General features: G+C 49.1%; 4 protein-coding genes across 5 annotated transcripts; all 4 read left to right on the top strand.

The window, feature by feature from the left end:
* Positions 1 to 20,563: 20,563 nt before the first annotated feature.
* LOC149364115 (uncharacterized) lies at positions 20,564 to 23,227 on the top strand. The gene is made up of 2 exons (XM_089570034.1): positions 20,564 to 21,260; positions 22,721 to 23,227. The coding sequence occupies exons 1-2, from the start codon at positions 21,132 to 21,134 to the stop codon at positions 23,021 to 23,023; spliced, it is 432 nt and encodes a 143-aa protein (XP_089426160.1). The 5' UTR covers positions 20,564 to 21,131; the 3' UTR covers positions 23,024 to 23,227.
* A 1,125-nt stretch (positions 23,228 to 24,352) lies between these two features.
* Positions 24,353 to 26,301, top strand: LOC149364114 (uncharacterized). The gene is made up of 2 exons (XM_089570033.1): positions 24,353 to 24,951; positions 25,846 to 26,301. The coding sequence occupies exons 1-2, from the start codon at positions 24,832 to 24,834 to the stop codon at positions 26,119 to 26,121; spliced, it is 396 nt and encodes a 131-aa protein (XP_089426159.1). The 5' UTR covers positions 24,353 to 24,831; the 3' UTR covers positions 26,122 to 26,301.
* Positions 26,302 to 29,166: 2,865 nt separating this feature from the next.
* On the top strand, positions 29,167 to 37,690 carry LOC149364113 (uncharacterized). Of its 2 annotated transcripts, none has more exons than XM_089570032.1 (2): positions 29,167 to 30,232; positions 31,812 to 32,324. In XM_089570032.1, the coding sequence occupies exons 1-2, from the start codon at positions 30,107 to 30,109 to the stop codon at positions 32,028 to 32,030; spliced, it is 345 nt and encodes a 114-aa protein (XP_089426158.1). In that variant the 5' UTR covers positions 29,167 to 30,106; the 3' UTR covers positions 32,031 to 32,324. The 2 variants fall into 2 exon arrangements, with proteins under 2 accessions (XP_089426158.1, XP_089426157.1); XM_089570031.1 differs by lacking the exon at positions 31,812 to 32,324 and adding an exon at positions 37,194 to 37,690 and having other exon boundaries at positions 29,168 to 30,232.
* An 8,317-nt stretch (positions 37,691 to 46,007) lies between these two features.
* On the top strand, positions 46,008 to 51,890 carry LOC149364112 (uncharacterized). Its single transcript, XM_089570030.1, has 2 exons — positions 46,008 to 46,612; positions 51,443 to 51,890. The coding sequence occupies exons 1-2, from the start codon at positions 46,484 to 46,486 to the stop codon at positions 51,806 to 51,808; spliced, it is 495 nt and encodes a 164-aa protein (XP_089426156.1). The 5' UTR covers positions 46,008 to 46,483; the 3' UTR covers positions 51,809 to 51,890.
* Positions 51,891 to 70,466: the final 18,576 nt, after the last annotated feature.

The following is a 70,466-nucleotide window of genomic DNA, read 5'->3' as shown; positions in this document are numbered from 1 at the left end:
TTTACGCGACGTTTAACGGCAAAATAAAATAAAAATTCCTGCCTAAACCGGGCGCAGACCCCTCGTTATTGATGTTATAGGGTGCCAACTACCAGAATATGCCATTATTTCTACACTCATCTCGGTGAGTAGACTGACCCTTTAAGGAGTTTTAATATGATGAAGCCACGCACCCCCGGGCGTATAGTGTTGTTAATTATTGCTCATTGCGCTCTGTAAGTGTATTTGTGTACTGTGGTTCTTGCCGAAGTCAGGCAATAAATAAAAAAAAAAGTCGCCGTAGCTCAGAGGTAGAGCACCGGACGCGTAATTCGGAGGTCGTGGGTTCGGATCCCACCGGCGGCAGGTGGTTGTTTTTTCTTTTTTTCTTCTGCTTTTCTAATCAGTTATCTTTAAAAAACGATAACATATTCAGTAATATTCTAAATTGATCAACACCACAAAATAAATAAATTAAAAAAAAAATCCCCTGTGCCCCTTGGTTTCTGTGGCTGTTGGCTTCTGTCATATATATATATAAGAGCTTAAATTTTCCGCCATACATCAGGCATACCATTGTATATGCTTCGCTTAAAGGGCTCACATATGTACAAGATTTACGTTTTCACTTCCGCCCACGTTAACTGGCACCACATCCTATTTCAGGCCACTTTTGGGCGTAACTAGAAAATTCGCGGTAGCAAACGGCCGATTGCTCTGACGACGGCGGACAGCTCATCGGGGCCGCATGAAGGAAATCAAGAACGGAGCAGTCGAACGGGCACCGCTAAGTTCAAAAAGAAATCGGAAAATGGGAAAACATTTACAAGGCAGCTTGCTTTCACTAGGGTGAGAAAATGACAGCGACAGTAACGAGCATGAGCTTCTAGGGATATTCTTGACTACTTTTACCGAGAGGAAACTTTCCATACATGAATCACGAATCTACTTCTTACATATGCAATACAAACGCCCACAGAATAAGTGATTATTGTTGCCGAAAAATGCTGTAATCACTCAGCAGCCCACGAATTGGCAAATCGTCAGTTGTAAGCTGTAACGGAGCACATTAACCCCCGCAGCAGTGCCTCAGTCATGGTTCAGATGACAATCAACTCGAGTTCCCGAACAGTAGCCCTATTAACTTACCAGCGCGGTTATACGGCCCATGTCTTTATTCGTTATCCGCACTCCCCGCTAAAATTCTGGGTGCAACTGCGTCGCCGTTTCCGGATGGCAGAACCAGAAAAGACGCAACGCGACCAACCCCAACAAGAAGAGACTTTTTTTAGTGCGAAAGCCCTACTTCATTAGCAAAGCTGAGAAACCCGAGGTATGTGTGAAGCCTCGACCTTTGACCTCTGACGGAGCGTAGCGACGGAGGCCGTGCACAACTGCGCCGTCAACGCGCGGAACCGTATGCGCGTTTGTGTGCGCGTGTGTGCGTGTATGTGTGCGTGCACGTCGTTCAACGCACGCGTCCTCAGCTACGGCAGAGAGTTAACGTCTCTCCCGGAACCGTCTGAAATGCGGGCGCTGTTTTTAGAGAAGCCGCGGCTGCAAACTCGACAGTTCCCCTTTGGAACAGAGCGTGGAAAGTATCCATGAGGTTCTCCTACTGATACTCTACAGGTACTCCTTTGATTGTATTTTGTCCCTAGTCGACCGCCGTCACCGCTTGAAGGGACTCATTTGATTCGCACACTATTCCCAGACTATATCTGTTGTCTTCGATCCTGGCTTTACGCTCTTCTCCTCCAAGCGAAGGAGTTTCTTTATTTACAGTGACGAGAATCAAAGGACAGCTATCAGCTTAAGCCCGAGCGACGCCCACGATGAATTCGCGAGTGCCCTTCGGGTCACGCTTTTGAAAGATCACGCGAAGGTAGCAGCCTGTTTCTGCCACCAGAGAAGAGGAAGTCTTGCTGCTCATCGCCAGCAGCAGCAAGACTGGCTTCGGTCTCGAGCTGACCGCGGACGTTCCGATCTTGCACGGGACTAATCTTCGACCTCCCAGGTCACCAGCGCTACTGCCGCTGTTTCCGGTTCTGTAGTCGCGAGTCCAGCGTACGTCTTTTCAAGCAAAGGCGGGTCATGGGATGAAAGCGACAGAAAGGTTGCAGTCTATTTCCTTCGCCGCGGGCCACTGGCGGTCGTGTCGAATGGGTCTTCGAAACTGTGCTGCTCGTCTATACGTTCGTTCGGCTGCTGTTTTTCTTCTCCAAACATTAATGTTCTTAGAAGTGAGATTGATGGGCTGCTTCATTTCTTGTGGCGGCGTGAGCTTAGCCGACAGGCTATCTTGCAGGTCCACAGGATAAAATAAAATCCTGAATGCCCACAGAGCGTGTTGCTCACTGACAACGACGTGTCTTTCTTGCTTCAGGTAGGGGTCGCTTCTGGTACAGGTAGACGCGAAGCATATCTTCTGCTTCCGGATTTTCGAAAGCACCTTTGCTTCTTTATAAGTGACAACCGTATTTAAAACGCTTAAATCGCTTAAGAAGCACTTGAGTGAACGCGTTATCCACCGGCCTATTAGTTTGTTTTTGTTTTTCCCGCCTCCATTGCGGAACATTTCGCAGTAGCTCTTTATCATGGTCGCGTTGAATGAATCAGAAGAGTTCGGAGCTGTGCATTAGCGTCGCCGATAAACGGGACTGAAATGACGCGCGGTCGAACCGGTGACCCAGGAGTCCCGGGGCCGTTTCCGTATGTCGTAAAGTGAAGTACTCTGGGGCAGTTGATCTGCGTGGCCTTCGCCAATGCTACTGTCGAAATGTCGCTCAGGTAGCAGCCGCCAGTTTTGTGGAACGGGTTCCGCGTGTACATTCGAATACTTTTATTTTTCCATGGCTGACCTAAGAAAAACCGGAACGGTGCCAACCAAAGCACAAATGTAATGACATTCCGGCTCCCATACTGCAGCCCTGTCCACAGTGGAGGCGAAATGAAATGACGTCGCTTAAAGTACGATGCATGACTGAACACAGACGGCTTGCGCGCAGTGTTGGGAGATTTCCATCATTCGTGATGAGCGTGTACGCTGTTGTCTGTCAACGAATCGAGATCAAGCTGGGATGGTTCGTTCCTATCCTTCACAACCACACGCGATTGTGTCCAGCAGATATTGTGGCCTATAGAGCTGGAAAGTTCGCCAAGTGAATTCGAACTCGCACCCGCTTCCCTATGTCGTTCTGGTGCTCGTCCGATCGTCTTTCAAAGTGTCTGGTTTCCCCGATGTACCCATCTGCTCAGTGAGCTCGCGGGAAGTTACTAGACATGCCTGGGAACCTTTCCTTTTGAGCTTGTCGTTCACACATATATTTATTGCACCACTCCAGAGACATGCAGAATGCGCATGGGCCGACCCGTAGGCTTAGTAGATAGTACTTAATGGAAAACTAACAACATTTGCTTGCGAAGGGAAGGAACATAACACCACGGCAGTCTTGAATTATTGATCACTCAGACGACTGCTCACACGGTCAATAGCAGCAATGGAGTCCGCAGGATGTCCAAGTTCCGTCACGCGCCGTAATTTTAGCGACACCATTCTATTTCGCCTTGGCCCTGAACGAAAATTCGGTGTGGAAGCCGAAACGCCGTTGCACTTGTCTTTTTGTCTGCACTGTTTTAGTTCTCCGTCGGATACCGATCTCAACCAGAGGGGCTTCCGTCAAAACTCTTGGTCCCTAACTTATTTAACTGTGCGCCCTTCGGCATACTGCCCCATTCCCTCCTTGGTCAATGCGTTGTGTTTTGTGCGGGTGCATTTCGAGATTGCATCTAAACCTTTCTCACAGATGAGTCTTTCAAGAATGAAATCTGCTATAAACTTCGTATAGCTGTAAAAGAGTTAGCTCTCAGTGCGCGGCAGTGCTTGGCACGTTGGCCCAGCACGCTGAAGTTTCCGAAGGCGCTTTGAACAACTTGTCATTTAAGCGTGACTCTGCCGCACTTGCAGACTCTCGCTTAAAGTGTTGCAGAGAAACGCCTGTAGAACATCGTGAAGCACGTAGTAGGTTGAATGAGCTGAGGTTAGTGCGCATATGTCGCTGTTATTTCTTCGTCAAAGAGGTGGGATAAAGAAAATCTGGCATTTCCGTTCTGTTTTCTTTTTTTTTTTTTTCATAGAGTTTCCACGCTTTAGTCACTGGTGCAGCGGGCGGTTAAATTCTGCGCCCAGATTCGTGGATGGCCGAGGCGCGACGCTGTAAAGGCACATAGGCATCATCAAGGCGAGAGAAACGAATCGCGGATTCGAGACCGTACATACAAAAAAGTTTTCGACAGTTTATAGAGTGTCTATAGAGTTCTGTCTATAAAGATCTATAGACTGTCTATAGACAAATCCTAGAGAACAGTCTATATGCAATAGAAATACCATAGACAGTCTATAGACAATCTATAAATTTATGGCAATACACTTTTAGTAGAATTTTGTCTATGGGCTATGAATAGACAAAAAGCAATATCTATAGGAAGTCAATTGAGTCAATAAGAAGTCTATAGACTGTCTATAGACCATTTTTATTAGGGAAGGTGATAAAACGGAAGCAGGTCAGCCGTAGGTCGGCATCGCTTTGTAGTACGTTATGGAACGCTTGAGCTCTTAAAACATCCAGCGTCACACCTTCCGAATTCGGCTCCTACGTACGCCACGGAATCCCGCTATTTAAATACATGCTCACGAAGCAGACCGCACAACGGGCGGTTGCGCTCCACGTCGGAATGCTATTGCGTTCCACTCACACACAGAAATACAAGCGGATTCCCGCCGCTGCTGTTACGCTGACCTAGTTTCATTCCCCAAATCCACTCACGAAACCGCCTGCACGTAAACAAACATCAACCGTGGCACGCCGCCATCGCCGCAGCTCTTACAGCAAGAAAAGCGAGATTCGTACAGCGTGAGCGTTACACACGAGTTACCGCATATGTTGCGTAACAATAGAAGTATACTCGGCTCTTCAGTTGGTTCGCGAACATTTTTGTCTGCGGTTATGTGCGTTGCGTCCTCATCGCTTCGCTCCAATTTTAGCGCAATTCGTCCGATCGTGCACAAGCGTCTATTTCGCCCTCGATCTGTTCTTTGCTTGGTATAGACGGAAAGAAGAAGGAAAATAGCGGTTGCGAAAGAAAGACCGAGGTGGCAACGAAATATGACTCGGGGGAAACTGGGGTTTCATCATTCTTTGCTCTACCTTTATCGCTTTGCGGCTCGTAGTCTGATTCCTGCAGGATTCTTTGCTGGTGTCGTGCGTTCGTTTTATTCGATCATATTTCTTATCGCTTTACGCGTTCGATGCCTACCGCTAGGTTATTCTCCACTCTCATTCTCTGACAGCCTCCTGGGTTCGGAGTATACGTATACGCGCACGCGAGAGAAGGTCGTAGACGTGTCGGGGAATTCTAGCGCTATCGAGTAAAACAGGGGCTCCATAACTTTGCGCGAAGCATCTGTTGCACAAGCGCAGTAATTACAGTGGGTATCAAGTACAAATGCCCTTAGTTACTAAGGAACGAGCATTCCACACTAACACGCAAGCACGCTCACGCGCGCTTCGTCATATTCGGTGGAGATATATTTCATTCATTTCTGCACCAATGAACACTCTGTGCCTTCGTTTCTCGTCGCTGGTATAGGCAAATGAGCTGCACTGCCATGCTCTCGGTGATTCTATGACTGGGCACATTATGGTGCACATGGTTGTATATATGTGATAGTGCACATGATGATCCACAGGGCTGGAGGGTTGATGCGTAGGTACTATCAGCAAGAAATGAAAAGCGAACAAGACAACTCAGCCTCGAGTAGCAAAATAAGAAGCTCTTAGCCAGGAGAAGCTTATTACTTAGCTCAAGCAATTTCACTTCGAAAGTGCGAGTACGCTTCTTTAGAAGTATTGATCAACATCGCTTCTATCGGCACTCCAGGAGCTAATATGTAAAAGTTTTTGTGTTGACACCTCAGTTTTCTTGTTCGCGTTTCATTCGTTGCTGATAGTACGTACGCGAGAAAAGAGAATATTGATTCCCTAATTTGGTCAGATCGTGATCACCGCTTCGTCGGTCTTCTTCCGCTCATTGCCGCCGACCGCGTGCGGTCTGATCGTAAACCTTATCTCGATGCAGTTTGGGGCTGGATTTGCTTCGGAGGATGAGGTTGCGGCTGCATACACGTCCACTTTAAGTGTTGGGCTAACATCAGAAGGAAATATGCTATCACCAGTATAAGATTACTAGACGAAGACAAGGAACCTCTTCGAGCAATCGCAATAAATATGTTTTTAATAGCCAAATGCGGTCACTCCAGCCAGTTGCTTCCGCAATGGAGTTGTTTGAGGAGATTTTCCCGAACCTGTCAGATGGCTAGTGTCTAGGCGTGCTTTGGGAAGAAATTTATTGCCACCTGCATATTTCGGATGATGCGGGTGATGGGCTATAAGGTTCGACTGCTGAAGACGAGTTCTCGGTTGATCCCGACTGCGGCGGTCTCATTGCGATGCAGGTGCCAAATGCCATGTATTGAAATTCCGCGTACGTTAACAAGAGACACAGGGTGACATTCATCCAGAGCTTTTCACGCCACACAGGGTGCCTTCTGGCCGACAGTGCTGAATTGGGACGCGAAAGCCTTTTAAGCTTCTATTATATGTCAAGAATTGAACTGCATGCTAGCCTATGGTAACACGGCTTTGTCTCAATGTGCGATGCTAGCTCGACGCTTCAACAGGAAGGTCAGAGCCGAGTCAACATGTTAAGTAAGGTAACAGAACCGGTACACTAATGTTATCTGCTGTGCAGCGTTTGTCATACGACTCTGCTTTAATATGTGCAGTGAATGACAGTTGTTCCGATCGTATAGAAATGCTGACGCCGGGAAAATACTAAAATAATTTCCACTCTTCCATTACCTTTATAGAATTGTGGCAGACGTCGCATGTGTAATGAGGTGGCACGATATCATTTTTTTTTTAGAGATGCGTAAAAGGCAGTGCACTTTGACGCATAAATTTTTGAACTCGATTTGAAAGCCCGCTGTAAACCCCGCCCTCCCCGGAAGCCATAGACAAAATCGTTGTTGTTGATCGAAGCTAATCTTCTCTCTCCTTTCTCTTTCGACCGCCGTACTTTGCATACCAAAATATCACCCGTGCATTTTTAAGGGCTTTTCTGAATAACCAATTTGCTTCCTGGATAATAACGAGGACAACTGCATGTGAGATCTCGGAGAACAGAGTCTCGATCCTACCAGGTTAGGCATCTATAGGCTCCAGACGAATGAGACGGAAGACAGCTGGGGAAAGCCCCTTGAACAGAATCCTGCCGCTGCAGCAGACGTCTTTCCGCAAAGAGGTTTAGGAAAATGCGGCCAGAGTACACACGCTTGAGTACCTCGCACTCTGCTGTAGCCTGTCTGCGTATGTCGGTTGACTACGCCTAGGTTCGATTCACCTTAGGCAATTGCCGCGAATGCATAAGAAATCGACACTCGTGACCCTCTTGTGGGGGTTGCTCAATCGCTTTTCCGCCCCACATCGACACCGCTTGGTTTCGGTTTTCTGCCGGTGTTCCGTTTTGGCGTATACGGCATGTTGAGGGACTCAAGGAAAATGTGCCGTCCACACTCCATTAGTACAGCGTAGGTATTATCGCTATATCAAGATCTATAAGCGTCGCGCCATTGCATTTGGCTTCTATTAGCATGGTTTAGAGCGCGTAGGACGTGCTTTTTGTGCGAATGGTTAACGTGATAACAAAAAAAAAAAAAGAACCACAACGAAAACAACCCTTACGAGGAGGATGAAATGTGGGTCTCAGCAATGATGACGGCGGGGATTGTTTCTTTAAGTGATCAGAAATGCATTATATATGGTAGATTAGACTTGATATGTACATGATATAAACCGTGGTTATACATGGTTTATAACAATTTTTATGACTATGGATACAGGGAGCTCCATAAACAATGACTACACAGGGCTAGAAGTGTCGCCTTTCTTCTCACGTTACAGAGGCTTGGTGCAGAGGGTGCAGAGTGCTTGTTTTCCATTCTTAATTGATCCCATCACGTGTGGTCAGAGAAGTAACACGGTTATGATTTGTTGTTCTCTTGTAGGCTCTTCTGACGACAGAATAACTTTCATGCTTTGTTTCCAGTGGCCTGCACTTCGATGTGGACGACAAGACCTTCAAAGCAACGGCTGTTCAACTGTATCAGTGACAGCGCAAGTAACCCGAGAACTTTTGAAATACGGAGTGCAAGTACGAAGTATAACAGGAACAACACATTCCTGCAGAAACAACCTTATACTCGCCTTGCAGGAATGATGATGGTTTTACTTCCTCGATTGAAGAGTCAGTGACTTGTACATTTAGCGACAATCGTGTCGGCTCACTTCTTCATGACACCGATGTCGTCAACACAATAGAGATAGTTCACCGACGTCACAGAGGCCGCCGTTTTGTTCTCTGTGGAGTGCTGCATTGCCTTCTACCCCGGCCTGCAGTACTGAAGCTATGCGTGCGTGACGGAATGTGAATATCACCTGTATAGCTTTAGATAAGAAAGGAACATTTCGGGCAGGATAACTTTCGCGTATCTAGTTCCATGGAATGACCTCTAACCTTTGCAACACATGTTCTTGGCTCTCTTTCTCCCAATGTCTGAAGTTATACAGGGTCTGTTCTGAAAGTAGTAGGACTGTTTTTTTCATGGGCGAACGGGCGGACGAGAGGTGGTCTGCGCGTGCAGGATCGTTGAAGGGGGATATTGGGAATGCTGGGGAAAATCGGCAGTCGGCTCTCGGCCGTTGAAGAGAGGAGGTCGCTTGTACTGTGAACCCTTGTCGAAACGTCTCGTCACGCAGAATCATCGAGCGTTTGCTAGATCAGCGATACGCGATCAAATTTTGAGCAAATCTTGGTAAAACGGGCAAAGAGACTCACAACATGATTAAGGACATGATTAAGGAGGCCTACGGTGAGGCTTACATGGGTAGATCAGGTGTTTTTTGAGTGGCACAAGCTGTTCCTAGAAGGTAAGGAAAGAGTGGAGGAAGACGACCGCTCCGGACGCCCTTCGACCAGCAAGACCAACGAAAATGTGTGGCGAGTGAAACGTTTACTTAACAGTGATTGAGTATCAGAATGATGGCTGATGACTTGAGCATTCCTCAAACCCAAGTTTTTGAGATCGTGACAGAAAACTTATCCATGAAGAAAGCGTGCGCGAAGTTGGTGCCGGGAGTGTTGTCAGAGGAGGAAAAGGACAACCGGTAGGACCTTCTTCATGATGTGAATTAGGACCCCGATTTTTTGCCCAGCACAAGGCGGCAACGCTGCCTCAGCCCCCCTACAGCCTCGATTTAGCCCCGCCAGACTTTTTTTCTATTCCCGAGAGTGGGCCGCCGCGGTGGCTCAGTGGCTATGGTGCTCGGCTGCTGGCCCAAAAGACGCGGGTTCAATCCCGGCCGCGGCGGCTAGAATTTCTTTGGAGGAGAAATTTTAGAGGCCCGTGTGCTGTGCGATGTCAGTGCACGTTAAAGAACCCCAGGTGGTCGAAATTTCCGGAGCCCTCCACTACGGCGTCTCTCATAGCCTTAGTCGCTTTGGGACGTTAAACCCCACAAAAACCAAAAAAAAAAAAAAAACTATTCCCGAGAATAAAATCGACGCTCGAGGGGAAACATCACGGATCGGTACAGGTGGTTCAACAGGCCGTGACGAGGGAGCTAAACAGCATTCCGGTCCAGGCGTTCCTGGAGGCGTAAGAAAACTGTAAAACTCATTGGCAGCAGCGTGTAGGTGCGGAAGGGTGCTACCTCGAAAAATTGTTATCGTTTGTACTATTCTCTTGAATATATTTTGTTTAAAAAAATGAGTCCTACTACTTTCAGAACAGACCATGTACTTCACTCATCATTCGTCCTGTTTTTGTTCTCTTCAGCCGAGGCTGCAAATATAAATATTACGCCTAAAAATCCCGTAATCCCGTGCACTCGCTCATAGGTAACTGACGCTTTGACTGCCGCTGCCAAATGCCCATTATTTTTTGCTTTTTTTTAGTTGCGTATCGATCGCCGCCTGTGTACGCCTTTCCTTAATGAAGTCCATTAAAGTAATGGATATAAAGCAAGAACTTTCTGAAAAGACAAAACACTACGCCGGAAGCCCGGGATTAATTGACGCCGGCTGCATGATAAACAACCAAACAGTTCATATACAAGCCTTTATGCACGCCTCAGGGCACGTAGCCACTGCTCTTGCGCAACTTTGCCTAATGGATCAACAGCGGTTTCCAAGGCGTGGCCTAACATAATAAGACTGCCCTTTGCAGCACTCGCCTACCCGTCGCTGAAAGCAGCAGCTCTTCCCTTCTTATTTTTCACAGCCGCTGGAGTCACGCCGCCGGGATAACTGGAACAGAGAGTGGCGAGCCTCTAATTTCCAAACCACGTGTCAAGGACACTGCAGTCATCCGATCCAGCAAACGTGCTCCCGGGAAAAAGAAAAACAGCCAGTAACGTAACCGAACCACGTACACGCAGATGATAAACGATGGTCGCTTTTTGAACGTCTGGTTGGTTGAAAAACTTCGGCCTTTTAAATAGAAAGCACCCATTAGTTGGAAAGCGTTTTTCTGTTTCTTCATTTGCTATTCATACCTGGAGTCGCTTGAAGGCATATGCTTGATTGCGAATTGGCGGCACGTGCCATTTCCCAAGAGTTCATGCCGCTACTCGCTATTCTAAACGCATTGGTTTCAAGTTTGCTACTGAAAGTATATCTAAGAAAGGGGTTACTGTGATGTTCGGACCGTAGAGTAACGTATACTCCTTAGGCTCTCTTTCCAGCGATGGAGTCTGTGGTGTTCTATGGCGTGCATAGGCCACCAATCACTACGGGTTCGAGCTTGGCGTGTTCCGAAAGCCTCGCCTGCCATCACCACACACACAATGGGGCACCCTCTCTCACCCCCCCCCCCCCCCCTTTCGGCCCCCCACGCACGCACACGGTAGTGCTGTTGTATTCCTTCCCAATAGTATGGTCACATACTTAGACAGGAAGACGAGCTCCAAAAAACTAGGAGGTCATTTTTCACAGCAAAGATAGCCGTCTTCGTATAGTTGTGAATTTTTAATTCGCTAATTGGGTACATTAAATTATTTTGTGAATGCTTTCTGAGACAATTTTGCTAAAAAGTGGTAAATTGGTATTTGAGGAAAGGAAGAGGCGCAGTATCTGTCTCACATATCTCGGTGGACACCTGAACCACGCCGTAAGGGAAGGGAGGTAGGTGGGAGTGAAATAGAGAAAGAGGTGCCGTAGTGGAGGTCTCCGGAATAATTTCGACCACCTGGGGATCTTTTATGTGCTTTGAAATCGCACAGAGAGAGAGAGAAACAACTTTATTGCCATAGATTGGAGGGATTTAGGGCAGGTGGGCTTGGTGTGGCCCCCAGGTGGGGGCGACTTCCTGGGCCCACGAAATGAGTGCCAGTTGGATGCTCTTGTCTGGCCTTTTGAGGAGTTGGTTCCATCCTTCTTCGGAGGGAGCTGGCAGTAAGGTTCGAGGGGGCGGATTTCCCGCGCAACCCCAGAGGATGTGTGCCTGGGTGGCGATTTCTCCCTGGTAACAATTTTGGCAGACGGGGTCATATTCCCCGTCTGTGATGAAAGTCTAGAATGGCTAAGGATGGAGTGCGTCTGCAACCTGCGGAGCAAGCTGGCTTGCGCTCGATTCAAGTCGGGGTGTGGAGGCGGGAACTGGCGTCTCATCTCTCTGTAGAGGTTGGTAATTTCGGCAAAGGTCTGGGGAGCCTCGGCAAGAGCGTCTGGATCCGTGGGGCCGGCCGCCCGGTTGGTTAGTCCTCGGGCTAGTCGGTCGACCCCTTCGTTTCCAGAGTTTCCCGCGTGGGCGGGTACCCAGACCAGGTTGATCTTATGGTCGAGAGTGCAGCCGCGAAGGATGCGTGCAGCGGGGTGGCAGATAAAACCTGCCGAGTAATTTTGTATCGCTCTTTTGGAGTCGCTTAGGACTGTGCGCGTACGTGGGTCAGCGATGGCCAGCGCGATGGCGGTTTCTTCTGCCGCTGTCGGAGAGTGAGCTACTACTGTGGCGGCGGTGACGAGAGTAGATTGTGGCGTGGTTGCACAAGCCACGTATGTGTTTGCACTTTGCCGTGCAGCATCTACGTATATTGCGTGTTCGTCGGCAAGGTATGTGGCATCTAGTGCTTGGGCTTTCAGCTGACGGCGCGTATCATGGCGGCCAGGTAGCATGTTTTTGGGGATTGGTTTTATAACTAGGCGGCTATAGACCCCTATCGGAATGGGCGTCGTGGGGTGGACGTCGCCTATGGGGTTGATGTTGAGACGGTCAAGTATGAGCCGCCCGTGTTTAGTGCGGGAGAGGCGGTGAATTTGGGCGGTCTTGTGTGCCTCTATGAGTTCTGTGAGCGTGTTGTAGATGCCGAGTTGGAGGAGGTGCTGTGTGCTGGCGTACTGAGGTAGCCCCAGTGCCGCTTTGTACGCTGAACGTATAATGCTGTTCACAGCTTCCTCGTCCTTCCGGCGGAGGTGATAGTAGGGGTAGGAGTAGACTATCCTGCTAATGAGGAAAGCTTGCGTGAGCCGACAGAGGTCATCCTCCTTCATACCTCTGCGGCGGGTGCTGATGCGGCGGATAAGGCCATTGATCTGATTGGCTGTGGTGCGGAGGCGCTGAATGGCCTCCGAGTTTTGCGTGTTGTTCTGTATTAACATACCCAGAACGCGGATGGTGCGGACCGGCGGTATGGGATGTGTGTCGACTTCAAGCCCAATAGGTTCTTGCGGGTCGGGGACTGGCAAGCGAACTCGTCTGTCCCTGATGACTAGTAATTCTGACTTCGTGGAGGAGCATGTGAGCCCGTTCGCCTGTACAAAGGAGTGTACTTTATCGATTGCTGTTTGGAGGGAGTTTTGGATTTCCCCGTCAGAGCCAGAGTTGGTCCACAGGGTAATGTCGTCGGCATATATTGAGTGTTTAATGTGAGGTATCTCTTCCAGGAGCGGAGGGAGGCCTCTCATTGTAGTGTTGAAAAGGAACGGAGATAGGACTGCTCCTTGTGGTGTTCCTCGGGTGCCTAGTGTGATCTTCTCGCTGTGGAGGTCTGCATTGTGAAGTTCTGCTGTACGGTTATGAAGAAAGTCGGCGATGTAGTTGTAAGTGCGAGTGCCTACATTCATTTGTGAGAGGTTTGCCAGGATGGAAGCATGTGACACGTTGTCGAAAGCCTTGCTGACATCTAGGCTTAGGATAGTTCGTGTAGCTCGGATGGGTCTCGGATCGAGGATGTCGTGTTGGATTTGCCACATAATGTCTTGAGTGGAGAGGCCGGTCCTGAAGCCGATCATAGTGGGGGGAAAAAGGTCCTCTTGGTCTACGTGAGTGTGTAGTCTATTGAGTATGACGTGTTCCATGACCTTTCCCAGGCAGGACGTGAGCGAGATGGGCCTAAGGTTGCCCAGCTCGAGTCGTTTGCCTGGCTTAGGTATGAAAATCACTTTTGCATGCTTCCAAGTGTCTGGAAGGCGACCCTCATGCCAGTGTTGGTTGAAGAGGTCCGTGAGTGCCTCGACGGACTGATCTTCGAGGTTACGAAGCATCTTGTTGGTTATGTGGTCGTCGCCAGCGGCTGCGGTGGTTTTAATCTGGTTGAGGGCGGCGCGGACTTCTCCTGCCGTGATGTCGGCGTCCATGTTGGTGTTCTGAGCACCCGTGTACCCTGAAGGGATGGGAATTTCAGTGGAAGTATTGATGTATTTGTCTTTCAGGGTAGCGAGGAGTTCCTCATTTGTGCCCTGAAAAGCGTGTATGACACGGGTGAGGTTCTTGTGAGATGTGGATTTGGTGTGAGTTGGGTCCAGTAGATGTCTGAGCAAGAACCACGAGTTTTTGCATCCTAACTGGCCGTTAAGACGGTCGCAGGTTTGATGCCATTGCTCCTGACTCAGTTTGATGGAGTAAGCTTCGATCTCTCGCTCGAGGCGAACGAGACGGAGCTTGAGGGATCGATTGTGTTTTTGGCGCAGCCAGCGAGCGCTAAGACTGCGCTGGGCCTCCCACATGTGTATGAGTTTGGCGTCGGGTGAGGGGCCATCCTCGTCCTGGGTAGTCGTGGAGGTGGCATTGGCGGTGTCTTCGAGCAGCGAGTTTGTCCATGTGTTCAGGTCGTCTATGGGGGCCAAAGTGCGTTTGGCGCGCACGTATCGGAAGGCGTCCCAGTTAGTGTGCCTGATTGTTCGGTTGGGGGCTTTGCTGTGTGTAGCCGTGAAGGTTGTGCTGAGAACATAGTGGTCGCTACCTATGTTCATGCCGAGGTTTTCCCAGCGTGCGTCTGGGATGTTGCGGGCGAAAGTGAGATCGGGGCAGCTGTCCTGTGTGACACTGTTTCCAATGCGAGTAGGCTTGTCGGGGTCTAGGAGTAGTGTCAGGCCCAGTGTTTGGGCTTTCTCCCACACTTTGGCTCCCTTACGACCGCATGCTTTGCGGGGGTAGCCCCACTCGGTATGCGGCGCGTTGAAGTCACCTAAGATGAGTAGCATCCCTGTTTGTGCAGCCGCGCAGGCCTTACGAACGAGGGTTGCCACTCGTGTACTTTTGTCGCTAGGGGGACTGTAGACGTTGAGGATGTGGAGTGGGGCTTGTGAGCGGCTGTTCGGTAGGACCTGTACGAAAGTGTGCGGAACCTCGGGGTAACTAAGGTCTATATGATTAGCTGCTAAATTTCGGTGGACCAGGATGGCGGTGTTAGGCCGTTGGTCTGGTGTTGTTTGTTGGTTATATGCGGCGTAGCTGGTAAGTTTCGTGTCCATGTAGGTTTCCTGAAGTGCGATGATGTAGGGGGTGTGCGGCTGGGCCTGCAGGGTGTGCTCCAAGGCTCGCCGCTTCGCCTTGAAGCCCCTGCAGTTCCATTGCCAAACTGTGAAGGGGGAGCTAGCCATCGCGTTTCCCGTAGGGTTCGGGGCGCTGTGATAGCGCGACGGGTGATTTAAGAATGCCGCCTGCACGTGAGCGCGCGGTTGCACTCTCCGATGTGGCGACAATAATGGGTGCTGGGTAGTTAGGAGGGGTTGTCGTCTTCAAAGGGGTTGCGGATATCTGGGGATTCGTGAGAGTATCGAGCCTGGCATGAAGGGTTTGGATGTTGGCTGCCATTGTGGCGCAGCTTTCTACTAGACGGTCAATGGTGGGGGCTAGTCGAAGGAGGGCGCCCTCGAATTGGGCCATTCGCGTATCAGCAGCCTCGAATTTGGCATCTATGTCTGCTTGTGAGGAGGGGGGAGGTGCTTTGCGCTTGTTGCGTTTAGACTGTTCAGTGTCCATGCGTGGATCACCTACGGGGTCGGATGTGGGAGCGTGAGCCACCTGCTGCGGTTGCAATTTGGGGTTTGCCTGTGCTGATTCTAGGCTAAGAATTCTGGCATTTGCTTTGGCCAATTGTAGCTGTAGTTCCTTGACCATGTCTGCCAGCTCCCTTACCTGTGAATCTGGTGGAGAAGCGGTGACTTGTGCAGGAGTCTTCTATCCAACTTGTTTGACTGCTTTGGTCTCCGGCCGGCCTTGAGAGCTGGCCCGAGAGCTGCGTGAGGCGGATGTGGAACGGCTGCGAGTGCGGCTGGAAGGGCTGTCGCTGCCGAGCGGGGGGAAGGAGTCGTCCCGCAGTAGGTTGTGGTCGCCGCGGTTGCGGTCTCGGGACCGGGACTGGCGTCCGGGGTTTGTCGAGTTGGAGCCGGTATCGGCGTCAGTGACCGATGGGGAAGACTTGGGCCGAGTGGAGGACGTGAACCGGTATTTGCAGCTTCTGCTGCCTGTCGGGTGGCCACCTTTGCAGACGATACATGAGGCTTGGCACGTGGGCGGTTGGCCAGCTGGAGGAGCGTCATGTGCTGTGCCACAGCGTCGGCAGGTTGGTTTTCGTGGGTGGGGGCACACATCCGCCCTGTGCCCTAGCTTCCGGCAGTTGAAGCATGCCTCCGGCCGGCTTTTGTAGGGGAACACCTCAAAAGTGAAGCCGAGATACCTCACGTAGCGGGGTAGCTTGGCATTAGCGATAGTCACCACGAAATGTCGTGTGCGGCCCATGCGGCGTGCAGCGACTATGGGGAGTTCGGGGTTTCGAGCTTGGAGCTCAGCGAGGATCTCAGCGTCGGTCTCGTGACTGTAGGCTCTGTAGATTATTCCTCGCACGGAGTCATCGGGGGCTGGAGCATACGTGGCTACCAGGATGGCGTTGGAGTCAATTGTTAAACTTTGTATTTTAACATACAGGAACGCCCGTTCTTTGTCCGGTGTGCTGATGGTGACAGTGTTGTTTGTAGGATGGACGCGGACTTGGTCGGCGGTTATTGCAAGGCGGCCGTCGATCTTGGCGGCGTTGTAGATGGCCATCGCCAATTTGGCCGGGCCGACTGCGTTGAGGTCGACGGTACCTTGAGGTCGGACTAAACGACGACCACTTCCTCGCCTGCCTTCAGAGGATTATGAAATCGCACAGCACACAGGTGACTTTTGCGTTCCGCCTCCATCGAAACGCGGCCGCCGCGGTCGCGTTCCAACCCGGGTACTCCGGCTCGGTAGACGAGCGCCTTAATTAACCACTGAGCCACCGCGGCGGGCGACAATTTGTTTTTCACATTTTTGTAGCGAGCACTACATTGGCCGTATTCTCGCCGTTTCGCTGTGGCCGGTGGCCACACCGCAAGCTGAGCCGTTGCCTAGCAACCGCCGCAGCTGGCAGCGTCGCTCGCCGCGCCATCTGGCATGACGTCAGAGGAGGAGCCGGTGAAACCACGTTGCAACAACAGAGGAGGAGCAGGCGTTGCATCGTATATATATATACAGAAGGGGCGGCTCGGTGGGATTCGTCGGCAGATATGGAAAGTGAGTCGGAGAGGCTGAAAGAAGCCAGGCTTCGTCGACTGGCCCCCTGGGACAGTGGACACCTCAGTCGCGCTTTAAGCTACGAAAACGATGAAGAGCGGCAGCTTCGCAAGCAAAGGCGCATCGCGGTTTAAGCTACGTGGCGGTAGTGACGGATCTGCGCTGCATGCGTTGGGATTGACACCGCGTGGCAGAAACGCGGCGTTGAAGCCATAGGCCTTCGGCATTCATTGTGTTCATTGGCGTGGGCATTGACAACGTTTTAGGCGCATAACTGCCTCCTTGGGTCAGCGGACGCCGGAATAGCGCTGTGAGATACGTGGGATGGTGAGAGAGAGAGAGATGTGAGCTGCATGCGTTAACGCTGACAACTTTGTGGCAGACACGCGGCACTGCAGCAGTGGGCCACAGACGCGGCAGACCATCCTACTCGGTCTGCTGCAACCGCGGTTGCCACAGATGAGAACATGACTCTTCATGCCTCCTGCTCCGTACGCACTTCACATATCACTACAGCAGAGGAAGTAGGTATTGCTCTCGCGCTCTCCACTTCTAAAGCAAAAGTAGTCATAAGCGACTCACAGCGCGCCATTCTTAATTTTACTCATGACCTTATTTCAGTTGAAGCGCTTCGCGCACTCATATCAAATCCTCCTAAACACCCGACCCTCCTGATATGGGCTCCAGCCCACATGGGTCTGAAGGGTAATGAGGGTGCACATGAGCTAGCTCGGGGCGCTCATTTTCCGAGCAGCTTATCATCCCGTCCCCAACATGCCCGCCTTGGTCAGGAAAGACACCATAATCACTTCACGCGATCTGCTCCAGCACTATCGTCTTTCTCGCCAACTCTATCTAGGTCCGCACCAAGAACTTACAGACAGAGGCCTTCATATGGCGCCAACTCCAGACGGACACTTTCCCCAGTCCCAAAAGATTCCATAATATTTTTACTGAACAGTATATGCCGATGTGTAAACACTGCAATATCCCAGCAGACCTCCTTCATATGGTCTGGACTTGTCCACGACAACACATGCCAACACCCACACAACATACCTGGGAGGCTCGTCTACGCAGCTCTACCCTAGACGACCAACGAGCGCTCATCGGTTTCTAGAGGCTGCCAGAATCCAAGGAGTCTTGGCCGACCCCTAGATCTGGGCCTTCGGCCCCTTGACTGTTTTAATAAATGTTTACCAAATTTGGGTTTGCATCTTGCGATCAACCGTTAACTTCCACCTGCCAGGGTGTGCGCGCTGCCTATCCAGTGTCCGGCACGCACTTAACGTTACAGACGCCAAGCCGCGTATATTTGCCCGATACGCCAAAGCTTTCGCTCTTTAACCAGGTTTAAGAGTAGTTAAACCGTACCTAATTTTTTGTCACTGCTAATTTTAAATTCCTAAGTGTACTTTTCAATGGAACGAAGAAATGCGTTCACTTTATTGTATTCACTAGATGGTGCAAACGCAGCCGGTGGCGATGGGTCGTGTAATAAAAAATCTCTGCCTTTCCCGTAACCGAGAGTAAGCATGAAATGTTTACGGGCATCAGGACGATGCAGAAGCGTACGCGGACACGACGAGACGCAGGCCTGACAAGAATGCATATGCAGCGCGTTCGAAACTGTCTAAAGTGCGTAGAGGCGAAAGCGTTTTCCGTTCCACATTGCCTATGTGACACTGGTGACGTCACCACTGGATTACGCCACACATAATTGATGACGAAGTAATGACAAATTACTAATTAGTGACTAATTACTGGTTACTGACTAAACACTAATTGACTGCTAATTAATGACGCTTAAGCTTCGCCTTTAGGAGTGGAACGCGACAGCGTGTTGTAGCGCTGCCAGACAATCCACGGAACGCCACCACCCGTTCGGCGCGATGCCTTGCCCTTTAAACACGACGCTTTTTGAGGAAAGGAAATGGCGCAGTAATTCTCTGTCATTTTGGTGGACACCCGAACCGCACCGTAAAGGAAGGGAACAACGCCACCACTCGTTCGGCGCTATGAATGGCCCTTTGAACGCAAGGCTCTTTGAGGAAAGGAAATGACGCAGTAATTCTCTCTCATCTCGGTGGACATCCGAACCGCACCGTAGAGGAAGGGAGGAACGCCACCACCCATTCGGCGCGAAGCTACCGGCGCTTGTATGCAGGTCCTGTAGAAGGGCTTAGAGAGTCTCGTTAAATCTCGTACGGTGCCCGGATGCTCTCGTTTCAGTGCCCGGATGTTGGCTCTCGGTCTCGGCGTGACGTCACCACACTGCCGACAACGGGAGCTAAAAACATTTCATGCTTAAAAAAGAACTCGTCGTCTAACCGACAGCATCCTTCCAGAAAGATTTGGTTGGTTGGTTTATGGGGTTTAACGTCCCAAAGCGACTGAGGCTATGAGAGACGCCGTAGTGGAGGGCTCCGGAAATTTCGACCACCTGGGGTTCTTTAACGTGCACTGACATCGCACAGTACACGGGCCTCGAATTTCTCCTCCAAAGAAATTCAACCGCCGCGGCCGGGATCGAACCCGCGTCTTTCGGGCCAGCAGCCGAGCACCATAGCCACTGAGCCATAAGGAAAAACAAGAAATATATTACTTCCTCGACGGATAACACCTGGTCCTCCACTGACCTTATTTCTCTCTAGTCTTTTTTTTTTTTTTACGTCGAAAAGCAGATCCCTTTGATTTCGATCCGTCGTGGTGGCTCAGTGGTCAAGGCGATCATCTACTGACCCGGTTCGAACCCGACCGCGGCGGCGTATATTATGTAGACGTAGCAGGGCCATCGCCCACGGGATTTTACACGGCCGCTATCGTTCACCAGGAAATGCACGTTGATGGACTCTCTTTTCGAGCCCCGAATTCAATGCGAGCCGAGGAAGTAGCGATAGCGCTTGCTGCCGCCCACGCCAATTCGAGAATCATCATTACGGACTCCCGAAAAGCATGTGATCATTACTTGGCAGGGGAGATCTCCCCCTTAGCTGCTTGCATTCTAAGACGGTCTGCCACTGATCCAACACCGAAAAGAATCATTTGGGCTCCTGGCCATCAGGGCTTACGAGGTAATGAGGCCGCTGACGCGGCTGCCCGAGCGCTCATTCACCGGGCTCCTCATCCCAGCTCTTCTGGCTCGGATACTAATCAGCCGCTGCTGCGATTCAGGGAAATAATAACGTATTATAGCGACAACCACCGCCTTTTCCCGGCCACTGCAAAGGGGCTGAGTAAGACGGAGGAGCGAACTTTAAGGCGCCTGCAGACAGGTACTCTACTCTGTCCTGCAATCTTAAAACATTACGATCCTAACACGGATGGGCGATGCCCGCACTGTGGGGAGACCTGTGATATCTTCCACATGGTGTGGGCATGTACACAAAATCCCAACCTCCCCCCTTCCCCTACCCCTTCCAAAGAGGCATGGGAGACTGTCCTCCTCAACTGCTCCTCGCTTGAGTCCCAAAGGGCTCTGGTGAAACGGGCGAGAGACGGGGCATTGTCATGCGATGTGCGGACTAGGGACGCCGACCATGTATCGGGGCCACTCTGGGGCTCCCAAACCCTATTTAAGCAATTAAAAGTTTTCACCACCACCACCGGCGGCCGCGCTTCTATGGAGGCGGAACGCAAAAGGCGCCCGTGCTGCGCGATGTCAGTGCACGTTAAATATCCCCAGGTGGCCGAAATTATTCCGGAGACCTCCAATACGGCACCTCTTTCTCTCTTTCTTCTTTCACTCCCACTTTCCTCCTCTTTCTTACGGCACGGTTCAGGTGTCCACAAAGACATGCGAGACAGATACTGCGCCATTTCCTTTTCTCAAAAACCAATTTACTCATTCATTTCGTTACACTTGGTTTTTTTTTCTGTATCACCGTTTTTTTTTAATCACCGGAAACGTGAAAGGAGACGAAATGAAAACGAAAAGAACACCACTGAGGGAGATGCCCTGTGTCAAATACTCCACTCCTTGTACAAGAGTGCGTTTGTATCCACTACGCACCCTTACCAATCATCCGTCGTGGGTATGTGCCATTCAACCTGAGGAAATCATCATCATTATCCTGTGCCAATACGCCTGAGGACATCATCATCATCGTCATCAAGAAGAAGAAGAAGAAGGCACGAGGCACGCAGAGCGTCTTCCATGTCCCTTCGTCTGTGATCGAAGCTCGCCGCCGCCATCGTTGCAGTCCCGTGCCTCAAGATGTCGTTTGCGAGGCTTCCCTTCAGCCGCACCGAAAGTGAGGTCACTAAAGTCATGGCCATCGAGTCCACCGAAGAGGGTACCGCCGAGAGATGGTTCAGCTCCCGGTTCAAGATGACGGATGCATACGTAAGATTCGAACGCCCATGTACTTGCATCATTTTTGAGCCGCTATGGTAACGTCTAGCAGTGAGCCTGAACCTATCAGGTGTTGCAGCTATAGCGAAGAAGCATAGTCCAGGTGCAGGGTGTATGGGCCACGCAAAGCGCGTGATCGCGGAACACGGGTTGTGTAGTCAGTCGATGCTGTGCCTGACAAAGTGAAAGATTGTAGTCTACACTTAACTGCGTGTTTGATGTAGCGAGCCTTCTAGTCAACTCGCAAAGGCCGGAAGAAACTGGCTTTTATTTTTCCGACTGCCGTCTTTAGTCGACTTCTTAAAACCAACGGCATATGTGCGTCCCCTGAGCTCTAAATGGCATTGTTTTCTGCCTCAGTCCTTCATTCCGAGACAATGTGCCTATACCTGCTAGTGCACAGTAGTGTGTTATTTGGTCCGGCAAGCTCCCTCAAAGCACACCGCCAATTTAGGTGGTCGAAATTTCCGGAGCCCTTCACTACGGCGTCTCTCATAGCCTGAATCGCTTTGGGACGTTAAACCCCATAAAACCGAACCAAACCAAACTAAACCAATTTTTGTGCGTTCAGTGCAAGCAAGAAGCCTCGCTTTGATACGGCCAGAAATCACTATGGAGTTTTGGGACTGCCATACAGCCGTACCGCCGCAACGGTAACGCGCTGCCGTAAGCTCGCAATTCCCGTAGTTACCGTGTTCGCCCTTACGGCGGTGCTGAAACTATTGAGGCTATAGCATAAGAATCCACCGTTTATAAGTATACAGCCAACACCATCGACTGCAGAGAATTTTCTCTCTTAAATATAGGCTAAACCAGCTAGTATCGTTAATTCTGTCTAGGATCCTCACGAGAGCAAAAGCTTGGCTTCCTGAAAAATCGAAAAAAAGGCTACCAAAGCAGATACTGCGTTCTATTCAGAAAAATGAGGCGTGCTTAGCGAAACAATGAAGTGAACTTCACACTTCAAAGCATTTTCTAGACCAAAATGAATGTAGCCACACGAAATTACTATGGTTTGCTCATGCATTTACAAAACTAAAAAAAAAACACACAATTTAGACCACCCAAAATGGCTCTTATGGAATTTCCAGGCGTGGTTATTATTCGGAAAGGAAATCGTTTGCCTAAAATACCTTGCTCATTGGACTCCATTCATTATCATCCTCATTCACCGACTGCTAGCTTCTTAATTATCTACGTCTTTCATTATCTGTTCCCACCCTGTGTTATATATCGTAAACGCCAGGAACCGTATAGGGACCGCAGGAACCACATAAAGAGCTAAGCTTTGCGGTATTCTTCGAACGACAGTTGGGCTGGCTTAAAAATGTTCATTTACAATTAATTTTAATTTTGCTACCCTACCTGTGCGCATTCATGTGGTCGCTGCAGAGGGTAAGCATGGTCATTGCTCGGTGTCGGCCACTGCGATCGAGTGCGCTAATTCGCAGGTCATCTACGTGGTGGCGGCGGCCCTCATCTTGTGGCAGAGCCGTGCCCTGCCTTTCAACGCGCTCTCGAATGGCGGCTACGCGCTGCTCTCCATGCGGTTCTTCGTCGTCCTAACCCTGGTTCTGGCCTGCGTCAACCTGGTCCTCGTCTTCCGTGACTTCCACTCGCAACTCCACAACGAGGAGTACATACCATCAAAAGAACCTGCGAGTGACGCCATGAAGAAAGGCGGAGGCAGAGAGGACGACATGGACAACTTCTACAACTTGTGTCGTTGCCAGGGTTTCCCGCTACCAGGATAGAGTAAGAGCTATCCAGAGTCGGAGGATGAAGAGTCCGGCGGCATGCAAGGCATCGAGCTGCACTTCTAGCCGCTCGCCGCCGATTCCGCGGCGTCCGCCCACGTCGCTGGTGGCAAGTGCCGCTGAGCTTCTCTCGGCGCGCCCATTTGTTTAAAACAAAATGGTACTGCGGAGTAGTTGTAATAAATCTGATTTTGAATTCGATTGATTCACTTCCTCCAGAAATGTCTCTTCTGAAACACTGTCCTGTTCCCTGCTCACTTCAATATATATCGTTTTACACGAGTCATTCTTGTTCTATAATATAGCCCACCGGTCACAAGGGCCGGTTACTTCCTGAAAGATGTGGGCTTACACTAATAAGTACAAAATTCTGCAACAAAAACTCTGACTTGCTGAACGCGGCTCAACTGATCTAAGCATCGGCCTTAAAAGCTTTGTACGTCTCTCCCGATGCAGGCCAGCACAAGGCGGTATCCCGGCTGCCACCCTGGCAGGCGGCAGTAAATGGTTGATCGTGAGAGATCGCTCACCGCTGTCAGCGCTAACGCATAAGCCCACATCTCTCTCTCATCACCACACGCACTACCTATAAGCGCTATTTAAGCGTCCACTGACCCAGGGAGCCAATTATGAGCATTTCCTTTCATTAAAACGATCGGAGTGTAAAACGTCAACGCCAACGCCACTTAACACAAAGAACGCCGACGGCCTATGGCTTCATCGCCGCGTTTCTGGCACAACGTTGTCAATACCTGCAGCCCACATTTCTCAGCACCCCACGCACTTTTTAGCGCGATTCAGGCGTCCACAGACTCAGGGAGCCAGTTATGTGCACTTTCTTTCCTTAAAAAGATCGGAGTGTATAAATATTAACGCCAACGCCAATGAACACAATCAACGCCGACAGCATGTGGCTTCTGCGCCGCTTTTCTAGCACAACGTTGTAAATACCTGCAGCCCATATCTCTTTCTCATCCCCCCACATACTACAAGTGCGGTTTAGGCGTCCACAGACTCATTGAGCCAGTTATGCGCACTATGGTTTTAGCGCCTATGGCTTCAGCGCCGCGTTTCTTGCACAATGTTAATGCCAACGCATGCAGCGCACATCTGTCACTACCGCCAACCGCCGCGGTGGCTCAGTGGTTAAGGCGCTCGTCTACTGATCCGAAGTACCTGGGTTCGAACCCGACCGCGGTGACCGCGTTTCGATGGAGGCGGAACGCAATAGGTGCGCGTGCTCTGCGATGTCAGCGCATGTTAAAGATCCCTTGTGGTCGAAATTTTTCCGGAAACCTCCACTACACCACCTACCACCTTCCTTCCTTCTCTACGGCGCGGTTCAGCTGTCCATCGAGATATGGGAGACAGATACTGCGTCATTTCCTTTCCTCAAAAGCCAATTTACCAGTTTTACCGCCACGTAGCTTAAAGCACGATTGAGGTGTCCACTGTTCCAAGAGGGCAGTTATGCGCCTTCCCTCTGCTTTCCAAGCTCCCGCTCCATTGGCTTCGCAGCTTAAAGCGCGACTAAGGTGTCCACGGACAACGGCGAGAGCAACGGCAACGCCGCGAAACGCAGAAAAGGGCACCAAAGAGCCGCGCTCTAAAAATCGGAGGAAACGACAGCGGAGCCGTAGTGAACAGGAACACCACGAGGCGCGAAACGCGAAGAATGCACCCTGGCCAATCCCCTGCAGTGGGTATGCGCCATTAAGCTCGAGGACAACATCACCATCATCATCTCTTCTCTGTGCCTTCATCTGCGATCGAAGCCCCCCGCCATTGCAGTGCGTGGCCTCGAGATGCCGGGCGCGAGGCTTCTATTCGGGCCCACCGAAAGTGAGGCCGCTGTAGTCAAGGCCATCGAGTCTGGCACCGCCAAGGGATGGTTCAGCTCCCGGTTGAAGAAGATGACTGCATACGTAAGATTCGAATTTTTGTGCGTTCAGTGCAAGCAGGAAGCCTCGCTTTGATACGGCCAGAAATCACTATGGAATTTTGGGACTGCCATACAGCCGTACCGCCACAACGGTATAACGCGCTGCCGTAAGCTCGCAATTCCCGTAGTTACCGTGTTCGCCGTTACGGTGGTGCTGAAACTATTGAGGCTACAGTATAAGAATCCACCGTGTATAAGTATACAACCAACACCATCGGCTCTAGGGAATTTTCTCTCCTAAATATAGGCGAAACCAGCTAGTATCATTGCGTCTAGGAACCTCACGAGACCGAAAGCGCGCCTTCCTGAAAAATCGAACGAAAGGCTACCAAAGCAGATACTGCGTTCTGTACACAAAAATGAGGCGTGCTTAAAGAAACATGGAAGTAAACTTCACACTTCAAAGCATTTTCTAGACCGAAATGAATGTAGCCACACGAAATGACTATCGTTTGCTCATGCATTTACAAAATAAAAAAACAATTTAGATCACCCAAAAGCGCTCTTATGGAATTTCCAGGTGTGGTTATTATTCGAAAAGGAAATCGTTTGCGTAAAATACCTTGCACATTGGACTCCATTTATGATCCTCATTCACCGATTGATCGCTTCTTAATTTTCTGCGTCTTTCATTATCTGTTCCCACGCTGTGTTATATATCGTAAACACCAGCAACCGTATAGGGACCGCGGGAACCACATAAAGAGCTAAGCTTAGCGGTATTCTTCGAACGACAGTTAGGCTGGCTTAAAATGTTCAATTACAATAATTTTAATTTTGCTACCCTACCTATGTGTATTAGTGCGGTGGCTGCAGTGGGTAAGCGTGGTCATTGCTCGGTGTCGGCCACACTACGATCGGGTGCGCTCCTTCGCAGGTCATCTACGTGGTGGCGGCGGCCCTCATCTTGTGGCAGAGCCGTGCTCTGCCTTTCAACGCGCTCTCGAATGGCGGCGGCTACGTCCTGCTGTCCATGCGGTTCTTCGTCGTCCTAGCCCTGGTTCTGGCTTCCGTGACTTCCACTCGCAACTCCACAACGAGGAGTACATACCATCCAAAGAGCCTGCGAGTGGCGCCACGAAGGAGGGAGGCGGAGGAGATGACCTGGATGACTTCGCCAGCTTCTGTCGCTCCCAGGCCTTTCCGCTACTAGGATAGAGCAAGAGCGATCCAGATTCTGATGACGAAGAGTGCGGCTACATGCAAGGCGTCGAGCTGCACTTCTAGCCGCTCGCCGCCGGTTCCGCAGCGTCCGCCGACGCCGCTGTCGGCCAGTGCCGCTTAGTTTTCCTGGCCTCCGAATTTTTGTTTAAATACAAAATAGTACCGCGCGGAAGTTGTGTTGCAATAAATGTGTTTTTGAATTCGATTTGGGTCTTCAAGAAGTGTCTTTTCTGGAACACTGTTTCGTTTCTTATTCACTTCAATATATACCGTTTTGCACGAGTCTGCCTTGTTCTATAATATAGCGCACCGGTCACAAGGGAAGGTTATTTCCTGAAAGCGATGGGCTTACATTAATAAGTACAAAACTGCAATAGAAGCTCTAATGTGACTTCCTGAAAGCGGCTCAACTGATCTAATCCTTGTTCTTGAAAGCTTCGTACGCCTCTCCCGACGCAGGCCTGCACAAGGCGGTATCCCGGCTGCCACCCTGGCAGGTGGCAGTTAATGGCTGATCGTGAGAATTCGCTCACCGCTGTCAGCGCTAACGCATGCAGCCCACATCTCTCTCTCATCACCACACGTACTACCTATAAGCGCGATTTAGGTGCCCACTGACCCAGGGAGCCAATTATGAGCACTTCTTTTCATTAAAATGATCGGAGCGTAAAACGTTAACGCGAACGCCACTTAGTGAACGCCGACGGCCTATGGCTTCAGCGCCGCGTTTCTTGCACGAGGTTGTCAATGCCTTCAGCCCACATTTCTCAGCACCCCACGCACTTTTTAGCGCGATTCAGGCGTTCACAGACCAAGGGAGGCAGTTATGAGCACTTTCTTTCCTTAAAATGATCTGAGTGTAAAACGTTAACGCGAACGCCACTTAGTGAACGCCGACGGCCTATGGCTTCAGCGCCGCGTTTCTTGCACGAGGTTGTCAATGCCTTCAGCCCACATTTCTCAGCACCCCACGCACTTTTTAGCGCGATTCAGGCGTTCACAGACCAAGGGAGGCAGTTATAAGCACTTTCTTTCCTTAAAATGATCGGAGCGTAAAACGTTAACGCGAACGCCACTTAGTGAACGCCGACGGCCTATGGCTTCAGCGCCGCGTTTCTTGCACGAGGTTGTCAATGCCTTCAGCCCACATTTCTCAGCACCCCACGCACTTTTTAGCGCGATTCAGGCGTTCACAGACCAAGGGAGGCAGTTATAAGCACTTTCTTTCCTTAAAATGATCGGAGCGTAAAACGTTAACGCGAACGCCACTTAGTGAACGCCGACGGCCTATGGCTTCAGCGCCGCGTTTCTTGCACGAGGTTGTCAATGCCTTCAGCCCACATTTCTCAGCACCCCACGCACTTTTTAGCGCGATTCAGGCGTTCACAGACCAAGGGAGGCAGTTATAAGCACTTTCTTTCCTTAAAATGATCGGAGCGTAAAACGTTAACGCGAACGCCACTTAGTGAACGCCGACGGCCTATGGCTTCAGCGCCGCGTTTCTTGCACGAGGTTGTCAATGCCTTCAGCCCACATTTCTCAGCACCCCACGCACTTTTTAGCGCGATTCAGGCGTTCACAGACCAAGGGAGGCAGTTATGAGCACTTTCTTTCCTTAAAATGATCTGAGTGTAAAACGTTAACGCGAACGCCACTTAGTGAACGCCGACGGCCTATGGCTTCAGCGCCGCGTTTCTTGCACGAGGTTGTCAATGCCTTCAGCCCACATTTCTCAGCACCCCACGCACTTTTTAGCGCGATTCAGGCGTTCACAGACCAAGGGAGGCAGTTATAAGCACTTTCTTTCCTTAAAATGATCGGAGCGTAAAACGTTAACGCGAACGCCACTTAGTGAACGCCGACGGCCTATGGCTTCAGCGCCGCGTTTCTTGCACGAGGTTGTCAATGCCTTCAGCCCACATTTCTCAGCACCCCACGCACTTTTTAGCGCGATTCAGGCGTTCACAGACCAAGGGAGGCAGTTATAAGCACTTTCTTTCCTTAAAATGATCGGAGCGTAAAACGTTAACGCGAACGCCACTTAGTGAACGCCGACGGCCTATGGCTTCAGCGCCGCGTTTCTTGCACGAGGTTGTCAATGCCTTCAGCCCACATTTCTCAGCACCCCACGCACTTTTTAGCGCGATTCAGGCGTTCACAGACCAAGGGAGGCAGTTATAAGCACTTTCTTTCCTTAAAATGATCGGAGCGTAAAACGTTAACGCGAACGCCACTTAGTGAACGCCGACGGCCTATGGCTTCAGCGCCGCGTTTCTTGCACGAGGTTGTCAATGCCTTCAGCCCACATTTCTCAGCACCCCACGCACTTTTTAGCGCGATTCAGGCGTTCACAGACCAAGGGAGGCAGTTATGAGCACTTTCTTTCCTTAAAATGATCTGAGTGTAAAACGTTAACGCGAACGCCACTTAGTGAACGCCGACGGCCTATGGCTTCAGCGCCGCGTTTCTTGCACGAGGTTGTCAATGCCTTCAGCCCACATTTCTCAGCACCCCACGCACTTTTTAGCGCGATTCAGGCGTTCACAGACCAAGGGAGGCAGTTATAAGCACTTTCTTTCCTTAAAATGATCGGAGCGTAAAACGTTAACGCGAACGCCACTTAGTGAACGCCGACGGCCTATGGCTTCAGCGCCGCGTTTCTTGCACGAGGTTGTCAATGCCTTCAGCCCACATTTCTCAGCACCCCACGCACTTTTTAGCGCGATTCAGGCGTTCACAGACCAAGGGAGGCAGTTATAAGCACTTTCTTTCCTTAAAATGATCTGAGTGTAAAACGTCAACGTCAACGCCAGTGAACACAATGAACGCCGGTGGCCCATGGCTTCAGCGCCGCGTTTCTCGCACAACGTTGTCAATACCTGCAGCCCATATCTGTCTCTCATTACCCTACGTACTATAAGCGCGATTCAGGCGTCCACAGACTCAGGGAGCCAGTTATGCGCACTATGGCTTCAGCCCCTATGGCTTCAGCGCGGCGTTTCTGGCACAATGTTGTCAATGCCAACGCATGCAGCGCACATCTGTCACAGCCGGCACCCGCCGCGGTGGCTTAGTGGTTAAGGCGCTCGTCTACTGAGCCGGAGTACCTGGGTTTGAACCCGACCGCTGCGGCCGTGTTTCGATGGAGGCGGAACGCAAAAGGCGCGCGTGCTGTGCGATGTCAGCGCACGTTAAAGATACCCGGAGGTCGAAATTTTTTCCGGAGACCTCCACTACGGCACCAAGACACACCACCAGCGAAACAAAGCGCAGCCAGGGCTATTGCTTTCGCAACTTACCGGGTTTAACCAAGCTAAGCGTCAACCAATTTTTTAGATCGCAGCTCTTTGGTGCCCGTTTCTGTGTTTCGCAGTGTCGCCGTTGCTGTCGCCATTGTCCGTGGACACATTAGTGGCGCTTTACGCTGCGAAACCAATAGAGCGGGAGCTTGGAAAGCAGAGGGAAGGCGCATAACTGCCCTCTTGGAACAGTGGACACTTCATTCGGGCTTTAAGCTACGTGGCGGTAAAATTGGTAAATTGGCTTTTGAGGAGAGGAAATAGCGCTTTATCTGTCTCACATATCTCGATGGACAGCTGAACCGCGCCGTAGAGAAGAGAGGAAGGTGGAAGTTAAAGATGGTTGGTTTATTGGGGTTTAAAGCCCCTAGGCAACTCAGGCTATGAGGGACGCCGCAGTGAAGGGCTCCGGAAAGGAAGAACCCCAGGTGGTCGAAATTTCCGGAGCTCTTCACTACAGTGTAAAAAACCAACGAAAACGATAGCGGAGCCGAAGTGAAAAGGAAAACACCACGAGGTGCGAGACGCAAAGAATGCACTCCGGCCAATCCCCTGCCGTGGGTATGGGCCACTAAGCCCGAGGACATCATCATCATCATCATCATCATCAACTCTTCCTTGCCCCATCCTCTGCGATCGAAGCCCACCGCCATTGAAGAAGTCCCTGGCCTCGAGATGCGGTTCGCGAGGCTTCCCTTCAGGCGGACCGAAAGTGAGGCCGCTGTAGTCAAGGCCGAGTCCAGTGTGGACGGCACCGCCAAGGGATGGTTCAGCTCCCGGTTCAAGAAGATGACTGCATACGTAAGATTCGAACGCCCACATACCTCGTTTGTGCGCCGCTATGGTAACTTCTATCAGTGATCCTGAACCTATCAGGTATTGCCACTCTAGCGAAGAAGCATAGTTCTGGCCAAAGGAGTATGGGCCACGCATAGCGCGTAGCCTTATAGACAGCGAAGCGCTCTCAACGTCTCTCGTAGTTTGCTCCGCGCTAGTCTACGGTGTCTATCGCTCGTGCAGTCGGCAGCGAAAGATGACGTCAGTCGATGCTGTGCCCTAAAGAGTGAATGAATGTTGTCTATACTTAAGAGCCAGGTTGATGCAGTGAGCCTCCCTGATCGCCTAATCGATAGAGGCCGGAGGAAACTGGCTTAACTTTATTTCTTACCGACTGCCGTGTTTAGTGCACTTAAAAGCGACGGCGCCTGTGCGCCACCTGACCTCTCAATGTCCTTGGGTTTTGCCTCTGTCCCTCATTTCGATACAATGTGCCTATTCCTGCTATACCGCACAGTCGCGTGCTATTTGGTCCGCCAAGCTCATTCAGCGCACACCGGCCATTTTTGTGCGTTCAGTGCATGCAAGAAGCCTCGCTTTTCTACGCTTTCCCTCGATTTTCTAAGTTCATGCTTTTGTACGGCCAGAAATCATTATGAAATTTTGGGACTGCCAGCCAGCCGTACGGCCGTAACGGTAAAGCGCTGCCGTAAGATGGCATTCCCCAGATGGTCGACATTTCCGGAGCCCTTCACTACGGCGTCTCTGATAGCCTGAGTTGCTTTGGGACGTTAAAACCCAATAAACCAAACCAATTCAAGCATTTGCAGTAGTTACTGTGCTTGCCCTTACGGCGGTGCTAAAACTTTTTATTGAGGCTATAGATTAAGAATCCACCGTTTATAAGTATACGGCCAACACCATCGATTTCTGGGAATATTCCTTCTTGAACATCGGCGAAATCAGCTAGAATCGTTTACTGTGTCTAGCATCCTCACGAGACCAAAAGCGTGGCTTCCTGCAGAATCGAACCAAAGGCCACCAAAGCAGATACTGCGTTCTGCTGAGAAGAATGAGGCGTGCTTAAAGAAACGCTGAAATGAACTTCACACTCCAAAGCATTTTCTAGATCGAAATGAATGTAGCCACATGGAATGACTATCGCTTGCTTATGCATTTACAAAACTAAAAAAAAAAGCACAACTCAGACCACCCAAAAGGGCTCTTATGGAATTTCCAGTTGTGGTTATTAATCTAACAGGAAATCGTTTGCTTAAAATACCTTGTTTATTGGACTCCATTCATTATGATCTTCATTCACCGATTGCTCGCTTCTTAATTTTCTAATTCTTTCATTATCTGTTCCCACGCAGCGCTATATATGGTAAACGCCAGGAACCATATAAGAATAACCGCAGGAACCACATAAAGAGCTATAGCTTAGCGCTATTCTCGAACGACAGTTGGGCTGTTTTGAAAATGTTCAATTGCATTTGAATTGAAATTAGCTGCCTTAGCTGTGTGCATTCATGCGGTTGCTGCAGTGGGCAAGCGTGAACATTGCTCGGTGTCGGCCATTGCGATCGAGTGCGGTCCTTCGCAGGTCATCTGCGTGGTGGCGGCAGCCCTCATCTTGTGGCAGAGCCGTGCCCTGCCTTTCGGCGCGCTCTCGAATGGCGGCGGATACGGGCTGCCTTCCATGCGGTTCTTCGTCGTCCTAACCCTGGTTCTGGCCTGCGTCAACCTGGTCCTCGGCTTCCGTGATTTCCACTCGGAGCTCCACAGCGAGTACATACATGCCATCAAAAGAGCCTGTGAGTGACGCCACAAGGGACTGAGGCGGAGGAGACGCCCTGGATGACTTCGCCAACTTGTGTCCCTCCCAGGGTTTTCCACTACCAGGACAGAGTAAGAGCTATCCAGAGTCGGAGGACGAAGAGTGCGGCGACATGCAAGGCATCGAGCTGCACTTCTAGCCGCTCTCCGCCGGATCCCCAGCGGCTGCCGACGCCGCTGTCGGCCTGTGCCGCTTAGTTTTCTCCGCCGCGGCCTTTTGTTTAAAGACAAAAAGGTACCGCACGGAAGTTGCAATAAATGTGTTTTTGAATTCGATTGATATACGTCCTTCAGAAGCGCCTCTTCTTGAACTCTGTTCCGTTCCTTATTCACTTCCATATATCTCGTTTTACACGAGTCATTCTTCTTCTTTGCTATGGCGCACCGGTCACAAGGGCCGGTTATCTCCTGATAGAGGTGGGCTTACGCTAATAAGTACAAAATTCTACAACAGAAACTCTAATGTGGCTTGCTGAACGCGGTACAACTCATGTAATCCTTGGAGTTAAAAAATTCAGGGGGCACTTCGGCTCTAATGTGCTGCAACGCGAAAGCGTTTCGTGGCGCACTGTTTTGTTTTCGTAATGCATTTTTATTTTATTTTTGATTGTTTTTCTTATTTTATTTTTCTCGTTTATTTTATTTATGAAACAAACGCATTCACAAGATGCGCCTTTATTCATGCCCAATCCCTGAGCCTTCCTGGCGGAGTGGTAGCGTCTCCGCCTCAAATGCCAAAGGCCCTGGTTCGATTCCACATTTTTTTTTTTAAAGTAGTGACCCCGAAACGCGGGCACATCTGCCGACACGGCTGCTAACAACAGTATGAGGCATTAAAGGCTTTCGCCTTAAAAACTTCGCATGCCTCTTTGGACGCAGGCCTGCACAAGGCGGTACCCCGGCTGCCACCCTGGCAGGTGGCAGTTAATGGTTGATCGTGAGAGTTCGCCCACTGTTGTCAGCACTAACGCATGCACCTATCTCACTCATCACCTTACGTACCTATAAGCGCGATTCAGGCATCCACTGACCTAGGGAGCCACTTATGCGCACTTGATTTCATTAAACTAATCGCAGTGTGAAACGTCAACGCCAACGCCAGTGGACACAATGAACGCCGACGGCCTATAGCTTCAGCGCCGCGTTTCTAGCACAACGTTGTCAAAAATTCAGGGGGAACTTTGGCTCTCTAAAGTGCTGCAAGGCGAAAGCGTTTCCTGGACACAGTTTTTATTTACTTTTTTATTTTTCAGTTTTTTTATTTTTTTGCACCTTTTCATAATTTTATTGTTTTTATTTTTATTTTCACATCTTAATTTTATTTTTTATTTTTGTTTATTTTTATTTTTATTTTCCTTTACTTGACTTTACCTCTTTTATTTTATTTATGAAGCCCATGCATTCACTATAATAGATGCGCCTTTCTTCATGCTGGAACCTTGAGCCTTTTAAGCAGTGACGCCGAAAGGCGGACGAATATGCCGACGCGTCTGTCAACACGGCTGCCGACGCGTCTGTCGACACTTCTGCCGACGCGTCTGCTAACGACAGTATGAGGCATTAAAGGCTTTCGCCTTAATACCTGGCTCCCACATCTCTCATCAACCCACGTACTATATGCGTGATTCAGGCGTCCAAAGACTCATTGAGCCAGTTATGCGCACTATGGCTTCAGCGCCGCGTTTCTGGCACAATGTTGTCACTGCCAACGCATGCAGCGCACATCTGTCACTACCGCCACCCGCCGCGGTGGCTCAGTGGTTAAGGAGCTCGTCTACTGAGCCGGAGTACCCGGGTTCGAACCCGACCGCGGCAGCCGGGCTTCGGTGGAGGAGTAACGCAAAAGGTGCCCGTGTGCTGTGCGATATCAGCGCACGTTAAAGATCCCCTCTGGTCGAAATTGTTCCGGAGAAGTTCACTACGGCACCCCTTTCTCTCTTTCTTCTTTCACTCCCACATTCCTCCCTTCTCTATGGCGTGGTTCAGCTGTCCATTGAGATATGCGAAACAATTACTGCCATTTCCTTTCCTCAAAAACCAATCTACCAATTTTACCGCCACGTAGTTTAAAGCACGATTGAGGTGTCCACTATTCCAAGAGGGCAGTTATGCGCCTTCCCTCTGCTTTTGGTCTCACAGCTCAAAGCGCGTCTAACTGCCGTTTACAACGCACAACGGCGACGGCGACGCCGCGAAACGCAGAAGCGGGCACCAACGAGCTGCGTTCTGAAAAATCAACGGAAACGACAGCGGAGCCGAAGAGAAAAGGAAGAGAACACCACGAGGCACGAGACACGTAGAATGCACCCTGGCCAATTTTCTGCAGTGGGTACGTGCCATTAAGCTCGAGGACATCATCATCATCATCTCTTCCCCATATATCCATCTGCGAACGAAGCCCCCCGCCATTGCAGTACCTGGCCTCGAGATGCCGTTCGCGAGGCTTCCCTTCAGGCGCACCGCAAATGAGGCCTCCATAGCCAAGGCCATCGAGTCCAGTGTGGACTGCAACGCCAAGGGATTGTTCAGCTCCCGGTTCAAGAAGATGCCTGCATACGTAAGATTCGAACGCTCACGTACTTCCCTCGCTTGTGCGCCGCTATGGTAACGTCTAGCAGTGAGCCTGAACCTATGAGGTGTTGCCGCTCTAACGAAGGAGTATAGTCCCGGTCCAGGGAGTATAGGTCATGCATAAATCGCGGAACACGGATTATGCGTCCAGTCGATGCCGTGCCCGACAGGGTGAAAGAATGTATGTAGCCTATACTTAACTGTCCGGTTGATGCATCGAGCCTCCCTAATCGTCTAATTGATACAGGCCGGAGGAAACGGGCTTGAATTTATTTATTACCGACCGCCATGTTTAGTCCACTTAAAACCGACGGCACCTATGCGCCACGTTAGCTCTAAATGGCATAGCCTTTTGCCCCTGTCCCCCATTCCGAGACAATGTGCCTATTCCGGCTATAGTGCACAGTCGCGTGTTATTTGGTCCTCCAAGCTCACTCAACGCACACCACCAATTTTTGTGCGTTCAGTGCAAGCAAGAAGACTAGCTTTTATACGGCCAGAAATCATTGCGGAGTTTTGGGATTGTCAGACAGCCGTACGGCGATAATGGTAAAGCGCTGCCGTTAGATCGCATTTGCCATTGTTACTGTGTTTGCCTTCACGGCGATGATAAAATTCTCTCTTAAGGTGATTAAGAATCCACCATTTATGAGTATACAGGCAAGAGCACCGACGCCAGGGAATTTTCCCTCATAAATATAGGCTAAACCAGCTAGTATATCGTGAACTGTCGGGATCCCCAGGAGACCGAAAGCGTGCTTCCCTGTAAAATCGAACCGAAGGCTACCAAAGCATATACTGCGTTCTGTTAAGAATAATGAGGCGTGCTTAAAGACACACTGAAGTGAACTTCACACTTGAAAGCATTTTCTAGATCAAAATGAATGTAGTCACATAAATTGACTCGTTTGCCCACTCAATTACAAAACGCAAAAAAATTAGGTGCGGTTTATCTGCTGCTGAACGGTTTGGTTTGGTTTATGGGGTTTAACGTCCCAAAGCGACTAAGGCTATGAGAGACGCCGTAGTGGAGGGCTCCGGAAATTTCGACCACCTGGGGTTCTTTAACGTGCACTGACATAACACAGTACGCGGGCCTCGAATTTCTCCTCCAAAGAAATTCAACTGCCGCGGCTGGGATCGAACCCGCGCCTTTCGGGCCAGCAGCCGAGCACCGTAGCCACTGAGCCACCGCGGCGGCTAACGTGGTTACAGAACGAAAGCTATGGTATATCGGCCACTATAAGCGGCTTGGCGTCTGTAATGTTGAGGGCGTTCCGGACACGATATTCGGAAGCGCGCCCACCGTGTCACCCTGGCAGGTGGCAGTTATAATGGTTGATCGCGAGAGTTTGCTCACCCAATAAACGCTGCGGCCTATTCCTGCAGTGCCGCGTGTCTGCCACAACGTTGTCAGCGCTAATGCATGCAGGCCACATCTCTCTCTCTCTCTCACCACCCCACATACCTCAAAGCGCAATTCAGATGTCCACTGACCCAAGGAGCCACTTATGACACTTCCTTTGTTTAAACACCGGAGAGTCAAACGTTGCCGACGACAACGCCAGTGAACACAGATAGTAGGTGAGTCCTGTAGAGAGGAGTCCCCGCTCCACATAAGTACCGCGGGTAGCCAGTGAACACATTGAACGATGTGCGCTGCATGTGTTGGCATTGACGTTGGAGCAGAAACGCGGCACTGAAGGTATAGGAAGCCAGTGAACACAATAAACGGCCGACGGCCTATACCTTCAGTGCCGCGTTTCTGCTACAACGTCGATGCCAACACATGTAGCGCACATTTGTCACTACTGCCACGTAGCAGCACAACTAGGTGTCCACTGTCCTAGGGGGCCAGTTATGCGCCTTTGCTTTCGAAGGTGCCGCCCTTCGTCGGTTTCGTAGCTTAAAGCGCGACTAAGGTGTCCAATGTCCAAGGGACTCAGTTATGCAGCTTTCCGTTGCTTTCGAAGCTGCCGCTCTTCATCGGTTTCGTAGCGTATACCCAAGCAGCGTTCGTTTCGGCTCCGCTTTTAAGCATGCATGGCGACTCTCGCTTGATCGGGTGTTTTATCCTCGCCGACGGAAGGCTGGCTTTTGGGCTGTCGTCAGTGCGAAACACTTTTTGAGCGGCGATTATTGGCGCTGACGCGGCAGAAGCACGGGAGGCAAATGTGCGGCCTATTGCATCAGGAATCGAAACAGAGGCACAGTTCAGCCATCAGACACCGCGAAATGCTATTGGCTCCCAGCGCCCATGCCGCTATATGGTCGCCCACGAATACAGAGCATCCTTTCGCGGTGTATTCCAATCTGCGATCTGGTGCGAGTTTTCTTGCTCCGCGTAACCGAAAAACGTGTATCAGTGGGCGATTTAAACTGAGTTCTTGAGTTCCTATTGGACACCGAAGCGGATCATGCTCCTTCGCAGATATGAAGAACCGCTCCAGATCATCAATTGGAATGCGCCACTAAACGTCCTTGTTCCGTACATGAGCGCATCATCCGTGTCAGCGCAGCGTGTCAGTCTAAGCATTGCTCGGTGTCGGCTACTACGATCTATTGCTGTCCTTCGCAGGTCATCTACGTGGTGGCGGCGACCCTCATCTTGTGGCAGAGCCGTGGTCTGCCTCTCAACGCGCTCTCGAATGGCGGCTACGCGCTGCTCTCCATGCGGTTCTTCGTCGTCCTAACCCTGGTTCTGACCTGCGTCAACCTGGTCCTCGTCTTCCGTGACTTCCACTCGCAACTCCACAACGAGTACATACCATCAAAAGAACCTGCGAGTGACGCCATGAAAGACGGAGGCGGAGAGGACGACATGGACAACTTCTATCGCTGCCAGGGTTTTCCGCTACCAGGATAGAGTAAGAGCTATCCAGAGTACGACGACGAAGAGAGCGGCGACATGCAAGGCGTCGAGCTGCAACTTCTTGCCGCTCTCGGCCGGTTCCGCAGCGTCTGCTCACGTCGCTGGTGGCAAGTGCCGCTTAGCTTCTCTCGACGCGGCCTTTTGTTTAAAACAAAATGGTACTGCGGAGTAGTTGTAATAAATCTGATTTTGAATTCGATTGATTCACGCCCTTCAGAAGCGTCCTCTCTGGAACACTGTCCCGTTCCTTGTTCACTTCAATATACATATATCGTTATATAGCGCACTGGTCACCAGGGCAGGTTATTTTCTGAAAGAGGCGGGCTTACACTAATAAGTACAAAATTCTGCAACAGAAACTCTAATGTGACTTGCCGAACGCGGCTCACTGATCTCTTCCTTGGTCTTTAAAGCTTCGTACGCCTCTCCGGACGCCGGCCTGGGCAAAGCGGTATTCCGGCTCCTGAAGCCATAAGCTGAAAGCATCGCGCTAGCAGTAGCTCATGCAACACATGTGCACTCCTCCATCTGCAGCTTTCCGGTTCACGTGTGTGCTATCTCTATCGGGAAAACTACCGGGCCTGTAGACCATGAGCTGACCGCGCGATAAGGGCGACGTTGCTGTTATTTCGTATTAGGTGGGTGTGCAGTGCTGGAGCTGGCGATGGACGCAGGCGGAGGTCACGCGGAGGCAACGTTAAGTCGTCAGGATTCCGACAAAATCGGAAGACAAGCTGCAAAGAAACTAGCAATTTGTTTTTCATAACCACAGCTGCCTTCTTATCGTTGATAATATTTAATTCGTTGGCTAGGTTACACTAAATTATTTTGTGAATGTGCTCTAAATGTATTTGCGTTTCGCATTTCTCGTCACTTTTCATTGATAAATTCCTAAATAAACTTGCTAATATAAAGAAGAAACATCTGCATTTGATTCTACCCACTTCACGCTGCAAACGGAACAGGGAACGATGTGCCTCCGCAGAGCTGTGTCCGTACGGGCTTTGTCTGGTAATTTCACCAGTGATTGAAACACTCCCTACCATTTAAATATACCTGTCCAAATCATGTTTTTAGTTGCAATGCTTATTGTTTTGATTAATAGTGATACACTCCTCAAATATTCGAGGGACTATTTTCTGCGTTTCTGTAGCCCTGATTGGACGAGAGAGCTCTACCTTCCGTAGTGCTGCAAACATCTTGTGAGACGAAGTATAGCACTATACTACAAGTTGAGAGAATTAAGCTCACCGCTTTTTAAAAAGAAACAATAATCGCAAGCCGGCATATGTTTTCTCGTTTCGCGCCCTACCGCGGAATACCGCGGAAACCATCGAAGAAGCTGACTGTGCTTACCATGTTATTATAGTGATTATGATCGTGTATGGCCGCTGGAAAGTAAATTGGTAGATTGGTTTTTTGAGGAAAGGAAATGGCGCAGTATTTAGGACCATTTTTTTTTTTTACCTACACTGGCTATACTAGCGTAGCAAGTGTAGCCAGTGTAGGCAAAAAAATTACCGACGATTACGTTACTTCCTAATGCGAAATTTGAGCGCAGCAAATAAGCTGTTTCACCTTTTCGATAGATTGAGGCAAATAAATCGAGCAACACATGTATGCGCTATCACAGAATTTTTTTTTATTTTTCACACGTATTCCTTTAACAAAGACTCCACTAACAGTTCTTGACAGTCATGAAGGAAGCTTTGTGGTCGGAGAAATAGACTGATATATGTTCGACTTGGTACACCAATGCTTGATTCTCAAAGACGAGATCTATACAAGTACCTCGCGAGGTTGTCACAGCCGTGGGACGCGTTACGAGCGAGAGGAACGGGATGTTCTCCCGCATAAGTGTTAGGAAATTGCTGTTTGTCTTTATGTCAACATTAAAGTCCCCCACTACTAACATCGGTGTGGATCGATGGACGGTTAATGCGAGTTGCAGGAAGTGCACGACGTCTTTCGTGAGTGCGGTAGGGGCGAAGTAGGCAGCTACTACCAGCAAGCCGTTGGGCAACTTTGCGGCGCACAGTTCGCCAACTTCATGTGACGTGCCAAACATTTCGACTGGTATTGCAGAGAGACCTGTGCGCAAGTAGATAGCGACTCCCGCCGCTCTGTTGTGGTCTCTGCGAGCACCACAGCAGTATAGGAAATCTATGATTTCGAGAGGCTCTTCGGGATCCATCCAGGTTTCAGCAAAGCAAAGTACAGAGGAATGGCGCAGAATGTGATCGTGGTGTACGTCCTTGGCATGTGCGGCAAGGGAGCGTACGTTAAGAATGTGGTTGTGAATGATGAATCAAGTGCTGCCAGCGAATGACGCGTCCATTGGCTGTCTGCGTGTGTTACTGATGTGTGGTTAACATGTTAAGCTTCGCCTGTAAGAGTGGAACGCGACAGCGTCTTGCAACGCTGCCAGGGAGTCCACAGAACGCCATCGCCAATTCGGCTGTACGCCTTGCTGGACGGTAAATTTATTTTTTGAGGAAAGGAAATGTATCTCTCTCGCATATCTGGGTGGACACCTGCACCTCGCCGTAAGGGAAAGGGGGAAGATGGGAGTGAACGAAGACGCCGGATTAGCTAGACGCGCCTTTGTTCATTCCAAACCATTCAGCTGGCATTACGGAGTGGCTAGCGTGCTCGTATCGCACTCCGGAGACCCTGGTTCGATTCCCCAACTCGACCAATTTCGTTCTTGGTTTTATTGATTTATGCGGTCTAACTAGAAAGGTTAATTAGGCTATTTCATATTTATATTATTGTATTTCTATCCATCGTGTTCTGTCATTAACCTGTCAATTGTTGGAACTGTCTAGGATGTTCGACACAACGTATATGAAACGAGCAACGTCTTACTGAGTGGGGAAGTGCTTGGTGGTGGAGGGAACGCGGCTTCGTACTTATGTTTTTTTTTCAGCAGCGTCTCCTTCCGCGGACGCTGTTGTCGCTGCGGCGCGCGTCTTTCTTTTCTTTTCTTCTGACCTCTTCATTCTCCTCTATATTAATTAGGCTAATTGATTAATTAATCAATTAACTAAACTCAGTCCAACTTAGTTGCAGCATCACTATACGATCCCTTTGATTGCTTGCATGGTTACTAGCCAAAGTACAATTGGCCCCATTTTAAATTCGCGCACTGTGACGTCACGAGCATTTCGACCAATTGAAAAGCGTGACATTGGGGGCGGAGCTGGTTACGAGGCCGACGCCGACGACGACGCGAAACCCAGGAACGGACGCCAAAGAGCTGCGCTCTAAAAAAGCATTTCATGCTTAAAAATGGCCCTTCTGTCACATATCTCGGCGGACACCTGAACCACGCCGTAAGGGAAGGGAGGAGTGGTGCCGCTGGAAAGAAACGCGTTTTCGACAGGTAGGTTGCGCAGCTTGGTCTACGTACGGCTAAAACTCCATACAGACCCCATTTCTTCTGCAGGGCTTCACCTCTTGCTTTCCTCCTCTCGATGTTATATGCGGGATGCATATTCCGCGGAATGGGGTGCACGTTTATGCGACTTCTCACATCGCGTGGGACCTCTTCCCTTTGGTCAATTGTATAGGGCTGATTAACATGGATTTTTTCGAGCAGTTCTCTGCCGGGTTTTGTAAGTGCGAGCCTATTCAGTTGTGAGAGCCATTGTGCTTCCCACATCTCTTTGAGGGTATTATGTACTCCTAGAGCCATGAGCTTTGCCGTTGGCTTGGAGTTCGGTAGCCCCAGTGCCGTCTTGTAGGCTTTCCTGATGAGTACCTCCAACTTTTCAATTTCCGACCTGGAGAGGTTAAGGAATGCCGTCCCGTACATTATCCGAGAGATCACGAAAGCTTGCACTAAGCGGATGGTGTCCCTTTCCTTCATGCCATTGTGTTTATTTCGGATACGATGTATCATCCGGAGGATTTGCTCGGTGGATGTTGTAAGCTTTTTCATAGTGGTGGTGTTCTGTCGCCCCTGCGGGATATACTGCAGAAGAAATGGGACAAGCAAATTAACACCCTTTACGTGGACGCAGCAGGACCAAAGAATGGATTCATGACTGTTGTGGTCTCAACGCCTTCAGGGTCGATGGTGAACTGCGCCTCTGTGAAAACATCTAACCCCACTCACGCAGAGGAGGCAGCTATTGCATTAGCTGTAGCATCTAACCCCAACGCCGTTGTGCTCACTGATTCCCAGAACGCCTGTCGCAACTTCAATAACGGATTAATTCACAAGTCAGGGTTGTCATTGCTGACTAAGCATCCACCCAACCAGGTCTCAGTCATCTGGTTCCCCGGTCACCTGGAACTACCAGGAGGAAACGAAGCCGCCCACAGGCATGCCCGAGCTCTTCTATACCGGGCGTCTCCTCCTGATGACCATGAAGGTTGCCGCGACCTAATAGGTTTAGCAGTGTGTGCTGACAATCTTGCGCCATACAGAACAGCCAGAAAGGAGTACCCAACACCACACAAATCCCTCAACAAGTTAGAAGAGAACACCCTTAGGAGACTACAAACCAACACATACCCAACACCAGCTAAATTACACCAGTGGTACCCTACACTATACTCTCCACAGTGTCCACATTGTGGAGCGGTAGCTAACCTCTACCATATGGTGTGGGCATGCCAATATAATTCCTTAGTTGACCCCATTCCCAACCCCTCGGAGGAGCAGTGGGAGGCTATTCTGCTCAGCGATGATCCTGACCGTCAGCACTGGCTGGTGGGGAGGGCCAGCGCAGCAGCAGCAGCCAGTGGACTACCGGACTAGGCGGCCCACCCACATGTTCTGAGAATATTGAAGAAATAAAGATGTTTGTAATCAATCAATCAATCAATCAATCAATCAATCAATCAATCAATCCATACAGACCCCCAAATAATTTCTCTCTCACCTCCTAAAAAGTGATTTCTGGCACAAGGAAAGCGCTCTCCCTCGGCACCACGGAGCGCAAGCCTTTAAAGGTTGTAATAAATTTGGATCTTCCGGCGAAGAGCAAACCTCTTTAAAAAACTTCGATGTCCTTCCTCTGGAAGCATTAATATACAGCTGTTGTATGCTTTTCGCTTGAGAGATAGTGATAAACTGCCATTGATGATGTGAGAGGACTCGCATATGCGCTGCACATCATTCGTATAGCCCCCGATGCGTAAGACCGCCCGAAGAAAAAAAGAGCTCGTTCTCTGACCGACAGCATACTTCCACAAAAAAAAAGAAAATCACAAAATATATTACTTTCTCGAAAGAGCGGCGGCAAGAACGCCAGTCCTCGATTGCCCTTGTTTCCTCGCGTCTTTTTTTTTTTTTCTACACCGCCAACCAAATCACTCTATTCTTTTGTACAGATGGTTTTTTTTTTCTGCATCACCGATAAAAAAAAAATATGTCGAAGGTTACGTTACTTCCTAATCCGAAATTTGAGCGCAGCTCATCAGGTCTTTCAGCTTTTCGATAGATTGAGGCAAAGAATTCCAGCAAGACATGTGTGTACAATTACAGACTTGTTTTAGAGCGCAGCTCTTTGGCGTCCGTTCCTGGGTTTCGCGTCGTCGTCGGCGTCGGCGTCGGCCTCGTAACCAGCTCCGCCCCCAATGTCACGCTTTTCAATTGGTCGAAATGCTCGTGACGTCACAGTGCGCGAATTTCAAATGGGGCCAATTGTACTTTGGCTAGTAACCATGCAACCAATCAAAGGGATCGTATAGTGATGCTGCAACTAAGTTGGACTGAGTTTAGTTAATTGCTTAATTAATCAATTAGCCTAATTAATATAGAGGAGAATGAAGAGGTCAGAAGAAAAGAAAAGAAAGACGCGCGCCGCAGCGACAACAGCGTCCGCGGAAGGAGACGCTGCTGAAAAAAAAACAGATAAGTACGGAGCCGCGTTCCCTCCACCACCACGCACTTCCCCACTCAGTAAGACGTTGCTCGTTTCGTATACGTTGTGTCGAACATCCTAGACAGTTCCAACAATTGACAGGTTAATGACAGAACACGATGGATAGAAATACAATAATATAAATATGAAATAGCCTAATTAACCTTTCTAGTTAGACCGCATAAATCAATAAAACCGAGAACGAAATTGGTCGAGTTGGGGAATCGAACCAGGGTCTCCGGAGTGCGATACGAGCACGCTAGCCACTCCGTAATGCCAGCTGAATGGTTTGGAATGAACAAAGGCGCGTCTAGCTAATACGGCGTCTTCGTTCACTCCCATCTTCCCCCTTTCCCTTACGGCGAGGTGCAGGTGTCCACCCAGATATGCGAGAGAGATACATTTCCTTTCCTCAAAAAAAAATTTACCGTCCAGCAAGGCGTACAGCCGAATTGGCGATGGCGTTCTGTGGACTCCCTGGCAGCGTTGCAAGACGCTGTCGCGTTCCACTCTTACAGGCGAAGCTTAACATGTTAACCACACATCAGTAACACACGCAGACAGCCAATGGACGCGTCATTCGCTGGCAGCACTTGATTCATCATTCACAACCACATTCTTAACGTACGCTCCCTTGCCGCACATGCCAAGGACGTACACCACGATCACATTCTGCGCCATTCCTCTGTACTTTGCTTTGCTGAAACCTGGATGGATCCCGAAGAGCCTCTCGAAATCATAGATTTCCTATACTGCTGTGGTGCTCGCAGAGACCACAACAGAGCGGCGGGAGTCGCTATCTACTTGCGCACAGGTCTCTCTGCAATACCAGTCGAAATGTTTGGCACGTCACATGAAGTTGGCGAACTGTGCGCCGCAAAGTTGCCCAACGGCTTGCTGGTAGTAGCTGCCTACTTCGCCCCTACCGCACTCACGAAAGACGTCGTGCACTTCCTACAACTCGCATTAACCGTCCATCGATCCACACCGATGTTAGTAGTGGGGGACTTTAATGTTGACATAAAGACAAACAGCAATTTCCTAACACTTATGCGGGAGAACATCCCGTTACCCTCGCTCGTAACGCGTCCCACGGCTGTGACAACCTCGCGAGGCACTTGTATAGATCTCGTCTTTGAGAATCAAGCATTGGTGTACCAAGTCGAACATATATCAGTCTATTTCTCCGACCACAAAGCTTCCTTCATGACTGTCAAGAACTGTTAGTGGAGTCTTTGTTAAAGGAATACGTGTGAAAAATAAAAAAAAAATTCTGTGATAGCGCATACATGTGTTGCTCGATTTCTTTGCCTCAATCTATCGAAAAGGTGAAACAGCTTATTTGCTGCGCTCAAATTTCGCATTAGGAAGTAACGTAATCGTCGGTAATTTTTCACGCACATTCCTTCTTCAAGAAATACTCCACTGCCAGTTCTTGATCTTCATTGTCATGAAGGAAGATTTGCGGTTGGAGGAGATAGATATATGCTCGACTTGCTGCACCAATGCCTGGTTCTCAAAGATGACGTCTGTTCAACTATTTCGAGAGGTTGTCACAGCCATGGCAGGCGTTACGAGCTAGAGGGAAAGGCTATTTTCCCGCAAAAGTGCTAAGAAATTCTTGTTTGTCGTTACATCATAATTAAAGTCCGCCTACCCTGCCACCGTGGCAGGTGGCAGTTAATGGTTGATCGCGCGAGTTCGCTCCCCGTTGCCAGCGCTAACGCATGCCGCCCACATCTCTCATATCACCCCACGTACCTATAAGCGCGATTCAGACGTCCACTGACCCAGGGAGCCAGTTGTTGTGTTGTTGTGACTGAGAGAAGGATGAAAAGGAAATTGCACGGGCCTGCTACTGGCTCTAGCCAAGCCACCACCGCTGCCAACGTGCAGATAGAGGAGAGGTAAGAGATCAGAAGAAAGAGAAAAAGGCAAGAAAAGACGCGCGTCGCAGCAACAACTGCGTCCGCCGGAGCGGACGCTGCTGAAAAAATCCGATAAGCGGCCGAAGCCGCGCTCGCCGAAGCGAGGTCAGATTATGCGCACTTCCTTTTATTACAATGATCAGAGTGTAAAGCGTTGTCAACGCCAACGCCAATAATCACAATGGATGCCGAGGGCCCATTGGCTTCAGCGCCACGTTTCTGGCAGCGCCGCGTTTCAACGCCGCGTTTCGCAGCTTAAAAGCGCGACTAAGGTGTCCACTGCTGGTTACAACGGACAACGGCGACGGCAACGGCGACGCCGCGAAACGCAGAAACGGGCACCAAAGAGATGCGCTCTAAAAAATCAACGGAAATGACTGCGGAGCCGAAGTGAAAAAAATGGCAGAGGCATAGCTCTGCTATGCCAGGATATAGGTACCTTGAGGTGAGGGCGAGGTGTCCACATCTCGGTGGACATTTGAACCAGTGGGAAGGCGAAAAACTGCCCTCATGGAACAGTGGACACCCCAACCGTGCTTTAAGCTAATTGGCGGTAGTGACAGGTGTGCGCGTCATGCGTCTGCGTTGACGCTGTGCCAGAAACGCGGCGCTGAAGCCATAGCCGGTCGGTGTTCATTATGTTCACTGGCGTTGGCGTTCACAATGTTTTACACTGCGATCATTTGAAGGAATGGAAGTGCGCATAATGCCTCCCTGGGTCAGTGGACGCCTGAATCGTGCTTATAGGTTCGTGGGGTGATGAGAGATAGATGTGGGCTGCAGGCATTGACAAGGTTGTGCAAGAGACGCGGCGCTGAAGCCATAGGCCGTCGGCGTTCATTGTGTTATTGGCTTTGGCGTTGCCAACGTTTTACACTCATATCATTTTAAGGAATGGGAGGCGAGCGCGAGCGGCGAGGCACGCCAGCTGTGCGCCATGTGACGTCACTGCTTCTCGCGCATGCGCAGCACGGCCCTCCAGGAGCCACGCGATCTGCTCAACCTCTCCCGTGGAGCTTACGCTACGAAAAGGAAGGGAACACCACGAGGCACGAGACACGAAGAATGCACCCTGGCCAATCCCCTGCCGTGGGTATGAGCCAATAAGCCCGAGGACATCAGCATCATCATCTCTTCTTTGTCCTTTCATCTGCGATCGAAGCCCGCCGCCATTGCAGTCCCTGGCATCGAGATGCCGGGCGCGAGACTTCCCTTCGGGCGCACCGAAAGTGAGGCCGCTGTAGTCAAGGTCATCGAGTCCAGTGTGGACGGCACCGCCAAGGGATGGTTCAGCTCCCGGTTCACGAAGATGACTGCATACGTAAGATTCGAACGCCCACTTACTTACCTCGTTTGTGCGCCGCTATTGTAACGTCTAGCAGTGAACCTGAGTCTGTGAGGTGTTGCCACTCTAGCGAAGTAGTACAGTTCCAGTCAAAAGGGTATGGGCCACGCACAGCGCATAGCCTTAGAGACAGCAAAGCGCACTCCCCGTCTCTCGTAGAGGTGGCTCCACGCAAGTCTACCGCGTCTGTATCGCTCGTGCCGTCGGCAGCGAAAGCTGATCACGGAACACGAGTTATGCGTTCAGTCGATGCCGTGCCCGACAGAGTGAAAGAATGTAGTCTATAGTTAACTGCCCAGTTGGTGCAGTGAGCCTCCCTTATCGTCTAATCGATAGAGGCCGGAGGAAACTGGCTTGAATTTATGTATTACCGACCGCCATGTTTAGTCCACTTAAAACTGACGGCACCTGTGCGCCAACTTAGCTCTAAATGGCATTGTTTTTTGCCCCAGTCCTCCGTTCCGAGACAATGTGCCTATTCCTGCTAGTGCACAGTGGCGTGTTATTTGGTCCGTCAAGCTCACTCAACGCACACCGCCCTTTTTTTTTGTGCGTTCAGTGCAAACAAGAAGCCTCGCTTTTCTACGGCCAGAAATCATTAGGGAGTTTTGGGATTGCCAGACAGCCGTACGGCCATAGCGGTAAAGCGCTGCCGTAAGATGGCATTTGCCGTAGTTACCGTGCTTGCCCTTATAACGGTGGGGCTAAAACTCTCTGTTAAGGTGATTAAGAATTCGCCGTTTATGAGTATACAGCCAAGAGCACCTACGCCAGGGAATTTTCTTCCTTAAATATAGGCTAAACCAGCTACTATCGTGAACTGTCAAGGATCCTCACGAGACCAAAAGCATGACTCCCTGTAAAATCGAACCAAGGGTACCAAAGCATATACTGCGTTCTGTTGAGAAGAATGAGGCGTGCTTAAAGACGCACTGAAGTGAACTTCACGCTTGAAAGCATTTTATAGATCAAAATGAATGTAGCCACATAAATTGACTGTCATTTGCCCACGCAATTAAAAAACGCAAAACAGAAATTAGGTGCGGTTTATCTACTACTGAGCGCGGTTACAGAGCAAAAGTTAGGGTATATCGGCCACTATAAGCGCCTTGGCGTCTGTAACGTTGAGTGCGTTCCGGACACTGGATAGGCAGCGCGCCCACCGTGCCACGCTGGCAGGGGGCAGTTTATGGTTGATGATGAAATAACTTTATTTGCACCCGTCAAGGAATCAGAGGGCTATGAAGACTTGTGTCTTGACCGCCATCATCTTCCTCCCCTTTCAGCAGGCTTCGTTGATCGCGAGAGCTAGCTCACTCAATGAACGCTGCGGCTTATTCCTGCAGTGTCGCCTGTCTGCCACAACGTTGCCAGCTCTAACGCATGCAAGCCACATCTCCCTCTCACCTCCCCATAAACATCAAAGCGCAGTTGAGACGTCCACTGACCCAAGGGGCATTAGGCGCACTTAAATCATCGGAGAGAGTAACGTTGCCAACGCCAATGAGCACAATGAACGCCGACGGCCACGTTGTCGATGCCGCGGTGTCACGACTGAGGTGTCCACTGTCGCAGGGAGTCAGTTATGCAGGTTTCCTTTGCTTTCGAAGCTGCCGCTATTAAGGCGAAAGCCTTTAATGCCTCATGCTGTCGTTAGCAATCCGTGTCGACAGCCGTGTCGGCAGATGTGTCCGCGTTTTGACGGTTGTCCACCGAGATATGTGACAGTTACTGCGTAATTTCCATTCCTCAAATACAATTTTCAGTTTCTTCATTACGGCCCCTCTTTCTTATTTCACTGCCACTTCCTCCCTTCCTGTATGGTGCGGTTAAGGTGTCCACCGATATGACTGAGAATTACAGCGTCATTTCCTTTCCTCAAAAAGCGTTGCGTTCAAAGGACAAGGCATCGCGCCGAACGGATGGTGGCGTTCCGTGGACCCCCTGGCAGCGCTACAACACGCTGTCGCGTTTCACTCCTAAAGGCGAAGCTTAAGCGCCATTAATGGGCTGTTAATTAGCACTCAGTCATTAATCAGTAATTAGTAATTTGTCATTACTTCGTCATCAGTTATGTGTGACGTCATCCAGTGGTGACGTCACCAGTGTCACATAGGCAAAGTGGTGCGGAAAACGCTTTCGCCTCTATGCACTTTAGACAGTCAAAGTGCCCCCTGGATTTTTTTTCATCAGTTTCGAAGCGCATGCATGGCGACTCTTGCTTCATAGGGTGTTATATCCTGGCCTGGCTTTCGAGCTATCGACAAAGTGCGGAACACTTTTGAAGCGAAAAGCTTCACTAGGCTCGTCAACACCGCGCTTCCCGTGAGCCGGCCGCGGAGGCCAGATTTGCCACTTCTGCGCAATACCGAACGACGTCACGCGCTGCGCAGGTGGCCGCCGACTCCGTAATAAAAAAAGAATAACAATAAGCACAGAAACCACAATAAAAAAAGAAATGAAAGATAAAATATCATAAATAACAAAAAGACAAACAGTACGCCAGGAAACACACACATCTCGGTGGACAACCGAACCGCGCCGTAAGGAAAATTAAAAGATAATTGGTTTTAAGTAGGGGTGCGCGAATATTCGAAATTTTCGAATATATTTCGAATATTATATTTTTAGTATTCGAATTCGATTCGAAATCCAAGAATTCGTGTTGTTTCGATTATTCGACCCGACGCGAATATTCGTATCTAGCCGAATATTCATTGTGAGCACCGGCGTTCATTTCGATCCGCAAGCCCTATCGACAGATACATAACAACATGGCGGCGCCTACACGGAAGGAAAATTCTTTCTTCCTCCAAGGGCCGTGCCGTAGCTGACTGCACTGGTGAGCTTTTTGTGGCTATACCTGCGAAGCTGGTACAGTCAGAGCTGTGCACGAAGTACCTCGCAATACGTGCCAGGTCAATGCCAAGTGAGATGATATTTTCTGAAGCTGGTATAGACAGCGCTGTGCACGAAGTACCTCGCAATACGTGCCAGGTCAGTGCCAAGTGAGAGGACATTTTCTGTGGCTGGAGGAGGCGTTTCAGTTAGAAGGGAACTACTTCTGCCTGACCATGTGGTGCAGCTGGTTTTCCTTCACGACAACCTTTTACGTCATCCCAGCAACGCGCTTTTGTGCTGATGGCAAGCTAGCCTTAATCAATGCGGTGTACTAGCTATCTTCTCTGATATTTCCACTCTTCTAAGAATAATGTTCGAGACTTTGATACTTTTTGTGCAACCACACACACCTTTTGTGTTCATTTAATCATCGATATTTGAACTGTGATGTTCTTGGGTGCCCAAATAAATGTCTTGTTGTGATTAAATGCGTATGTCCTTGATTATTCGATATTCGATTCGATATTCGGAACTAAGTATTCGTATTCGATTCGTATTCGAAAAATTTGATATTCGCACACCCCTAGTTTTAAGGAAAGGAAACGACGCCTGTCTCTCTCATATCTCGGTGGATACCCGAACCACGCGGTAAGGGCCTTTAAAGGTGCACTGAAGAGGAATCTGAACTCGTCTTTTTGCCGCGGGAACTTAATCTACACGTTCTGAGCATTCTTAGAAACTTCGATTTATTGCCCTGTGCGGCCGAATTCCCTAATTAAATCGAATTAACGCCTGGCTCCGGCCTTTTTATTTGAATTCTCGCTCGTACGGTGGGCGGAGTCGACCAACGCGTGGAGTGCCTTTCACCCAGTCCCGTACGGCGGCTTGCCGCTCTACCATCGGCGGAGTAATACGTAGTATCCGTAGAAGCAAATAGTCCGCAGGTATCTTCCGCAGGTGCCTTCCAGCCGACGGAGCTGGCTGGAAGGCACTCCACGCGTTGGTCGACTCCGCCCACCGTACGGGGGAGAATTCAAACATAAATGCGGGAGCCGGACGTTAATTCGATTTAATTAGGCAAATCGGCCACACAGGGCATGAAGTCGAAGTTTCTAAGAATGCTCGGAACGTGTAGATCGAGTTACCGCGGCAAAAAGGCGAGTTCAGATTCCTCTTCAGTGCACCTTTAAGGAAGATGAAGTGAAATGAAAATTGGTTTTAAGGAAAGGAAATGCCTGTCTCTCATATCTTGGTGTACACCCGGAAGGAATGGACACCACAGTACGTTTCTCTAAAGCAACCTTCTAAGACAGCACCGCATTCACTATTCGCGCGTGTCCTCCTCCGCCTCCGTACAGGCAGTGTGTGGACGGCCAAACGCCACCACCGTTATCGTGGTGCTCCCAGTGCATTGGGCGCGAACTGCGACAGCCATGACGCCAAACCAAGCCTAACTGAACCTTTTCGCTTGTATATCCAGGCTTAACCACAGCTAATCCACTGCCAATATTTTGGGGCGGCGATTAATGGCGCTGACGCGGCACAACCAGGGGTGGTAAAGGTGCGCCCTATTGCATCAGGAACCGAAACAGAGGCGCAGTTCAGCCATCAGACACCGCGAAATGCTGTTGGCTCCCAGCGCCCGTGACGCTCTATGGTCGCCCGCGAAGGCAGAGCATCTTTTCGCGGTGTATTTCAATCTGCGATTTGGTGCGAGTTTTCTTGCTCCGCGAAACTGAAGAGCGTGTTTCAATGGGCGAAAAAGATTCAGCTCTTGAGTTCCATGGACACCGAGGCGTATCTTGCTCCTTCGCGGATTTTGAAGAACCGCTCCAGATCACCAGGTTGAATGCGCCACTAAACGTTCTTGTTCCGTACATGAGCTCATTCATCCGGCTCACTCTAGCGTGTCAGTCTCATCATTGTTCTGTGTTGGCCACTGCGATTGAGTGCGCTCCTTCGCAGGTCATCTACGTGGTGGCGGCGGCCCTGTGGCAGAGCTGTGCTTTGCCTTTCAACGTGCTCTCGAATGGCGGCGGCTACGTCCTGCTCTCCATGCGGTTCTTCGTCGTCCTAATCCTGGTTCTGGCCTGCGTCAACCTGGTCCTCTGCTTCCGGGATTGCCATTCGCAACTCCACAACGAAGAGTGCATCCCTTCCAGAGAGCCCGCGAGTGACGCCACGATGGACAGAGGCGAAGAAGAGGACATGGAGGACTTCGCCAACTTATGTCGCTCCCAGGGTTTTCCACTGCCAGGACAGAACAGGAGCGACCCAGAGTACGACGACGAAGAGTCCGGCGACATGCAAGGCGTCGAGCTGCACTTCTAGCCGTTCTCCGCTGGTTGCGCAGCGTCCGCCCACGACGGTGTCTGCTAGAGCTGCTTGTAGGTTGCCTCGCCGCGGCCTTTCGTTTTAAGGCGAATCGGTACCGCTGTTAGTTGCAATAAATCTGCTAGCGAATTCGATTGATTTACGTCCAGAAGCGCCTTTTCTGGAACACTGTCCCGTTCCTTGTTCACTTCCAGATATCGTTTTACACGTGTCAGTCGTGTTCTATAAGCATAGCGCACCGGTCTGCCGAGCCGGTTATTTTCTGAAAGAAGTGGGCTTACTCAAATAAGTACGGATTTCCTCAACACAGATTTCAATATGACTTGCCGAACGCGGCTGACTGATTAATTCCTTGGGCTTTACAGCTTCATACACCTTTCCGGACGTAGGCCTGCACAAGACAGTATTCTGGGTCATGAAGCCATGAGCTGTGTTTAGAAAGCATCGCGCTTGCAGTAGCTCAAGTGCGTGCGACCTCTATCAGAAGAAAACTGCCGGGCGTGTATCCCATAAGCTGACCGTAGCTGACCGCGCGATAAATGCGGTTTTCCTGTTATCTCGAGTTCAGTGGGTGTGCAATGCTGGAGCTGGCAATGGACGCAGGCGGAAACGCAGTGTATTTTTCATAACAACGGCTGTCTTCTTATAGTTGGACAATTTTTAATTCGTTGACTTGGTTGGTTTAGGTTTGGTTTGGTTTATGGGGTTTAACGTCCCAAAGCGACTCAGGCTATGAGAGAAGCCGTAGTGACGGGCTCTGGAAATTTCGACCACCTGGGGTTCATTAACGTGCACTGACTTCGCACAGGTAGTAAAACACGTTGTGTAGCTAGTTGGGGGCATCAAATATTTTGTGGCTGTTTTCTAAGAGTATTTATAGATTCTACGCATGCCTCGTCCCTCTTCACTTATAACTTCCTAAATGAACTTTCTAATATAAAGAAGAAACATTATTTGATTCTGCGCATGAGGTGAGCAGAATCAAATTTTTTACCTGTCAGGTAAAAATATATTACCATCTGAGAGAAGGAAGCCCCCCCCTTTTTTTAAAATAACAAAGAATAATCTCAAAGTGGCATATGTTTTTCCGTTTCGCTGCCCTTCCGCGAAAACCATTTAAGAAGACTGTGCGGACATGTTAGGTGGTCGAAATTTCCGGAGCCCTTCACTACGACGTCCCTCATAGCCTGAGTTGCTTTGGGACGTTAAACCCCAATAAACCAAACCGAACCAAACCAAACCATGTTAACATATATAGCGATCCCGATCGAGCAATGCCGCCTGCAACGCACGCGCTTTCGACAGGTGGGTCGCGGAGCTTGGTGTACGTACTGCTGACCTGCAAATAATCCTCCAAGTAATTTCTTTCTCTCCTCCCAAAACGTGATTTCTGGCACCAGGAAAGTGCTCTCCCTGGGCACCACGGAACGGAAGCCTTTAGCTTTTCTTTTTTTTTAATTTGGTTCTTCCGGCGAAAAGCACACTACTTTGAAGATTTCGGATGTCCTTCCTCGATGCAGCTGTTGTATTTTTTCTCTTGGGGGATATGGCAAACTGCCATTCATGATCTCAGAGGAGCTGCCACATGCGCTCCACACATCATTCGGGTAGCCCGTGATGCGTAAGACTGCCTGAAGATGAAAGAGGAGCTTGTTGTCTGACCTACAGCATCCTTCCAGAAATAAAAGCACGAAATATGTAACTTCCTACCAACAGCGACTACAAGAACGGCAGTGTTCGATTGCCCTTGTTTGTGTTTCTTTTTTACACCGCTAAGCAGATGACCTCTTTCTCTCTTTCTTCTTTCACTCACACCTTCCTCCCTTCCCTTACGGCGCAGTTCAGGTGTCCACCCAGATACGTGAGAGAGACAATGCGCCATTTCGTTCGATTAAAAACCAATTTAAAATGCATGCTAAGCAGTTCACTCTATCTTTTCGTCATACATGGCTTTTTTTTCTGCATCACTGTTTTTTTTTAATCACCGGAAACTTGAACCATGACGAAGTGAAAATCCTGAGGCATGTAGTACGAGCAGTTATCCTTGCAGACAACCTTTCAGTTTTAGTCACACGAGGCCCGTGTACTGTGCGATGTCAGTGCACGTAAAAGAACCCCAGGTGGTCGAAATTTCCGGAGCCCTCCACTACGGCGTCTCTCATAGCCTTAGTGGCTTTGGGACGTTAAACGCCATAAACCAAACCAAACTAAACTTCTAGCAACTCTCTATAGAATCGTTAAATTGGTAAATTGGTTTTTGAGGAAAGGAAATGGCGCAGTATCTGTCTCATACATCTTGGTGGACACCTGAACCGCGCCCTAAAGAAAGGGAGGAAGGTGGGATTGAAAGTAGAAAGAGAGAAAGAGGAGCCGTAGTGGAGGTCTCCGGAATAATTTCGACCACTTGGGGATCTTTAACGGGCATTGTCATCGCACAGCACACGGGCGCCTTTTGCGTTTCGCTTCTATCGAAACGCCGCCGCCGCGGTCGGGTTCGAACCCGGGTGCTTCGGCGCGGTAGACAAGCGCCTTAACCACTGAACCACCGCGGTGAGTAGTATTGAATCGTTTCCTTAGGTTTTTGTTCCACTCACAGTGAGGGAGGTCCGCTTTCTCCGGGTACCTTGCCATTCGGGTGCCTATCTTAACGAGGTGCGTGATTTATTGGAAAGGTCAGCTCACAGTGCCCCTGTAAGCTCACCTTCCCCCACCCGAGAGGCATGGAAGATTGCCCTCCTCAACTGCTCGACACTGGAGTAAGTAAAGCGGGCGCGAGACGGGGCCTCGTCGTGCGGTGTACCGGGGTCTTCTGACCCCCAAACTCTAAGTATCAAAAAAAAAAATCTCTGCCTCTCCCGTAAACGAGAGTAGAGTAAGCATGAAATGTTTACGGGCCTAATGTCATCTCGGTGGACACCCGAACCGCACCGTAAAGGAAGGGAGGAACGCCACCACCCGTTCGGCGCGATGCCTTGCCCTTTGAACGCAGCGCTTCTCCCCCGGATCACGTATGACAACGAAGTGTAACGTGGCATTTATGTGCTTTTTGCACGCGTTATTAGAAATCGGAAATTATAATTCCGTGCATTATCAAACCCACAGCTCCACTGATATCTTGATAAACATTGAGAAGGCACTGGCAGCAGTTATTTTTTGTCTCGTTTGGAGACCAACCGGCGCTTGCATGCCGGTCGCGTAGGAGGGCTTAGAGAGTCTCGTTAAATCTCGTTAAGTCTCGTACGGTGCCCGGATGTTCTCGTTTCAGAGCCCGGATGAGTGGATTTCAGTGCCCGGATGACTGGAATTCAGTGCCCGGATGACTGGATTTCAGTGCCCGGATGATGGCTCTCGGTCTCGGCGTGACGTCACCACACTGCCGACAACGGGAGCTAAAAGCATTTCATGCTTAAAAGTTTGAAGCGAAATCTTCACTACGAGGGTCCGAGCCGAGCTTCGCGTATGCTGTATGCCGCGACCGAGTGAGGTCACGGAAAGGAAACGACGCCTGTCTCTCATGTCTCGGTGGACACCCGAACCGCGCCGTAAGGGAAGGAAAATATAATGAAAATTGGTTTTAAGGAAACGACGATCTGTCATATCTCGGTGGACACCCGAACCGCGCCGTAAGGGCCTTAAGGAAAATGAATGAAATTAAAATTGGTTTTAAGGAAATGAAATGCCTGTCTCTCATATCTTGGTGTACACCCGAAAGGAATGGACACCACAGTACATGTCTCTAAAGCACCCTTCTAAGACAGCACCGTATTCACTAGACGCGCTTAAATTCGTCCGGGAATTAAATTGGTGCGTCCGAGAATGAGTGCACTCGCGCACGACGCATAGCGACGGGAACCCCAGGCTTACCCACGGCGAGCAGCCTTTTTTACATCCAGCAGGCATCCGTGAGCGTATGTCAATAGATTCGGATCTTAATGAACCCCATGTGCGAGCTTTTCTTTGTGAACAATGAGACACGCATGCTGCCTGATACTGTTGCAGATACAGTAATTGTACACTCGGCTTTCATTGCGACGCACTTTTACGGCTGACCTCGTTTGCTTTCTATTCATGTCCTATCTGTAAGAGAAGGCCGATAAGGAAACACAATGCAATTCAGGAAAAAAAAACACGGTGGCTCAGGGTTGGTTACTTGCCTGCGTTGATGCTTTTCGGGCTATTAACTGGCTTTGTAAAGGTTAACCAGCTTCTATGTTCTGAACTACATTTTAGGTGCGCCTGATAAGGTGGAATGCAGAGAGACCATTGGTGGGGTGTGGTATAGTGGAAAGACTTAGCTTTACCACCATGATGTGTCTGCGCTATACATCTATGCGCATCGCGATTGTTCGTCAACCGACGTATGGTAGCTAACGCTAGAAGAAATAAAAAGGAACGTATTGAATGTTCTATGCAGGCAAACATCGCCGATCACTGATGGTTGTTGCCGTCAAAGACACCCTGCACCCGCGGTCCCCTTTAGAAAAATAAATAAATAAATAAAACAAGTAGAAAAAAATTGCGACCAGAGCGATACCCTGCTGAGCTAGTTAGTCGAGCGTTGTAAAAGTTCGTAAAGGGGAAAAAAGACCGTTCACCCTTCCACTGTACAAACGATGAGAGAAAATAGCACGCTGTTTGATTCACACAGCCAGAGTCAAATGCAGATTTGAGGCAGAAATGGTAATAGCGCTACAGCAATACGTACACAAGAAAGACTAACACAGGACATGCGCTAACTTCATCTGAGTTTATTTACTGCAAAGCCAGCAAATATATAGAAAATTTAAGGCTTGCGCAAAAGAAGCCGGTACAATAGGCGTCAACAGATTCGCGATTGCACTACATAATCGGGATTCGCGTGATGGGCTATATCAGGGCTTAAAGTCAAGGGGAGACACGAAGCGAACCCCCTACCTTCGCCAATTCTCATTCTAGAACGAACTTTAGTGTTTTCTTGAAATAGGAAGCAGAAATTTATTTGTTCGTTTATTCATTTGTTGGATACTGCTAGCTTCATTTCACAGGATGTTGAGACTTGGGCATAAAATACTAACAGAAAACACGAGAAACGCACCAGGTGCTTACTCTAAAGTATAACAGAGTCCTAGAAGGTGGTCTGGAACAATGTTGCGCAGAAAAAACGTCCAACGCCCATAAACTGGTTCCCCTTCATTTCAACGCCTGTCCGATATAGATTGTGGTGCCCACAGTCATGATTCGTGAAAGAGCCTTCCACACCACGGCCTTGCGGTAGCAACAGTCCTGTACTTGCGTGAATATGAGCCGGTAACAAGCTGCAGTACGCAGTAGCACGCATCGCCGTGTTCTTGGAGAGCAATGCGCTGTGAATGCCTAAAAGCGAGTGAATGAAGAAACAGTGCAGAGCCTGTACGATGTGCTGAGACAATGCTTCGAAGCACTGAAGAAGGAAGTTACGTATTCCAATGTAGATTTTTTTACTCCTGTCGTGTTGCTTCTCAACGAATTAAAACGACCGCTATGTACATGTACCTGTCACTTTCGTAGCACAAGCGATCATAATCGTTCACTTCAGCTGCTCGCAATTTTACTTAACAGCGAAAGCTGCAAGACTTTCTTCGAGCTGAACAACGCATGCGTCGTAGTATGCAGCAATAAAAAACAGCGGCGCTCACCTGCTGGGCAATGACTATCTTACCCAGTTGTGCCGCGCAAAGTCAACGCGATGAGAATAAGCCCAGCGTGGCCATCGGACCCGGGTGGGCTTGAGCCATTGTGGTCGGTTGGGTGAACGCTCTTATTATGTTGGGCGCAGTACAGCTAATGTCAGTTCTTCGGAAGGTAGAAGGCGAAAGCTATGTAAGTGTTTTGTCATTGCTCTCAGATGCGGACGAGGCTGCCAGATATGCCCACAATGACGGGTTTCAGGTCAGTATTCACATCACAGAATTGACGCAGCGTGTAAGCTACGCAGTGGGCACACTTTCTGCGCGGAACACTGGCCAGTTTTTCAACCGTCGCCTCAGGGCATTGAACCCTGCACTGCGCCTTTGTCTTATCCGTATTATACCGCCTCGTGAAGCTACAGTGTTTTGCCGTGTAAGGCTCGATGTTTGCATTTACGAAGCAATACACGTTCTGGGTCTGGATGGCCGACAGCCCTGCTTGAGAAAGATGCGGCTGCGAAGAGTCAATTGTACATCTCCAGTGTGAGTGCCCTGTTTTGGCGACCGAAAGATGTTCGCTCCGCTCTGGCCTGGACCACCTCGATCCTTTCCCTTAAACAGAGGATAAGATCCTGAGAGTGTGGCCCCAGCAGCCGACTGCCCTCAATGCCTACAAAGCTCTGTTCAGCTTCTTGAGAGAGACTGGCCAAGGGACCAGTTGTGACAGTGCCACTCGCTCCTTCTCGCTTTCCCTTCTCAACCCCATCATCTCTCTTCCCCAGTGCAAGGCAGCCAACCAGAACACCCTTCTGGTTGACATCCCTGCCTACCGTCTTCCTCTTAATCACTCTCTCTCAGATCTTATCCGATCTCATCTTATCTTTTTATATAATGCAAGTGTGCTACTTCTACCGAGTTTCGGTTTTTTCTCAGATTTTCCGCCTCGCCCCGTGCCTTCTCGGGTGCCGTACGCGAGATGGAACGGGCTTTTCGGAACAAAGGCTCTCTTCTCTGAGAGCGGCGCAATACGAACCGCTGTCAGGAATTCCTTTTGTTTCCGCTTGTACCAATCGAGTCTCCTTTCATTGTCCGTCCTTTTCTTCCGATTTCTAGAAACTTGTCTGCGGGCGCCACAGGAGACGATGTACGGATGTATAGCTCACTTCGAATCCGAAGATGAAACCCAGCGGATTCAGGTGCGCGCACATAGCGGTTCGCTTTCTAACTCAAGCCTTTGCGTGCGTGCCTAGATACTGTACGCCAGAAGAGGAGGGTTTGATAATTGATTAAAGGAAATGCAATGCACTGTTTTACGTTTTACGCCGTGTGAATGGCAAACAAAAGAAGATTACCACCAACGTTTGCAACGAGGAAAAATGTAAGCGAAAAGAGAATTTGTCCCTACGTTTTTTTGTCGGCGTCTTAAACAGAAGCTTCGTAAAAGTAAAAATGCTTCAGCTGTTCGATCCCAAATGCTTGTACAGGGATGGAAGATATAAACACAAATTTTCAACACAGTTTATCCCTCCGGCAGCGGGTAATTCACACCTTGGATTCCCGCTGATGTTTAAGGAACACCTTGGACCCAGTATTTCACGCAGTGTCAAGTGTTTGGGGTTAAACTGCTGTCAGTAGCGCACAAATGAAAAAGATGCTATGCCTTGTTATCTTACGCTATGCCATGTGATGTTACGTCATGTTACGTGTTATGCGGCGTTTAACTTTCCAAGGCTGCACCTGAGCTAGGAGGGACGCATAATAAGTTCGGCATCGCCTAAAGGGAAAAGTGCCAGACCCATCATGACGCATGAACTATCCCGAAAACAACTCTTCCTCTATGGCTTTGTTTGTTACTAATGTCTTCTGTCTCCAATGTCGGCCAGAACAGAGCTACGCTAGAGAAGGCAAGTGGATGATTGGTAAACTTGCCACTAGCATTTGTAAGCGCCAAAAGAGTAACAAAATCCGTGATTAAAGTCGTCTTTTTTATTAGAGTAGTGTCTATTGTCTATTGTTCATTGTGTATTGCAGTATTGAGTAGTTTACATGCAAGGATTATTGGGCGTTCTTTCTTGTTTTCGAACAGAGGCAGGCACAGAATGAAAGAGGTGCAATCGAAAGGCTACAAGAAAGGCCCAGAGATGAAGGAAAAGGGAGGAAAACTTTGTTGTACTTTAGTGCTTTTTTCTGTGGTTTTGGGGCATCTTCAGAGACGTTCTCTCCTTGTTTGTATCACTAGGAGTCTTCTCTGTTGAAGTAGTCCACCTCTAATCAATGGTCGGTTACCCTCAGTCCAGGGCTCTGCTGGCCACTGCCGCCCGTTGAGCTCGCTGTACCAAACCTTGCTGGTCTTCACAGTGGTCGCTGGAGAGCAGAGTCTCCGCTCTCGGGGTTTGTACTTTGGGGACCACGTAGAGAAAACCTTAGTGGCGTCTTTGCTCTTGTGGCTATCCCTTGTTTCAAGAGGCACAACCAATGGTTCAAAACCTGTGTTTTGCTAAACTATGCTTTCTCTTCCCTCTTTTTGCTGTACGCTAACTTCATACTTAAATCAAGAACAGTTGTCTCCAAGGAAATATCTAGAAATGAAGTGGAACTCAACCAATGGAATCGCACCAATTGAGATTCAGCCGAGCACAGCCATGCGGCTACATAAAGTCACAAAGCTTTCTTGAATAATAAATCGTCCTTATCCATGACTTTCTCTTTTTTTTTTTTTTACATCTGCGAAATGTCTGCGTAGCTGTGTGGCTTTCCATCAAGGCGCATAACCGCTCTCGAGTGGGCCTTAACTCTAATTCCTTCTTTGCATTATTGTTCAATTCAAATGGCAATCCCTCACTGCGTGAAATCAATTCGATCGAGATACCTGCACAAGGACCTCAGCGCCAAAATGGCGAAATCAAAGAACTCTGAACAGCTATGCGGCGGTCAACTCCTTCTTCACGGAGGAAAGAAACGATGAGGTCTCGAGCCGAACTTGTCCTTGCCTCAGGGCAGTGCGAATTCCTAGCATTACTGGTCAGCGCGCGAAGAGGGCTGAGCTGTCGCTACTCGGAATGATGTTGTAATTCGTGCCGGGAGCGTCTTGACGCGAACAGGTATGCCTCGGAGGTGAGGATACGAAAAGCGTTGAAATTAAGATTTCCATGCGCGTAGGTTTCCATTAAACTGCTTGGGACACTGCTATATAAGTGGCTTTCCGTTTCAAGAAAACTTTCAGTCTGAGTCGCTCCCGCCAATGAATCTTTCTGCTGCAGAATGCACTTAGTTATAGTGAGGCGCGAGCGATGATGATGATATGGTGGTAGTTGATGGCAATAATGAATCAATTTATGAGTCGGTTACCATGGCTGATTTATTGTCTAATGGGCCTCGAAACGAATATTTGCAATACTACTTTGTCTTAATGAGATTCACTTGAGTGCAGTTGACGAGTTGGAAATTTTTGCTACATCTTTGGACGGTATTAAAATTGAACTTTACCTGGACAACAATTACGAACCCTTAGGTTAACTTCCTGCATTTAATGTAAATTTCCGTAAAGCTTCTGGGGGCTCAATGTGGGGACGCTCTTTGATATTCGTATCGAAAAACTTCGGAAAAAAAAAACTTGGGGGAGAATTAAAATTAAAATGGATATAATATTTAAAGAATTATGTTCAGTATTTTCAGTCAAAGAGCACATATAGCCGCGATTGTCCCTTTGACCCCCCTTTTTTGTGAAGGAACTACGAGAAACATGACACAATGCAATAGTTTCTAATAGAGCCCATAGATGGAAGAATCAGTTTATTGTGGAAGACCAACGAAGAAATTGAACCTTTGTCTAAATACAATGCGAAATCGTAAAACAAGAGCACGACTTTCACAAATCTTTTGGTTTTGGGCTAAATAAAAGTTCAGTGTGAAATGGAGCGAAGTTTTCTATTCTTGACGCGTTACTTAAACGATGCGAAAAAGAAAAGTCGATCGAAGGAGCTTAGCGTGCAAATAAGCCTTAACAGCAATATCACCCGTGGGTGCCATGATACCAATCGAGTGCTACCCTCTTCCCGGTCCACTACTGTAGCTTGGTAAATGCTTTGGAAACGACTGGTTTTCCTTTGAACCTGTGCCGCGATTTCGTCCCGCAGTTTAAAGCAGGATTACGGAGGAGGGCGGTGGTGGAAAGGGGGTCGGCACTGTTTACATCTTGTACATACAGGAAGAAACTTTCGGCGGCACTGCCTCCTCGTTTCCTTCTGCTTTTCTTTTCACAATACGGGGATCTTTTATTGAGATAATACCTGCGTGGTTACTGTTGCTACTTGGTCGAAAAACGAGCATCCCGGGAAAAGAGAAAGCTTTCGCTCCTCGTCGAAGCACGAATGCAACGAGGGGTAGGTAGCAAGTGCCCGGAAAAACGTACGTGGATTATCCCCTTTTCACGAATGATCGGTCTGCTGCTTTCCTCGAGCCTTGACCTCACGCAGCGGCATTTTGTCCCTCACGGGATTAGATGGATATCGCGTTCCTGTTTCTTTTTTTTTCTTTTTTCAGATGCTTTGTCCTTGAAAGAAGCTTTCACGTTCCGCTTCTGCGTGCTTAAGTGAAAGAAGAAGCTGGGAATGCTATCATGTCTATCGGTTTTACATCGTCGTTGCGACGTGCTGGCATAGGGAAGACGATTGTTTAAAGTTATCGACCTTTAGTTTGCTTACTGTTCTGAAGCATGCGAGTGTTATTAGTACGTGCCACACATAACCACAGATGTTACAACTTGTCCATACCCAGCAATTTTGTACAAAAGAATTTTTCAACGGAAAATAGTTTGCGAACGCACTTTCTTCATATATTATAAGATTTCACTATACCAATCTATCCGCAGATCTTCCCTTGGCAGGCTTGCATTTGCTTGCTATTAACGTTTCATTTCTATTGTCAAAAACGTTCTCCATTGCGTTTCTGTGACTCGATGATACCCATGAAAAAACTTTAAAAGAATTGCTGCGCCTCTGAAGAATGGACCCTTACCTTTAATATTTCCATAACAGTAAATTACAATATTCCAAAATTCAAATTTTTTCTCCAAGAAACCCGGACTTGATACCACAGGTTTTATGAGTTCTCGTACGCAGGGAAGCAGGGATTCCCTAGAGCGTCATGGGTGGCTTTGCCATGTGAGTTTCAGTTTGCAGACAGCAGGGACTCTATTTTCATACTCACCCCTCTCCTTTATCCTACATGCAGCAGTGCGTTTAGAAAATGGCATGCCAATGTGACCAATGCGGTTGTAGTTTAGTTTGCAGAGGTCAAGGCTGGGTGTAGGAGGTTCCTTGTAACAGGTCATTCACAAACCATGCAGCGTGGGGTATAGAGGTTCTTTTCTCATCTTGACTGCTGGTTTTGAATGCGGCAGACCCGTGCTAATGAAGCGGCCTTCATGTGTCCCCAACTTCAGCCTACTTGAAGTGGACTCGCTAAGCAACCCATGGATACCCTGCCTGCTTTCTCGGTCCTCTTCCCAGAGGTCCTGCTATATTTGTCTACGTGGTCATTACCTTCGTCATTGCGGGCTTCTCTCTTTCAGTTTATCATCACCCTAAGTGCTACGGTCTGGAGTAGACGTGGTACCGCAAATAGAAGCCGTTCTCACGGTTCGAGATGCACCTTTGTTCTCGACCTTTTTCTGCCTTTTCCGTATCGTCGCACGGATCACCGAAGGGAATGTCTTCTTTACACAGCCCGCGTGTGTCACCAGCCATCAGTATACAGGCCATTTTATGGAAGGCACTCTCGGAGCCTGGAAGGTCAAGAGGATATACTGTCAATAATTCATATGCTCTCTTGCTGTTAGCACACATTTTCACCCCTTCAGGGCTACCCCTCAAGAGGCTCGGTAGGATGTTCGTGGTTGCCACTCGCTGCGCATGGAGTATCCATCCCATGCCCGTTCACTGGTGACGGCCGGTACAGAGTGTGTTACTAACGTATGAGTCGAATTTTGAGTGTGATGTTTCACTGTTGCGTAGGTTAGTATATGTAACTGGCGTATACGCCGCGCGGAGTGTATGAATCAAAGTAGGCTGGCTGGTTGTGAGTCCCATTTGGAAAACCAAACACGGCCTTTCTGTCTTACATGGATGGTTATCTGCGTCATAGAACCATACAGCAGCACTGTTGCAATGCAGAAGAGGAAAAAAAAACCCTACACAAGCGAGCTACCACTTCTAATATTACCCGATGCGCCGCAGGCATGGATACCTGCCGACATTTGTCTGTACCATTGCTCTGAATGAAAAAGGGCTGAATAATGGTTGCTGAAACTCACCTTGTTCATGAAACAATATAGTTCGAGGCAATAAGTCTGAATGCCACCCTTCTACCCTCTAAGTCACAACGGGCTAGCAGTATTGCAGGGATCAGTCCATCGGGATGTAACTGCAAGTCTGTCTTTTTCAGGTATTAATTGCATCCCTATAAAAGCAACCATAACTTCCCTTCAAATAAAATGCAAAGGTACATCAGCCACGTTAAAAATCGCCGCAGGGCCTAAGTGTTGCAGTTAGCGCAAATTCATCCACTATTTTTTTCCCCTTAACGATGTAGAACTGTTAAGACGAAAGAACGATATTATGCATGCGGATGTTACACCGCTTTCGGTGCTGTTCTTAGGTAATAAGACTGGCAGTGCTTGCTTTGAAATCAGTGACGCCTATCAGCGCGTACGAATTGGTTGCTGCTCGTGAGCTGGAGGCTTGACTTGCTGCTGGTCTGACTGGCTGGCGTTGTCCTCTCGGTTCGAGGTCGCAAACGGTCAACGAGACCAGCCTTATCTCACGCGTGCTCACTCGACTCGTGGGCCCCTTGACTGCACGAGACAAAGCGCCATTAACCGGCGTCAGTAACGCCGGCGCGGTTCTTTCGCCGTTACGGAGCGTTGAGCGGGCCGGCGTTTGTTTCGTTATATGCTCACTTCTCTCTATTGTTTAAACGGCAGACAAAATGGCGGCCGATTGCGCTTATCTAATCAGTTCTTTTGAAAGTAAAGATCCCTTCGTCTAATCTAGCTTTATTCTGTAGTCCGCATGCTCCGCAGTTAAACAACGACGGGAGGAGTGGGAAAGAGCTTGGCTAGGCATCGCTTTATATCTGGCTTCCTGGTAAGATACGACGGAAGGCCAGTCTCATTCAGTGAGCAGGAAAGGTTCAGAGCATTTGTTTTTGTACTCGTCATTTTTGATGCTCTTCTCTTGCATGCCTGCATTGTTTTGCATGTTTTGAATATTTTGCTCGTGCATCTCGTGCATGTGCTCGGGCTTGTGTTTGTGCACGTTAAAAAAGTCCAGGTGATGGGAATCAGTACAGAGCACTTTGATACAGCGCATAAGCTTCAAATATAAGCACGGCATGGTGCACTATATACACTTCCAGTCATGGCGTGGGCTCAACTAATGACGTTCAGGTAGCTTTTGCATTCAAGTGATGATAGCCAGTGTATTTCGCCAATAAAGTCAAGCTAGCTCCATCGCTCATCGCCGTCTTTCGCGAAGCCTTTCACAACATCGTGTGGATTCACCGGTGCGCGTGTGATGCCATATTTGGATGGACGGCGCGCGAAGCCTTTTTCCTTGCTCCGTCCGCAACTTGATGTGCCGGACGACCGATCCAGCGAGAACTACATGCAGGAATCTTTTTTGTCATACGGTTTGGCTTTGTTCACAGTTGTAAACCTTCCTCCTTTACTGGTCTTTCTTTACTTTGGAGTATTTGCTGCTTCACGGTTAGGTGTATAAGTCGCTATAAGTCGTTGCGTATATTTCGGAGGAGAGTGCGCTCGTTGCAATAAATGGGACGTGCTGTAGATACCACATGCATTTGTTATTTGAAATGAACCCCGCGGAATCTGTTTTTCCGTACGGTAAGAATTTTGTATGGCTTTTGGTTTTCACGTTCATTAAAAGTTTCGGTCTTTCGAACGTCTTTTCTATGACCCCGCGTGCAACTCCCCTGCCTTTTACGCCACCCGTGTTTGTGCTCTTTCTGATGTATTTTTATTTTTTTCATCCGTAATAAGGGCAGTTGGATGCTTTTTATTGTTATGTGAACACCTGAACTGAGTTTAAACGGCCGTTCCGTATACTGACGTTGGTCTCGTCGATGACTTCTGCCTGCTCGTACGAGAGTGCATTACGCACCTGCAATCTCTGCTGTCGCTTTATTAGCATACCCTCTCCACCCCTCCCGTTCCCCCCCCCCAAAAAAAAAAAAGAAAAAGAAAAACGTAAGCGAGGATGAGGACTGTGGTTGGCCTATAGTTACCACTGAGTTCACTGCCTAATGAGAAAGATAATAGCGGCTTTTTTTCACATTTTTAAAATCATGTCACCAGTGGATGCGCTGATTTCTTGTGGCTTCCGTTCAAACTAAGATATAGAATTTCCAGTGAAGTTTCAAAAGACATTTTCTTATTGTACAGAACAAACAATAGTAGTGTACAAAGGCGTAATGTCGGGATGTGATGCATGACAATGCTACTAACAATCGCCCCGTAAATTTGCCCTTAAAGTGCTCCTACAGTGGCCTAGTGTGGAAAATACCGGTCACTGTAAAGACTCAGCGAAGAGTGCTTTGTGAGAAACGAAGACGAGATTACGACATGCACAATTCTACGAGGAGGTCAAGGTCCATCTTTAGAACGCACGCTGGGTTCTGCATCTTCACGCTGTGTACACACGTGTGCATGTGTACGCAGTGTAAATACATCTTTAGAACACAGAACGCCAGCACGCTCAAAGAGGGCTGGAGTTAATTCCACTGGCGACACTTCACAGCCTCTCACGCAAGCAAAATGCTCCGTTACAAACTTACGAACGACCGTAAATGCTGATCAAGCCCATTCGTGAGCTTTGCGAGCCCATCTGTGTGCCCGGTTTTTGAGTCCGCACTTAACAATAGTGCAACTCATTTCTGTGCCATGAAGACACACGCACAGAAAGTAACTCACAATACACCAAGGTCTGCGGTAATTGAGTGCAATGAGTGCAAGGCTTTGGTGTGCTCTCCACCATTGTCATGGTGAGAAAAAGGGCGTGTAACTCTGTGGTCAGACGTTGAACCAGTGCACTTCATTCGACTTTCTATTTCCTGGTCATTGTTCTCGAACCTGAGACTTTCACTGGCCAGGATCCCAGTTCAACGCCCTCGTGCACGGAAACACAGTAGGTTAAAAAAAAAGAAAAACAAGGGAAAAAAAAGTTAAACACATAATATGAAAAGGTCTGCGTATGTGTTAACTTTGTACAGGACCACACACATAGAGTATACGAAAAGAACTTCAGAAAACAATGACCTTGTGTGCACAAAACCATCCCTGCAGAGAGTTAAATAAGAATACTGGAATGTCCACTGTTTCTCATGCGGTTACTTATAATCACAAAACAGTGCACGCCTCTTCTTGGCGCTGCTGCAGCGAGGCAAGGAAACCTGCGCCTTGATTGTGCTAATGAGGGTCGAGGGTTCAGGTGAAGGACCACTACAGCAATGCCAGCGAGCGTCAACCCGCCTCTGAATGTAGACTACGGAGAGGGTGCGGTGAATGTTCTTCACTGTATTGAGAAAGCAGCGCCTGTCTTTCGTGCTGCCGCCGCCTTGAGGACAATTTCAGAACTTTCTCTTCACGACTGTGGACAAGGATTTCTTAGGTGGAAACAGGACGGAAAACGGGAAAGTCGTAATACACATGTCTGTATCCAGCGGATGTGCGAACCCAGAGTGAACGTCCGGCTCCGGAACAACTTGTTGCCGTAGTCGCGCTTATATCGAAACCGGAGCGTGGAGCGTCAGCTGCAGTAATTCAAGTACTGAGGAAAGCAGCAGCTCGTAGAATGATACAAACGAGGGTTATTGCGGCAGTCGCTGGCCTAATTTTCAGCATTTCAGGCTATCACAATTTTTGAAAATATTCTGACAGTGCAAGAGTTGTCGAAGATGTGTTTCGAAACTGAACGCAGCGTCTCTCTGAACATTTCCAGGACAACCCGAATAAGTTATAATGACTTCAGTATCAGAGCCAAAGCGATCATGTATGTTTTTGTTCAACGCACTCAGCTGCCAGCGGCTGTGCAGTACATGATGTAATTGTTACGGTTCACGTCACATCTCTGAGAAGACAGACAGGCGGCACCAATGCCGTTGCTGTTGAGCTTAGGAAGCTTCTTGGATGCTTCTACCCCCGAATGTCCTTCGAACGCCTGACACCAGCGCTAGGTGGCACTCCATAGGAATATCTGAATGTGAAGATTCAGGTCCCTGTCAAGAAAACTGTCGCCGACCATGTTGTTCACATAGTGCAGGGCGAGCCTGGCGTTGTCACCTTTTGTTGTAAGTGTGACAGAAAGCGCGCGGTTCATATTTGTATCCATTTGTGGTAATAAAGTAAGGTGTCGACGGTCTTCAAGTTAAAGTGTTACTGTATATTGCGCAAGGAATGTGATAGAAAGCTATATGGCGCAGCTGTTCGATCACACGGTACAGTTACGAAACTCGGAATCGAATTTCGCTATACTTGGACCAAGATGTCGCTGATGTTGCTTGATTGCTCGTTGATTTTATTTTGATTCGACAGTAATTAAGGCTTCCTGCTCGCCACTCAGAGGATAAAGTTAAGCTGCTTGACTTACGATATACAATAAAGGCCTATTTGTTTTAACTCATACTCTTTTTCATTCCATTCTATTTATTTCATGTATACCCTGCTTTCGTTCAATATAGATTCTGTTTTGTTTTCTGTTAAAACTTTTCTTGTAGTATTTTAGAAGATCAAAAGCGTTGTAAGCGGACTTTGTTATTTCGAACTCTTTTATTCGGAATAGCTGGTTTATTCGATCTGACCTAACTTCACCAGCGAAAGAACGAGACACGATCTTGGCGTTTTCACCCGTCAACATGAACTGCACTCAAAACCTAGAAGGGGTCCTGTTAATTTCAATCTATTTTCAGCCCCTTCAAATTTCAATTACCAAGAGCCCATTGATTGATTGATTGATTGATTGATTGATTGATTGATTGATTGATTGATTGATTGATTGATTGATTGATTGATTGATTGATTGATTGATCGAACTAACGAGGCCCTAGGTGCATCGAAGTTTAGAACAAAGCATTCCTATAGTCGTATGCCCTCACGCTGTGCAAGCTATGCACACGCAGTGCTCATGAGAGAAACGATACAAATTGAGTGCTTACGTGCGTCTGCCGTAATGTGGCACGTGCTCCTGTTTCTGCATAACTGGTCTAGTCGTCACGCGGTATCTGCGCTTCGTTCACTCGGACGCAGCCCTTTTGGGTCATGGTCGCGTCTGAAAGCATGTGTGCTCTAACGTATACTCGAACGTCGTACGTGGGACACAGGCGTGTCACGCGCTGCTTGCGGGCCTCCTCCTGCGAGGAGAGACCGACGGCGCTGAGGCGTCGTCGTCACTGCACGACGCCGGTCAGTCGTCGTGAAAGGCACGCTCCACTTGCACCGAGGGCACGCGACGAAGCGTGCACGCCCGCCCCGTGTCGCGACGCAGATGCTCGTGTCTGTGCACTCTGTGCGTAATTTGCATGCGGCGAACTTGAAGGAGCCTGTATTCTGTTCTAGAAGTTAAGCGCTGAGTTCGAAACGGAGCACGTATTAACAACGTTATTTTCTGTCTAGCTTGGCCTTTCCCCTCGCCTGAACTGTTCCTCCTAAATGCCCTAAATGTCCTAAATGCCAATTTTTTATGGAAACAGAACTCGTGATAAGTGTCACCAAATTATAAAAGTGACAGGCATCCAGCTAGCAGCGCCTATTTATCAATATATTGGTTCCCTCACGTTGTGGCGTTGCAGTGACACCTGACGGGGTTGGCAAGCGTACCCGCCACAGGCAGTGTATTGTTATGAACAGTACCGTCTGTTCATAACAGCACTGTTATGAACAGAGGGGCGCACGACGGCTATATCTACCCGAACAAATAATTTCGAAAGCGCAGACATGTAAAATATTTTAAACAAGACGGGAAAGGTCGTCAATTCCCGTACAAAAATGGTCTATAGACAGTCCATAAACTTCTTACAGACGCTACTGCCTTCTTTTAGAAATTTCTTTTTGCCTATTCATAGTCTAACTGTCTATAGATAAAAGTCTATTGAAACTGAACGGCCATAGAGCTATAGATTGTCTTTAGACGGTCTATAGGATTTGTATTGCCTATAGACTTTTCTCTATTATTTGTCTATAGAAAGTATACATACTTTATAGACAGAAGTGTATGGACCATGTATCGATTGTCAAATATTTTTTTTTAAGAGAAGACTGTCGGCGCAATCGCAGCGAGTGGATGCACGGGTAGCGAGCATTCATGCGCTCATTACAGGCCGGCACAGCAGCGCGGCTACGTTAGCCGCGAACTGCTCCATTTTGCGAGCATCTTCACGCCGCCAAGGGTTCCTCCTAACACCGAACTTACTGAGCGAACGCATTGAGCTAACGCGTCTTGGTATTCTCCGGACGAGCTCCATAACCGGCATCGCAATGGCCCTCAGGCAAGACAGTGTGGCCGCGATTTCGGGCCTGCCTCACTGGCAGCGGCGGTTTAGGACCGTGGAATCTGTGTCGAACGCGGCGAGTGCTTCCGATAGGGAACGGATGGGGCTGCAGCGTGCGTGGCATGGTGACATTTGCGTGGGAACAGGTAGAGTCCAGATAAATGGCGGTGGGAACATCTTGAAAACTGCGAGTCCGGCATCGTTAACGTGACCCCCAGCCCCTTTTCGGCGAAAAGCGGATCAGAGCTCCGTGCGATGGAAACTCGACTTGATCACCGCGGATTAAGGTTTGTTATCAGTACTCAAGAAATTTCCGATTACGCCAATGTGGAGCGTTTTTATTATTGCTTTGTTTGCCTTACATCACTCATGCTGCCTTTCTTATCTAATCGGAGGTAGTGAGTCCGTGATAAAGATGAGCGAGTGCCGGACTCTGTGTGAATTGCGTA

Source organism: Amblyomma mixtum, chromosome 2 (genome assembly GCF_055824585.1).
Source record: "Amblyomma mixtum isolate Tamu chromosome 2, ASM5582458v1, whole genome shotgun sequence".
Taxonomy (NCBI): Eukaryota; Metazoa; Arthropoda; class Arachnida; order Ixodida; family Ixodidae; genus Amblyomma; species Amblyomma mixtum.
Note: the sequence above shows the minus strand (reverse complement) of the source record. Positions and strands in the feature narration are given on the sequence as shown.

Excerpts from the sequence above, each read along its gene's own strand:
- LOC149364115 (XM_089570034.1), top strand. The coding sequence starts at position 21,132 with ATGTCGTTTGCGAGGCTTCCCTTCAGCCGCACCGAAAGTGAGGTCACT. Across the intron at positions 21,261-22,720 it reads TCAAGATGACGGATGCATAC|GTCATCTACGTGGTGGCGGC; the intron begins GTAAGATTCGAA and ends GCTAATTCGCAG.
- LOC149364112 (XM_089570030.1), top strand. The coding sequence starts at position 46,484 with ATGCCGGGCGCGAGACTTCCCTTCGGGCGCACCGAAAGTGAGGCCGCT. Across the intron at positions 46,613-51,442 it reads TCACGAAGATGACTGCATAC|GTCATCTACGTGGTGGCGGC; the intron begins GTAAGATTCGAA and ends GCTCCTTCGCAG.
- LOC149364114 (XM_089570033.1), top strand. The coding sequence starts at position 24,832 with ATGCCGGGCGCGAGGCTTCTATTCGGGCCCACCGAAAGTGAGGCCGCT. Across the intron at positions 24,952-25,845 it reads TGAAGAAGATGACTGCATAC|GTCATCTACGTGGTGGCGGC; the intron begins GTAAGATTCGAA and ends GCTCCTTCGCAG.
- LOC149364113 (XM_089570031.1), top strand. The coding sequence starts at position 30,107 with ATGCGGTTCGCGAGGCTTCCCTTCAGGCGGACCGAAAGTGAGGCCGCT. Across the intron at positions 30,233-37,193 it reads TCAAGAAGATGACTGCATAC|GTCATCTACGTGGTGGCGGC; the intron begins GTAAGATTCGAA and ends TGTCCTTCGCAG.